This window comes from Elaeis guineensis, chromosome 11 (assembly GCF_000442705.2).
Source record: "Elaeis guineensis isolate ETL-2024a chromosome 11, EG11, whole genome shotgun sequence".
Classification (NCBI taxonomy): domain Eukaryota; kingdom Viridiplantae; phylum Streptophyta; class Magnoliopsida; order Arecales; family Arecaceae; genus Elaeis; species Elaeis guineensis.
This window is the reverse complement of record NC_026003.2, coordinates 85,461,118-85,533,206: the sequence shown is the minus strand read 5'-3', so window position 1 is coordinate 85,533,206 and position 72,089 is coordinate 85,461,118. Positions and strand designations below refer to the sequence as shown.

General features: G+C 36.4%; 2 protein-coding genes across 3 annotated transcripts in view; one reads left to right on the top strand and one right to left on the bottom strand.

Annotated features, from left to right (window-relative positions):
* Positions 1–254, bottom strand: part of LOC140852338 (putative protein NRT1/ PTR FAMILY 2.2) — a 1,419-nt gene extending 1,165 nt beyond the window's left edge. Inside the window, exon 1 of the mRNA XM_073245241.1 lies at positions 7–254. Within this exon, the coding sequence (XP_073101342.1) occupies positions 7–109 (103 nt within the window). The 5' untranslated portion in view covers positions 110–254. The remainder of the gene's footprint in view (positions 1–6) is intronic.
* Positions 255–23,947: 23,693 nt separating this feature from the next.
* On the top strand, positions 23,948–58,209 carry LOC105034038 (mediator of RNA polymerase II transcription subunit 12). 2 transcript variants are annotated; one of them, XM_073245541.1, is made up of 14 exons: positions 23,952–24,095; positions 24,766–25,025; positions 25,323–25,491; positions 29,922–29,981; positions 30,347–30,452; positions 39,331–39,402; positions 42,114–42,167; positions 42,289–42,396; positions 42,903–43,058; positions 43,168–43,506; positions 43,625–45,951; positions 48,772–51,366; positions 56,455–56,785; positions 57,427–58,209. In XM_073245541.1, the coding sequence occupies exons 3-14, from the start codon at positions 25,364–25,366 to the stop codon at positions 57,856–57,858; spliced, it is 6,708 nt and encodes a 2,235-aa protein (XP_073101642.1). In that variant the 5' UTR covers positions 23,952–24,095; positions 24,766–25,025; positions 25,323–25,363; the 3' UTR covers positions 57,859–58,209. The 2 variants fall into 2 exon arrangements, with proteins under 2 accessions (XP_010907359.1, XP_073101642.1); XM_010909057.3 differs by having other exon boundaries at positions 23,948–24,095; positions 24,774–25,491.
* The last annotated feature ends 13,880 nt before the right edge of the window (positions 58,210–72,089 follow it).

Here is a 72,089-nt window from a genome sequence, read left to right as displayed (position 1 = left end):
AGAGACCTGTGATGAAGGGGAATGTGATCCATCCACCCTTCTTGGGAGGAGTTAGGGCTTGAGATTCTTCCACGTCAAGCTGTCGTTCTTCAGATACATTGGTTTCCATTCTCTCTCTCTCTCTCTCTCTCCTTCACCCGCACGGAGACAACCGCCCTCCTCACTCATGTCTCTCTAGCAGGGGAGCACTTGGTGTGAGAAATTATTGATGTGAGCCCTACTCATGTTCATTTAGAAGGGTTTCTTTTTTATCTATTTTTAATAACAATTATGAGGGCATAGGAACATTGGACAAGACCTCATACAAATTGGATTATGGTCTCTCACTTATATAACTGTTTACTGCTGTTTCTTGTGGGAGTTTGGTGGCCTTCAATGATTGGTAGGTTGCTGTTAATTAGTGTTTCTTTTCTTTTTTTTTTTTCCTGAGAAATAAGAAGGCAACAGCCACCCAGTCTTATTGAAAGTAAAGAGATTTACATGTGCTATATATTTACAGATGGAATAGTAGGGCATTAATGGGACAACGGTAATCAAAAGTTTCAGCACAAAGGCAAAACCCACAAGAGAAGAGCCGACAGCCTGCCGAGTCTTCAGATCCCTACCTAATAAAGGGAACAGTTTTCAACAGTTGCCCAGCCAGCGTTTGGAATGTTATCATTGCATAGCAGCATCTTTGTGGGGAACTGATGAACCAATGTCTCCAGGCATTTCTAAAAGTTGATCATGGCTGTCTAGCATCTTCATTGGGCACAAGTGATTTCAATGATCAAAGGAATGCAAGACCTTTTAAAGAAGAAAGTAGACAGAACCGATTTTCCCAAGGAATTTCCTTTCATTCCTCACTTTTCAGACCTCTCAATAAATTGCTGCAATCAACGATTCCCTGCCTTTCTGGATGTTGGTTGGAAATTTTTAAACATCCAACTGGTCCATAAATCATGCACATTTGATGGCCAACTTCTCTAATTTAGTTGGATCATTTTAATTGCATTCAAAATACTATGAGTGAAGAGAAGAGATGGTAACTATTATAAGCTCGATCCACATAGTAAACAAATATGACTGCTATTGTTGATAAAGCTGTAGAATGAATCCATTGTTTAAATGTCATTTTAATTGTAACAGCTGTTTCACAAAGTTGTTGAAAAAATACATCTATTTAGCTTGGAAAGAGAGAGCGGTCCACTACAAGATTGTCAGCATGCTTCCTTGGGTCCTCTATCAGCCGCCCCACATATGGTGTTATCACATTTATTGAATTCTTTCCTCCTTAATTTTCTAAATTAGGTTTGTTTATTTAGCATCCTTATCATGCGCCCACCAATAAGTGTGAGCCAACAAAATGATTTTCTCTTTCTTTGGGGGCGCTCTGATTAATCTATTAATAGCAAATCTTTAGTTTATCCCTTGAATTATCTTTGATGCCGATATTACATTGGATAATGGTATCCATTAGTTGCCAACAGTTACTAAAAGCATATAGTATGGATCTTTTTTTTTAAAAAAAATTAAGATAAGCTTCCAAGATGGAGTATCCCCAATCCTTGAGGGTCTAACTCCAGATAGAGATCCTCGAAGAATTTTCAATGGTTGTTATTAGTGTCAACTAGAGAACTCTACCTACAGTTAGCCTTTTTTTTTTTTTTTTAATAATAGCTGCTTTACAAAGTTTTAATAGATGCATCTATTTATCTTTGAAAAAGAGAGTGGTCCTGTTATAGCCCAAACCAAGGCCCAATTTAAAAGACCCAAGCCCAAAAAAAAAAAAAAAGGAAGAACAGGGGAATCGGGAAGAAGACTCCGGTAGGAGTCTTCTTCTCCGATTAAACCCCGGAGATCGGGAGTCCTAGGACCACCAGGAGTCCTAGGGCTCTCTATAAAAAGGCCTCCCCTTCCTTAGAAGCCGACCACCGATCCTTTTCCCCTCTCTTCCTCCTTGATTTCCCTGATTGGAGCCGCGGATACTTGTTTCTCGGTGGCTCGCCGGTGGGGTCACCGGAGGTCGAAGTAAGTTTTCTCCTCTTCCTCTCTTCTTTCTCCTTCTTCCCGTGCCTCTGTGCACGACTGCCGGCGATGGATGTCGTCGATTTTTGATCGGAGAAGGGACCCCTGTTTGATCTCTTCTTTCCTTTTGATTTTCCGGCACCGACGATCACAACCGACCGCCGGCCTTGCCTCTCGAACTCGGGAGAGTTACCCCCTCTGCCGCCGGCCTCCGCCGTGTCGGCCGTGGCCTGAACGGTCGGTCAAGGGAGGGGACCTGTCGGTCCCTGTTTCGGCCAGGAAGGAGCCCGAGAAAAAGAAGAAAAAAAAGAAGAAAAAGAAAAAAGAAAGGAAAAGAAAAAGAAGAAAAAGAGAAAAGAAAAAAAAGAAAAAAAAAAAAAAAAAAAAAAATAAAAAAAAGAAGAGAAAAAAAAGAAAGGGAGAGAGAAACTTTCTCTCTCTGCTCTCTCTCTTAGATTTTTAGGATTTATGGAATTAAAATAATAATAATAATAATAATTAAAAAAATATAAGAAGAGTTTTCATGGATCAATCCGAAAATCCTGGATGCTGTCGTCAAGTTGATCCATGTGGGACATTGGATTTTAATAAATTTTAATTTTTTTTAATTCGATAAAATTTTGATCAAAAATATGATATTTGACGTACAGGTTCGGAGAAGGATTTTCAAAATTTTTAGAATTTTTAATTTGATTTTTTTTGAGGTAAGTAGTGTTTACTTTTATTGAATTTATCTGATAAATTATAAATTCTGAATTAAATAAATTCATGGTATGCTTGTGATTGAAAATATTTATTGAAATTAATTGTGATTGAAAATAATTGTTGAAATTAGTTATGATTGAAGTTATTCGTTGAAATTATTTATGATTGAAGTTATTATTGAAAAATTATTATGATGATGTATGATCATAAAGAATGATATGATTGATTTGACTCGAATATCATTTATTTATATTATTTTTAAAAATAATATATGAATTGAAAGATGATATGAATTTGACAACCTGACTATGTAAAGGACCCCGCCAATGGGGCATATACGTTGGCAATTGATTGTCCTGAGGGTTTATGTCGCCAGCAAGACCAGCGACATGTCGCCAGAGAGACCAGCGACAAACCACCAGCGAGACCAGCAGTTCAAAGGACTTGGCTGCCAGATGATTCGCAGCCTATCGCAAGCAGATACGCGGTATTATGACCCTGCCACAGGAAAAATATGGTCATAGTCATGGTTGGTAAGAAGAACCTAAGAAATTGATGAATTTAAGATGATAAGCATAATTTGAAATTATGATGAATTGAATTTTATATATGATTGATAGTATGATTATGATTTCATGAATTTACACATTGATTTTGTTATTATCAGTAAACGACATGTACAGTATTATTGCCTGATTATTCAGTTAAAGGTATACACTGCTTACTGGGCTATTTAGCTCATGATGAGTTTTATATTTTTCTTTACAGATCCAAAAAATTAGCATGATGCGGGATTTCGGTTGGAAGAGCGATTAGAGATGGAGTTAGCTCATTTGATTTAGGATTTTCTCAGAATTGATTCAAGACTTTTATTTTAAGTGTTGACTTTGTCAAACAATTATTTTTCTTTTGGACACTGAGTTTTGATTTGTTATTTGAACTAAGGTTTGATTGTTAAAAATTGAAAAATTATTTAACTTTATGTGTAAGATATCATGATGAAATACCTTGCATGCTTATGGAAAAATTTTCTATGAGTATGCGGCGGTTGCCATGACCCTCGATTCACAATCTCGGATCGAGGGCGTGACAATTAATATGGTATCAGAGCATAAGTAGATAGATAAAGACATGTAGAATAGAATGAGCGAGTGATGGGTAGATATTAGAAATTTGAGAGGTTAGTTATGATGATTATGATCTGACCTGTCTCAAGTAAGTTTATAACCTTATTAAGGATAAGTTATTATCTCAAATTTATCATAGGTCAAAATGCCTCCACGACGAATGAAGAATACTCAAGGAGCGATAGGAGGGACATCAAATCCACTTGGTGATAACACTCCCCAATTGAATAGCGGCACATCTCAGCAGGAGGGAATCCTTGATCCTACCGAAAATACTCCGACAGTACAGGAGGAGCCGAACATGACTCAACTAATGCAAACTTGATCGGAGTAGTTCAAACACAACAACAATTACTTCAACAACAACATGCACAGCCACGTCAACATTCTCCACCGACACCTGGACATGGAGAACATCGATGCAGAGAAACAATATCATCAAGTTTAAGAAGCTAGCCCTCAGCCTTCAAAGGGACCATCGAGCCACTAGAAGCAGATAACTGGATTATGAAATGGAGAAGGTATTTCGCCGTGCAAGAATGCCACGATGAAGAGAAGATCCGCTACACAGCATATCTGTTACAAGGCGAGGCATACAACTGGTGGCGTATACTTGAGCAAAAATATGAACACGATAGGATACCACTCACTTGGAAGAGATTCGAGATGAATTCTTTGACAAGTACTTCCTCCGAAGTATCAGAATACAGAAAGAGCAGGAGTTCATTCATCTGAAACAGGAGAACAGATCCGTTGCAGAATATGAAGCTAAATTCACGGAGTTAGCCAAGTTTGTTCCAAGATTAGTTGAGATTGAGCAAGACAGAGTACATAAATTTGAAATGGACTGAAGACAGAAATTAAAAAACAAGTTGTACCCTATGAGTTAACTACTTATGCCTCAGTTGTGAATAAAGCTCTAATAATTGAGAGGGAAGTTAATGAAGCACATGCGAGAGAGAACGGAATCAGAAGAAGAGAAATAGGTTTGGTGAACTCAAGGACGAAATCAGAACAATAAGGGTCAGCAAAGAAGCCAGCAAATGATAAGAATCGTGAGAATGAGACAGCTAGATGTTCGAGATGTGGTCGAAGAGAGCATGAGTCTTCTAATTGCCCATGGAATACTGGTTCTTATTTTAGCTGTGGCAGAAAGGACACAAAATTACAGATTGCCCCCAAGGATGAGAATAGACCCACACAAACAAAGGATGGAGGTCAAAGGCCGAAAACTCAAGAAAGGATTATGCACTCACACAACAGGATGCTCAGCCTCTAATGCTGTGGTGACAGGTATCATTCCTGTATCTGGTATTCATGCTTCAGTTTTGTTTGATTCTGGTGCTACACACTCCTTTATATCTACTACTTTTATTAGACAACATGATATAGTATGTGAACCTATGAAAATCAAATTATATGTTGAGACACCAGTAGGTGGTATTTTGAGTACCGAAAGTGTGTGCAAGTCATGTGTATCAAAATAGGAGAAAGAGAATTACCAACAGATTTGGTGGTCCTAGATATGCATGATTTCGATGTCATTCTAGGAATGGATTGGCTTGCTATTTATCATGCCTCTGTGGATTGTTATGGAAAGAGAGTGAACTTTCACATACCGGAAGAATTAACATTCAGTTTTGATGAAAGTACAGGAACCACCCTCCACGTATTATTTCATTTGTGCAAGCTAGACAGATGCTAAGAAAGAGATGTAGAGGTTACCTAGTATCAATAAAGAATAAAGAACATGATGAATTGAAGTTACAGGATATTTCCTATCGTAAATAAATTTTCGATGTATTCATTGATGATTTAACCAGACTACCACCAGACAGAGAAATTGAATTTATCATTGAGTTGGCACCAATACTGGTCGATTTCTAAAGCTCCTTATAGAATGGCCCCTATGGAGTTGAAGGAGTTAAAAGATCAATTACAAGATTTGTTGGATAAAGATTTTATAAGGTCTAGTGTATCTCCTTGGGGAATTCAGTCTTATTTGTGAAGAAGAAAGATGGAAGTATGAGACTTTGTATCGACTACAGAGAGTTGAATAAGAACACTATCAGAAATAAGTATCCTCTACCTTGAATCGATGATTTGTTTGATCAGCTACAAGGTGCACAAGTCTTTTCAAAAATTGATCTTCGTTCAGGATATCATCAGTTAAAAATCAAAATAGAGGATATACCAAAGACTACATTTAGAACTCGTTATGGACATTATGAATTTCTAGTGATGCCATTTGGGTTAACCAATACTCCACGGCCTTTATGGATTTAATGAACAGAATATTCAAATCCTATCTTAATAAGTTTGTTGTCGTATTTATTGATGATATCTTGATATATTCAAGAAGCAAATTGGAGCATGAAGAACATTTATGGTGTGTACTACAAATATTGAGGAAAGAAAACTTTATGCCAAATTTAAGAAGTGTGAATTTTGGTTGGACAAAATAGTCTTTTTAGGACACATCGTGTCTAAAGATGGAATTTCTGTGGATCCTACAAAAGTGGAAGCTGTGATGCAGTGGAACAGACATACAAATATTTTCGAGATTCGAAGCTTTCTGGGAATGATAGGATATTACAGATGATTTGTAGAAGAATTCTTCCGTATAGCTGCACCTTTGACTCGTCTTACTCAAAAAGGGGTTAAATTCGAGTGGACCGAAGATTGTGAACAGAATTTTCAAGAGTTAAAACAATGATTAGTTTCAGCCCCTATCCTTACTATACCAACAGGAGATGAAGGATTCACAATATATAGTGATGCATCTAAAAAGGGACTCGACTGTGTATTGATGCAACATGGTAAGGTAGTGGCCTACGCCTCAAGACAATTGAAATCATATGAACAGAATTATCCGACACATGATTTGGAATTAGCTGCAGTAATTTTTGTCCTAAAAATTTGGAGACATAACTTATACGGTGCGCAATGTGAAGTGTTTACTGATCATAAGAGTTTGAAGTATATTTTTACGCAGAAGAAATTAAACATGAGACAGAGAAGGTGGTTAGAACTGTTGAAAGATTATGATTTAACAATCCATTATCATCTCGGAAAAGCTAATGTCGTTGCTGATGCCCTTAGTAGAAAATTCATGAAAAATTTGACGATTTTAATCACACATCAAAGCCAATTATTGGAGGATATAAGAAGACTGGAATTAGACATACGAATATATGACTCAACATACGATTAGCCAACATGAGGGTTCAGCCAACACTCATTGAAAGAATTATAGTTGCCCAGAATGATGATCCACAACTAATGAAAATAAGGAATTCAGTGGAAGCTGGTGTTCAATCTGAATTCAAGATACATGATGATGATTCGTTGAGGTTCGAAAACAGAATTTGTGTATCCAATGATTCAGTACTCAAGCATGAAATACTTCAGGAAGCACATCAGACCGGTTATACAGTTCATCCGGGAGGTACTAAGATGTATAGAGACTTAAAAAAATGTACTGGTGAAATAATATGAAGAGAGAGATCGCTCAATTCGTGGCTCAATTTTGGTGTGTCAACAAGTTAAAGCTGAACATCAGAGACCTGCAGGACTACTTCAACCTCTTGATATTTCAGTATGGAAGTGGGAACATATCACTATGGATTTTGTAACTGGACTACCTAAGACTCCAAGTAAAAATGATGCAGCCTGGGTGATTGTGGATCGATTGACAAAGTCTGCACACTTTCTACCAATTAGAGTTGGATTTACTTTGGAAAGACTAACAAAATTATATATGAAAAAAATTGTAAGGTTACATGAAATTCCAGTGATCATCGTATTGGATCGAGACACCAGATTTATATCACAGTTTTGGAAGAGCTTACATAAGGCATTAGGAACAAAATTGAACTTCAATACAGCTTTTCATCCACAGACTGATGGTCAGTCAGAGAAACTATTCAGATCTTAGAAGATATGTTGAGAACTTGTATTTTGGATATGAAAAGTTCATGGGATGAGCATCTACCTTTGATTGAGTTTGCTTACAATAACAGTTATCAGGCTAGCATTGGTATGGCACCTTACGAAGCGTTATATGGTAGAAGATGCCGATCACCGATTCACTGGGATGATGTTAGTGAGCGGAGAATATTAGATCCCGAACTTGTTCAACAAGCAGTCGAGAAGATTCAATTAATTAAAGAACGACTTCGAGCAGCACAAAGCAGACAGAAAAGTTATGCAGATAACAGGAGACGAAAATTAGAATTTCAAATTGGTGACCATGTATTTCTCAAAGTATCTCCTTCAAAAGGAATCTCAAGATTTGGTATTCGTGGCAAATTGAATCCTAGATATGTGGGTCCGTTTGAGATTTTGGAAAGAATTGGTGAGGTAGCTTATAGACTTGCCTTACCACCTTCACTTGCAGGAGTACATAATATTTTTCATGTTTCTATGTTAAAAAATATTTACCAGACCCAAGTCACATCGTGGAACTTGAACCATTGCAAGCTAAAAAGGAGTTATCATATGAAGAACATCCGATACGGATCGTGGACCGTAAAGAACAAGTACTGAGACGTCGCAACATTCCTTATGTCAAGGTACAGTGGAGTCGATATTCGGAAAGAGAAGCTACTTGAGAACTAAGGAAGAAATGAAGCAAAAATATCCCCAGCTCTTCGAGACCACAGGTATGAAAAATTTGAGGACGAAATTTTTTTTAGGGATGAAGATGTTATAGCCCAAGCCCAAGTCCAAATTAAAAGACCCAAGCCCATTAAAAAAAAATAGGAGAATCGAGAAGAAGACTCCCGGTAGGAGTCTTCTTCTCTGATTAAACCCCGGAGATCGGGAGTCCTAGGACCACCAGGAGTCCTAGGGCTCTCTATAAAAAGGCCCTCCCCTTCCTTAAAAGCCGATCACCGGTCCTATTCCCCTCTCTTCCTCCTTGATTTCCCCGATTGGAGCCGCGGATACTTGTTTCGTGCTCGCCGTGATTGCTCGCCGGTGGGGTCACCAGAGGCCGAAGTAACTTTTTCTCCTCTTCCTCTCTTCTTTCTCCTTCTTCCCGTGCCTCTGTGCACGACTACCGGCGACGAATGTCGTCGATTTTTGGTCGGAGAAGAGATCCCTATTTGGTCTCTTCTTCCCTTTGGTTTTCCGATGCCGACGATCACAACCGACCGCCGACCTTGCCTCTTCGAACTCGAGAGAGTTGCCCCCCTCTGCCGTGTTGGCCGTGGCCTGAACGGCCGATCAAGGGAGGGGACCTGTCGGTCCCCTGTTTCGGCCAGAAAGGAGCCCGAGAAAAAGAAGAAAAAGAAGAAAAAGAAAAAAAAGAAAGGAAAAGAAAAAGAAGAAAAAGAAAAAGAAAGGAAAAGAAAAAGAAGAAAAAAAGAAAAAAAAAGAAGAGAAAAGAAAAAAAAAGAAAGAGAAAAAAGAAAGGGAGAGAGAAACTTTCTCTCTCTGCTCTCTCTCTTAGATTTTTAGGATTTATGGAATTAAAAAAATGAGAGAGAAAAAGAAAGGGAGAGAGAAACTTTCTCTCTCTGCTCTCTCTTAGATTTTTAGGATTTATGAAATTAAAATAAATAAATAAATAAATATAATAATAATAATTAAAAAAATATAAGAAGAGTTTCCATGGATCAATCCGAAAATCCTGGATGATGTCATCAAGTTGATCCATGTGGGGATATTGGATTTTAACAAATTTTAATTTTTTTTATTCGATGAAATTTTGATCAAAAAATATGATATTTGACGTATCAGGTTCGGAGAAGATTTTCAAGATTTCTAGAATTTCTAGTTTGGATTTTCTTTTGAGGTAAGTAGTGTTTACTTTTATTGAATTTATCTGATAAATTATAAATTCTGAATTAAATAAGTTCATGGCATGCTTGTGATTGAAAATATTTATTGAAAATAATTATTGAAATTATTTATGATTGAAGTTATTTGTTGAAAAAATTATTATGATGATGTATGATCATAGAGAATGATATGATTGATTTGACTCGAATATCATTTATTTATATTATTTTTGAAAATAATATATGAATTGGAAGATGATATGAATTTGACAATCTGACTATGTAAAGGACCCCACCAATGGGGGCATATACGTTGGCAATTGATTGTCCTGAGAGTTTATGTCACCAGCGAGATCAGCGACATGTCACCAGAGAGACCAGTGACAAACCACCAGCGAGACCAGCGGTTCCAAAGGACTTGGCTGTCAGATGATTCGCAGCCCATCGCAAGCAGATACGCGGTATTATGACCTGCCACAGGAAAAATATGGTCATAGTCATGGTTGGTAAGAAAACTTAAGAAATTGATGAATTTAAGATGATAAGCATGATTTGAAATTATGATGAATTGAAATTTTATATATGATTGATAGTATGATTATGATTTCATGAATTTACATATTATTTTTGTTATTATCAGTAAATCGATATGTATAGTATTATTGCCTGATTCATTCAGTTAAAGGTATACACTGCTTACTGGACTATTTAGCTCATGATGAGTTTTATATTTTTCTTTACAGATCCAGAAAATTAGCATGATGCAGGATTCCGGTTGGGAGAGCGATTAGAGATGGAGTTAGCTCATTTGATTTAAATTTTCTCAGAATTGATTTAAGACTTTTATTTTAAGTGTTGACTTGTTAGATAATTATTTTTCTTTTAGACACTGAGTTTTGATTTGTTATTTGAACTAAGGTTTGATTATTAAAAAATTGAAAAATTATTTAACTTTATGTGTAAGATATCATGATGAAATGCCTTGCATGCTTATGGAAAAAATTTTCTATGAGTATGCGGCGGTTGCCATGACCCTCGATTCACAATCTCGGGTCGGGGGCGTGACACTATCAATATATTAAAATCTGTAACCTCAAATGAATAAGAATCCTTGCTTGTATGGACCAAGTTTTCCAATATAAATTGAGCCTAAAGATTAGAAAAGTTCTATGAACAAGAACATAATGAAGGATACCTATAAAAGTATATTACTTGTTTTCATCTCTCAATTAAGGATGCAAGAAATGTTAAACATCTAGGTTTACACCAGATAGAAATATTATAATTCTTCGCACCTTTTTCATCCTTCAATTGGTACTATTCTGATAAATACGGAAATTTGGAGAGAATGTGCCTGACTATGAAGATAGGAAGTTAACATTATAGTCCAATTTAAACTAATCCAAATTTTAAACATCTGATATACTTTTTTTTTTATCAACTTTAACTTTTTTCTTTTGATTAAAATGGGAGGGATGTCCATTCAGGTGCATTAAAAAAGGAAAGAAAAGTATAGATATATTATAGACTTTATGTGAAGAGTTTGAAAAGGGACCAGCTCCCAACCAAAAATGACAAGACTATGATAACTCCTATTGGATCGAACACAGAGCCATAAAACAACTGAGAGAAGATAATGAGGAGCTGAAAAACAAAATCTCCATCACTTCAGAGCTGAAATTGCTATAAGTAATCATTGTTTCAGTTTGCCAGAGTAATAGGTGGTCCCAAGTTCTATGACATCAACAAAGCGCTTATAGGTTACTTTATGCAAAAATATTTTGAACTAAAATATTCTTCCATTCCATTCTTTCCGGATAATCCAGCAGAATATCATTGCTCAACTGAGCCAAACTCGCTTACTCAAGTGCTGAGATGGAAGAAATTGCTACTCATCAAAAAGCTCTTGCGCAAATTAGAGGTTGAGAACTATATTAAGTTTGTTCCCTTTTTTCTAGAGCTTGTTGGTAAAATCATAGATCATGAAGAGATGATTGGTTGTTTCATCTTGGTTGTCGTAAAGCAGACAATGAGAGGGAGCTAGAATATTTCTTTTCAACAAGTTCTCAGCTTTGAGGATCTTGTTTTGGTATAGGAGCCAGGCAAAAACTTTTGTTTTTGTGGGAATTGGGAGAGATCAGATGAGTATAACACAGTGGGAAATCACCCCTCCATAGGAGAAGAAGTTGTAGCAAGTTTTGTTAGAGAAGACTTTATTTGTGTCCCATTTCTAATAGACCTTATCACTATTGCTGGTTGGTCCTTCGTTTTAGATAAAGTTGGAGAGCTACTGAAAGCTGAATTCGCTACTGAAGTGAATGGGTTCAAAGACAAGACAAATAGATTAGGAAAATTTTTTTTGAGTGGTCTATCTTCCACCCAATGATCAAATTAAAAACAAACAAATTTGCCATCACCAATTTTGAATTTACTGCTTTGCAAGAAATAGTTCTAAGTCTTTGAAATATCCTTCTAAATCATTGAAGCATTTTTGAGAAAACTCATCTTACTAATAGTGGGAGGTTTATTATGGAACTACCAATTGATAATAAGCTGATGCCAAGGTTTTGATAAATTATTGTATAGACTCCATCTCTTTAGAAGTAAACATTGGTTGAATAGTCTTAGATATATTACTCTTAAGCTTCTAAGATTTTTTGAACTACAAATTTTTTCTCATTTAACGAGGTAGTGAGCATCATAATAGGACTTGTGTCCTCTCCATAAGAACTCACTTCTTTTCCTATCAATTTTTTGAATGACTTCTTAAAGAAGAGAAAGTAGATAAAATCCAATATATTGGAATTGCACTTAAGACAGCATTGATCTGTAATAGTCTACCACCCAAAGAGAGCAGTTTACCTTTCCAAGAATCTAGTTTTTTATCTATCTTTTCTACAATAAATTGCTAATTTGAAGGTTTAAGTTTGGATTCTTGAAAGGAAAATCGAGATATTTTGTTGGGAGCTTGGAGATAACACAACCTAATAATTTAGCATATCTATTACATCTATCCATCGAGATACCCAAACCAATTAATGAGCTCTTCTCAAACTTAACTTTCAAACTAGTGAGGAGCTAGAGGATAAATTTAAAGTTCGAAACATGCATCTTTGATTCGTCACTGAAGAATAGTATGTCATCAGTATACCGAACACAATGGATGCTGCTAGTTAAGTTAGTAGATCCAAACCATTTTATTAATTTCTGATCTGCTGCAACCTTTAGAATGCGAACCAAAACATATGAAACAAGGATGAAAAGAAGAGGAGATAGAGAGTCACCTTATTTGAGTCCTCTATGAACTTTGATCCAGTTAAGAGGTTCACCATTGATTACTGGGGCAATTTTTGATTTTTGAAGAACGTTACTAATCCAAGAGCACCACCTTGATCCAAAACCTCAAGCTTTAAGATGCTCCAACAAAAAGGTCTAGCTAATGTTATCAAAGGCCTTTTCAAAATCCAATTTGAGAATTAGAATCCTCTTGTTTGCTTGCTTACAATGGGTGATTACTTCCATAGCCAAAACATAACAATCTAAGATCTGCTTGTTATGAATGAAGGCAGTTTGGGAGTCCGAGATGAGAGTATCAATATGTTTTAATAGTCTGATTGAGAGAATCTTAGAGAATATCTTCATGATCCCACTAATTAAGCTTATAGGCCTATAATCTCTAATAGATCTACAATCTTTTTTTGGGAACCAAGGCAATAAAAGCATAATTTAGCCTTTCTAGATCCATTGAGGTAGCAAGAATTGCATTGAATAGTCTATAGATATCATGCTTAATAAGGTTCCAAAATTTTTCGAAGAAAATAATAGGTAGACCATTTGGCACATGTTTACATTTTATTCAATACTGTTCGATTTTTTTAGAAGGTTGGAAAACTCTTCGCCCCTACTTTTTTGCTAATCTTTCTAAATCATTTCACTTTTTTATAAATTGAAGGCTATGCCCCTCCTCTTTGAGCTTAACAATTTACACTTTACCTTTCTTCTTTGATGGCAACTCTATCATGGAATGTTCGGAGTTTAGGACTTTGCTCAAAGAGAAGGATAGTCAGAGATACTGTCATCTCCTCTCACTGTCAAGTTCTTTGCTTGCAAAAAATAAAACTCAGTATTGTATTAGATAAATTGGTTACAAAATCTTGTAGGAGAAGTCTTGATTGTTGGCTAACAAAAGCAATGCACATGGTTCATCAGGCGGCATCTTTACCTATTGGAACTCCTCTAAAGTTATTGATTTTCTATTCTTTCAGGATTCTTTCTCTCTCAGCATCCTATACAATTCTCTCAATGATCCCTCTAAACCTTCATGGGTGTTAACTAATATTTATGGACCGAATGATTCTATCTCCAAGATAGCTTTCTTCAAAAGTTATTTATTCTTAAAAACAAGTGGCATGGTCCTTCGATTATTATCGGTGATTTCAATCTCACTAGATTTTTTTCAAATCGCAACAATAATTTGGCTAGCAACTCTACCTCCTCTGCATTCAACAATTTCATCAAAAATCTCTATCTAATGGAAGTTAAACTAAATCAGCTACGTTATACTTGGTCTAACCACAGAGAGGTTCCATCATTAGTAAAATTTGAGCGCTGCCTTGTCTCGTTGAATTGGGCTTCTTATTTTTCTTCTTATATTCTTTAACCGCTCGCTAAAACAATATCCTACTCTATCCCATTTGTTTAGAATTGTCAATTTATGATCGTCCAATCAGTCTTTTTTGCTTTAAAATTTTTGGTTCTCTATTAATAACTTCAAAAAAATAGTTTATGATTGGTAGAAAATGACCCCTTCGAAAAATGGTACTGTGACCAATTTATCCTAAAGTTAAAATTTCTAAAGAAAAAACTGAAGCTTTGGAATAAGAATTCTATTGGAAACTTATTTAAAAAGAAAAAGGAGCTAAAACAAAAATTCTAGAGTTGGATGAAAAGGAAGGTGGCCCCTTATCCATGCTAGAACTGGAAGAAAGTTTGTCTAAAAAAACAACTTCATGACATCTTATATCAAAAATTCTAGAGTTGGTTGAAAAATGGAGACAAAAATACTAAATTCTTTCACACAATGGCTAGCACAAGGAAATAGAAAAATCTCATTTCATTTATGGAATATCAAGAAAACACCTACTATAATCTTTTGTATATCAAGAAGGCTTTTATCAATTATTATCAAGTACTTCTTGGGCCTCTTGCTCATCACAATATTGGCATTGATTGGAATATAGTCTACCCAAATGGCAATTTAGACCTTAATGACTTAGAAGTTCCATTAAGTGAGGATGAAATCAAGAGCACCATTTTTAGCCTACCAACTGATATACATATTTTTAGTTGTAGTTTCATATTAGATTCAAACAAATAATATTTGCTAAGCATGAATGATCGGAGTTGCAACTATGAACTATGCTAAGATATTTTTTACCATGCAGTTTATCCATGAAAGAAAAGGAAAGATGAAAAGTAAAACATATTAAAAGACTAAATAGCCATCAACTAACAACCTTTTCATGGTGGGACAAGTTGCAAGCTTGCAATACTCCATGCTAATTCCCCACCAGTTGATAATTGTATTCTTCAAGTTCAGTGTCAAATATGGCAGCACCCATAAATGCAATTATACCTTTCCCATAATTTCTTTCAGTACCAAAAAATAAACATAGTTCCAACTATAGTTCAATGCTATGGGTGGAAACATACCACTTGTGGCTCCAAGCATTAATAGATGATTTATCAGAGGAGTTTGGATTTAGCTTGTGAATAATTTGTGAAAGATCCACATGATCATGGTCCTAAAATCTATAAATGAAGAATCATATCAATTAAGCATCATATACTTGCCTGGTGGCCAAAAATATAATTAGAGGTGAAAGTGGATTGGATAATATCTATTTGGATCCATTTTCGTATCCAAATCTATCAAAATATAGAAATATATTTAAGCATCTAACTAATATCTATATATGTATTCATATTGTTAAAGAAAAATGGATATTGATATGTATAGATAACTATCCAATCTATATTCAAATATCTAATTCTATTTATAATCTTATTTAATTTTATGTAGCACTCATTAACTTTTAAGAGAAATGCATAACTATATTTATATGCTATTAATATGATTTGCCATCCACTTAGTAATATCTTTAATTCTATGATTTTGAAGATTAATTATCTAACTTATATTCATATTTATATCCATACTTTTAGTATCCAATTTGTATCTCTATCTATTTAAAATAAATATGGATATAAATTTTTGTATCTAATTAATATCCATATCCAATTTGTATTCATGAGATAAAAAGAATATGCATATGAATATATTGATATACGATCCATAACCGATTCAGTTTTAGCTCTAGATACATCTAGTTCAATCAGACTACATGTGACCAAAGCTCAATGAAGATTCTATTAGTTGGGCATGTCTAACAGCTATTTCTTAGAAAAAGATCATCATAGTATATATTCTCAATAGACCCTAGCAACCACCATGCGACACCAAGGTTGATTATTCTTACAATGATAGTTTCAATAAACTATTAAGAGAAAATGAGGTGGGTGGTTGTAAAATGCTCTGAAGATTGCTAAGATAGCAAAAATGATGAGGATCATCAGAGAATTCAGAGACTATACTTAAACTAGGAACATTGATTTGGGTGGAATTTTCAAGTGATGACAGAGCTTAAAATTACCAAGCAAGGAGATATCTTGAGCCATGCTCATATAACCATGAACTTTGAAACAAACAGTGGCAATATGGCTTTCTTAGGGTCTTTTCAAGTTCTAGGTAAAGAAACAATAAGTACCAAAGTAAAAGAGATCAAATTATTATACAACTTCTATGTAAAGATAATGGTTCTTATTATTTTGAATGAATTTTGCTCAAAAGAAGATATCGTTTGAATGATTCTTTCAGTCATGCATGAATCACATGTAAATCATTCGAAAGTTTGTTGGGCATTAATTTCTACCTGATTTATAGTTGCATGTATGATGTTGATAGAAAGAGTGAAAAGGAAGACCACACCATTGGTAAAAGAAGTGCCCAATATAGGCGATGAACTTTAACCATAAGCATAGCACAAATGATTAAGGAGAGATGAGGAAAAGTTTCATAATATATAGGGCTAAGATTCCATAGTTGTATTTTCTCTAAGTATACTTTTTCAAAGATAGGATATAAATCAAGGATTGAACGTTGAAATAAGAAATCTTTAGTTCTAGTGGTTATGATTAAGATGACATGAAAAATAGAGATTGGCTAGAGATGACTAGAGGGTATATATTGAGATAATGTTTAGTTAAGGTGTTATAGGAATGTGCTTTTTGAGTTGTATTTCTCTTAATGACTAGGATAAAAAGGTAAAGCAGAGCGCTAAGATTTAAAGAGGATATTAGATCTAAAATTTACAATAGACACTAAAAGAATGAAAAAGATTAGCTAAGGCACTCTTAACTCGAGATTACAAGCTGATGATTGCGTCAACAACCGCAAACTCATAAGAAACATTCCTCACAAGCATGCAAGACATCTTATTATAATATCATAGAAAAAATAATAAAATAAATATTCAATAAATTAATATCATAATTTGATCAACTAAAATCTAAACTTTAATATTTCATGTAATCGAATGATATTTAAAAGATCTTACAACAAACTTCAGTGAAATTTTCAATCAAAATAAAGATATCATAGTTCGGCTTCTATTTACTCTTTTGAAAGATATTTTTATATCATCTTAGCTCTCAAGATCTATAAATATAGTAAGATATAGAATGATGAACTAAACAACTTAGTATGCAATGAACACTTTAGCTTAATAAGTCAAGTAATAAGATAAATAATGATATACTAAAAATAAACATTGCAAAGTATATCAATTCAAAATCAAATCTAAATATATAGTATTATCAAAATAATATGCATGCAATCCATTCTATTCCAAATTCAAATTTTATCTATAAATTATTTTTTTTTCAAAATATCGAGTTCATCTCGATAGTCATGAACTATGATTATACTATATCCGATAGCTGGATCAGATAGTAAGCTCAAAATAGTCAAAGTGCTAATGTATAACCCCTACTAGTAAGATATCGATATATCAATACATAATCTCCACTAGCAGAATATCGATATGCTAACGTATAACCTCCACTAGCAGAGTATCGATATGCTAATGTATAATCTTCATTAGTATGATATCGATAACTGCCATTGATAGAATGTCAACATATCAGAACCTAACCTCCACTGATATAGTATTGAATACCAATGTACGACCCCCACTGACAGGATATTGAAATATTCACATAGCTTTTACTGACAGAGATTTGATTTATCAGCTTACAACCTCCACTGGTAGGGCATCGATATACCGATGCATAACCTCTAATGATAAGATATCAATATATAGTCAGGCTACAAATTAAAATCCATCTCAAATTAAAGTTTTTTCTATAAAATCAATTTCATATTCTAAATTGAAAAGTATACAAAATCATTTGAAATTGAAAACAATCGATTGTAATCCATAATAAAATTAATAGCTTCGATCATACATCAAATAATATTCCATAATAAGATATGTCCAATAAACAAATTCCATATTTCATATTCATAAATCACAAATAATGCGACTCAAAATTTAATGATATATATTATATAATTTACCTATAAACTTAGAAAAAAGGATTACATCACTTACCTTGCAAAACAAATTGATAGATCCAATTAATCCTAAAAAATCCTCTCATAGAATATTCAAAAATTATAACTTATTAGATTTTGACCATGCTCATTTTAAAAATAAAAATCTTAAGATCTAACATCTTCATAGAGTTAGGCATGTGATAGCATCTAATGTCCCATTTAGGTCAATCTAGACATCTAATTGATGAATTACAAATAAAAAATTATAATAAGATGCTAAGATGCGATTGATGAAGAAATTTGGTTGTGCTCGATCTAAATGAGATGGAAATCAGCACACTATCCAATGACCATGGAATAGGATTACTCTTCACCAAAATTGATTAAAAAATTATTAAAAGAATATATTTTTTTAAGATCTAGAAAGATCTAATAGAAAAAGAAACTAGTAGAGAGAGAAATAGGAGAAAAATTAGAGAAAGAAAATAGAGAGAGAAAGTGCAAAAGAGAGAGAAGCTAAGAAGAGAGAGAAGTGAATTCTCTCTTTCTTCTTTTTTTTTTCTTTTTTTATTCTATTTCTTTTCTTTTCTTTCCTTGGTGTTTTGGCGAAATAGGGGACTGCCCTTTATTCCCAAAATAGGGGACTCACAATTGGTGATGGCTATAGCAAGTGATGGTTGTGGCCATATGGTGTAGCCGGAGGTTCGCCAGTAGTCGAGCAAGAAAAAGGCCGACGGTGATAGCATCTAGCAACAAAAAAGATCAAACAAAAATTTTCAAAATAAGGGACAATAGCTTATCATTCAAAATCTAATGATCTTACGATGATATCACAATCAGTGATAGCCATACAAGATAGGAATGGGAGGAGAGGCAATGCCAGTTGGGTGTGAGTGATGATGACTCATCTCTAACGAGCCTATGGTGTGGCCACTATGATGATAGAAGATGGCAATAAAAAAAATTAAAGCAATAAGAAAAAGAAAGGCGAAAAACAGAGAGGCTTGGAGTTTCACAAGGAGGATAGGTGGGAGCTATATAGTCGGTGGCTCCCTCACCCTATAAGAGTTTGAAGAGGAGATGGAGTCTGCCTCCTTCTTCAACTTCATTTACTTGGAACCTAGCTTTCGGGCCATATTAATTCTCTAATCCTGAAAAGTTCTAGGCTGGTCAAGTGGACTAGGCTTGGCTAATTGAGTTGGGTTATTATAGGTGATGAGTTAGAATGAAAGGCTAGGAGCATAAATCTTGTATAAATTTCTATTTGATTACTTAGGTCTATTCTTTTTTATTGATGGTATTACTAACTAATACTAGAAGAATCAAAAGCTAGTCATAGTGGAGTTAATGGATAGGACTAAGAAATAGAGCCCGCACCATCATCGCTATCTCTTCCTCCCCTTCCTCCCTCCCCACCATCTCTCTCTCTCCTTTTTCCTCTCCATGTCAACACCTATGGATCCATGAAATTTGGATCCTCCTTCTAATCGTTAACTTCGAATAGGGACTCTACTAGTAATATATTTTTACTCTTGTATTTGTCTTCTTCATGTTCTCCATCTATTTTGAATTTTTTAGGTGTTTCTTTGGTGCTGGTTTCTTTTTTCTAATATCCAAATAAAGTATTTTCTATGTGATATTACCTTTCTTTTCTTGACTAGAATAATACTTGCTATTGATGTAAGTAATTGCTGGATAACATTGGATGATTTGGGAGGATTGGAGAAGAAGAGGAGGAGTCTTCATGATGGCCTTCTATTATGGTCTTGGGTTGGGAGCCATGGAATTGTTAATGGGGCATGGATAGGGAGGAGAGCAATGAGAGGGGGTGAGGGAAGGAAATGAGCTTTTCACCTACATACTATAAATCCTGATTTGACCTTAATTGTTATGATCATAATGATTCTTCTTATAAATTTGTCAGTGATGTCATTAGCTTTGCGGTATCATATAACATGTATTGATTTTTCATCTAGTCAATGATGTTTTGAGAGGAGAAGCACAATCCAACCATCAAAGTATTGAACTCTATCTCCCTAATACTAAAAACCATTATCCAAATTGGTGGAGATGGAGGGATGATCGAAGAGGACAATGACTATATTTAGGAAAGGAGGGATATGAGATGTAGCAGAGGAGGGGGCATTGCAAATGTTGGTGGTGATGATGATAGAGAACATAGTGGAGGAGCCACTTGTTGGTCTTGCAATCAATATAGGGGTCAAGCTCCTGATGGCCATGAGAATCTGTTATCAGTTAAACCAGATATAGATAAGAATAATTTATAAATTTAATTAAGATAATTCTAATTCTCACTTTAGGCTCATCGAATTTTTTACTAAAGCTTGATCAATGCAGATAGATAGAAAGATTAGATTGTAACAGAAACAGACTATTTTAACACTTTCTTAAAATGGGCCAATTTGAGTATCATATAAACAAACTTAAGGGGATGTTATTGTATCTCCTCCCCCCAAAAAAAAGTATATTCAATTTGCTGCATTAATGCAAAGCAAATCCTAAAGAATGAATCATTTTTCATTTAATCTACTCATTGAATTATATTTTGTTATAATTACTTAAAATATTCACACTATACTATAGTTATGTATTTTCTTGATTTTATTTTATAGCCCATCTTTAAACTTGGCACTATTTTTGTTATGCACCCCCCCCCACCCCTGCAAAAAAAAAAAGAAAAAAAATCAATTTGATCATTATTTTGGTCCCACAACTTTACAATTATGATTGCTACATTTTTCTTATAAGGTTCTCAAGGGGTATAATAATGTGTGCCTTCAATTTTTAGGTGCCTATATGGCACAAGTCCTTGGTGCCTATGTTGCACAAGGAGAACTAATGTTATTCATAAAATACATTATAACTTATTGCTGAGCACATGAAGGTTCATAAAAATCTTAAAATTTACCTAAGCATATCTAAAACAAAATATTGGTTTCTGCTTTGCAATGAATCTAAATTATATCCACGATAGGTATTATCAAGTCATGATCTCGAAACAATATTTGGTGCAAGCAAAGTTGAGCGGCATCACATGCTAATTTTTTCAAAGAAAATGATGCCAAGCTTCTAATATTAAATAAAATGAAACTAAATTTTTTTCATGCAAACCTAATAGTCAAAATTCATCCCGTCTATCAAACCTCATCTTTTTCCATTTTTTGAGACATGCTAACTCCTCTTTGTTTCTCCACTTGTGCTGCTTGATTACCTACCAATTGTGATCATCCTGCTGGAGCTTATAGCTAGTGCTCTAATAGCAGCATATGATAACTTGATCTCTTGTAAATCATCTTCCATTTTTTCTTTCAATAATATTTTTTTTGGAAATACAATACTAAAAATAAAAATTATTATCAGAAACTTTTGATAAAATTAAATTTTCTACTCTTACTTTGTCTTGAATATATAAGTTATGGACTTTAATGAAATATATGATAGAAAAACTCTATTTTATATCAAAAAATGCTAGTTGATATGCTTATTTTTGTAAAATTTTATAATTTTTATTATTTTAGGATGAGATGCATATGATAGAGGAAAAAAGAAAGCCAACATTATGGATTTCTGCCCCTCTACCAAAATTTCTAGCTCCATTCCTTAGTTTAAACATAATAATCTCATCATAGTTTTATTATGTCTTGTTAAAACTGAACTTAATATATCTAGCTTTCTAGGTAAAGCACTTTGGTGATTGCTGTTTTAAAAATTTACTTTTATTACACATGGCAATATATTTGTTTGCAAGAGTTAATTTGTTCTTTTCAAGAATATATAACTCAAAAGAGAAGCCAATTACATGAGATTTGTAAAATTACAATTTATTTATGAAAACAACTTGGCACGTTCTATATTTTTCAAGACTATTTGTTTAAGTGCAATTCTAATGGTTTGATTTGACATTATCATATTATAAACAGCATGTGTAGCAGTGCTATCCTTGTACATTCATTTACCAATTGGTTTTTTGTTAGCTTTGATTGCAAATAGGTAATAGATAAAAGCTACAATATTATGTAATGACTAGAAACTTAAAATTTAGAGAGACATCTTAATTAATCTAAATAATATAAAAATAGAATAGTTTCATTTCATCTTTGTCTACACTTGACATGATATTAATATAAGAGCTTCTTTTATAAAGTATGTAAGAAGTAATTAAATAATTATTTTTGATAAAAATGTAGTCAAATGATTGTGTTTTATAAATTACAAAGAAGCCAGATATTTTATGATGTAAAAACAAAATATATGTTTTTAGCACCATCCGAACCATCTTACATGCATATAATATATAATTAGGCAATTTTAATATGAGTGATTCATATAAAGTGGCAGACTTTTGTGTAAATGTGAGAGATCTAGATTTAATTTGGAGATTATTTTTCACTCGACATACTTTGATATTTAGCTAGCTAAGAGTGATAGATATATAAGCAAAAGTTTGTGCTTATTAAGAATGTATAGAGTATAAAGTGAAAAAATGAGATTTATAAATAATTCTTACTTAGAAAATGACTTGGTGCATCATTTGCTTTTAGACCATGTGTTTATGTGCCATTCTAGAATTTTGCCTAGATATGATGATATTTATCCAACTAGGATACTAGTGCTGCATACTTTTATACTTTTGCCTTCCGAGTGGTCATTTGTTAGCTTTTAATGCAAAAATATATAAGTTAAAGTTAACATATTATCTAACAGCTAATAATTTTAAAATCAAGAGAGATATATCAACCATTAGAGGTTTTTAAGTATAAATAAATATAAACTATAAAATAAATCTAGTTTCATCTTATCCAATGCTTGGCATTATGTAATCATGTAGAATCTTTTTCTTGCTGATATATTATGTAACCAAATATTTATGTTTTATAAGTTGCAATTCAGCTAGTGAAATTTATCAAGTGGCATTTTTTCAAAATAAAACAAAATAAGTATTTTTTAGTATTTATGTAATCTTCTCATGTGCATGTACGATATAGTTGCATGATTTCGATAAGAATAGTGCAAATAAGATGCCAAATAATTTAGTTGGTAAAGTCTTTGCTACAGAGAGAAGAATTGTAGGTTTGATTTGCTCCTACTTTAATATGTAGTCGCACTTCCGTCTATCATGATTTTCACAGCATCAAAAAAAAAAAAAAAAAATACTAAGGTTAAGATGCCATGGTTGGTAACTGATAAATATATTGATTTAGTATTATTTTATCGAAGAATTTGACTCTGTAAAACCTCATTGAAATACATATTGCAATAGAAAACCTCATCATCCAGCAAATTTATTTACCAAATAATCATATTTAGTACTACGATGCTACTTGAAAGAGCTAAATGGACTTGATTTATCCACATGTATATGTGTGCGTATGTATATATCCATTATTACAAACCCATTATCCATTATCCATAACTAATCCAAACTACCAAACCACCTGGAGGCTACCGTCACCCTGACTTCCACTACCGCAACAACTATTAAGAGGTCGTTGGTGTAATTTTCCTCGCCCGAAGGGAGCCCATTTCCGTCATAGCTCGAATGTGGGAGGACAATATGGGAAAAGAAGCCCCAAATATTTTCCCAATCCTGTCATTTATTCCCCAGATCCCTTCTCTCCCTTCTCGCTACGGAAACGCCAACTGCCCAAAACGAAGCCTCACACGCGCACATTACTACACGCCGCTATATATATCATCATCAGCGCGAGCTAAAAAAGAGTCAAACGCCTCGCCTTCTTCCTCCGTCTCTCGCCTTACCCCTCTCTCTAAAAGGTACGTCTCGCTCTCTTCTCTCTCCTTCCATTTCTTTTAATTATTTTCCCTCTTCTAGGGTTCGTGAGGTTCCACGGCTTGCGAAACCCTAGTTCTCCGGCCCTCGGAATACCTCGCCTGGGGAGGGTGAGGAACCCTAGCTCGCGCTGCGGAATCGGGTGGCCTTCTCGTTTTCTCTTTTCTTTACGGGTTCTTGCGGGGCTTTGGGGGCTTAAACATCCGGGAAAGATTTGATCTTGAGGGTTTACCGGGGCAGATTTGGGATCTGGGTGTCGGAGTCCCCGTTATTCTGGATTTGATGGAATTGGATTGGTTTCTTGATGCAAAGCTAGGGTTTTTCATTTTTTGGGTTGGGTTGGTGGGTTGTCTGTTCTCTTGGTTCCTTTGCTTGGAAGGATTATTTTGGAGGCAGGTTTCTGTTTGTAGGAATTGATTTAGCACCGTAAAGTTACATTGTTTGTACTGTGCTTTGAGTCATAGACTGGGTTTCTTCTTTCATTCTGCGAGAAAATTGGCTAGATCCCGAGTTTTAGTTTGTCTGGTTGATATTATGTACTGTTATCGATTTTTGATGCTCAAGACCTCAAATTTCTGGTAAAGATGATCTTTTTAGTAAAAATGTTGCCATATTTTGCTAGTCAACTGATGTTACTTAATTGATCTATTGTAGTAATGCAGTGATTTGTGGAGAGCTTGCATTTTTTTGGGATCAAGTTATAAGCAGCAGCAGCAGCAGCTGTTCTGTCTGGGATCAATTAAGTAGTCCGATGTTACTAGTTTGGTGAACTTGCAGTGGACGGATACTGATTGGATATAGTTTTGAGTACAGTTTGCTTGTTGCACGTCTTCCCTTATCTTCTGGGTGCAAAGGACAGTAGGTCAAATTGTAAAGTGGTGATTGGTTGGCCATGCACAACTGATACTGCAGAGGTAGCATTCATCAGGTTGATTTGAGCTGTCTCATGAGACAATAAGAATTTGGGCATTGGAACTGTTTGTTGTTTAATTTAAGCAACTTGTTTGCATCACCTGTACTATCGTCATTGGCATTGACTCAACTCATATACCTGTGGGGACAGTTACTTGAAGACCTTGAGTGTTATTTAAGTCGAGAGTTTTTAAGATCATCTTTTGCTGTGTTATCTTATACCACGGTCTGATTCCAATGATTCATGGTCAAACATAACTCTTTTTGTGATGGACTTTATTATAAACTGTTTATATCAGCTTTGATGTTGGAGGCAGTATGCCGGTAATTGTAAGGAGAGATGCAAAGATTTTCTGCTGCCAGCTGTGGTGCTGGAGTTAGTAACAGTTCCATTGGTGGGGCATCTGTTAGGGAAAATGCTAGGGCAGAGTCATCCTTCTCCTCATCTAACTTTTCTTTGAACCCAAGGTGATGCTTGTCTCATGCTTTCTCAGTTATTTAGTGTTTTGCTTCTGTTTGCTTGTTTTATTATTCTTGCCTTGTTCATTATACATGTTAACTAATATTTTCTGTCAGGTGGAGTGTAACTAGTTTTCTGTGATGATACTTTTGGTAATGCTGATCCTAGAATAGAAGAGTGTTATACTTTCAAAGGAAAACAACTTTAAAGCTGGTCTCTTTTTGTGATGATAATTTTGATAATGCTGCTCCTAGGACAGAAAAATGTTGAAGTTACCTTGAAAGGAGCACACTTATGAAGCTAATCTCATTTTGACTTTTCCTATTGTTTATGTTGCATGAATGTGTGCATGCACCAACTAGTTCGTACCAGATTGCATGGACACAATTTTTATATTTTTTTAGGATTTGAAGAATAACATTTATCGAACATTGATCCAAATTGGATGCTGCAACGAAGCTCTAAGGTGAACTTGTCATGTTAACATAGTGCCTGAAAATAAGTGGCATCCATTTGTTTAGGAAAATGGGTGGGTAGATTTATTGTTAGTTTTGCATAAGATGGAGGGAAGCTCAGGAGGGATCCTTAACATCTAAACAATCATCTCATTTGGAGGGTTGACATATCTTCAAGAGCTTGTTTAGTGCTTTAGCCTTCTAGTTCATTTAGATCTTCCAGCATCTTGAACCATTACCGTTAGTTATGGCCCCTTGCATGATAACTTGGGTTCCGTCATTGATGAGAACCTTTGATGGTGAACATCAACAAACCTATGTGGGAGACCAAGTGGTGTTCACCAAGCAGGAGCAATGAAACTAAGCATTGGAATCCTTGCAATGCATCATGGGTCTGTTTGGTTGGGGTATGTCTGATTACGATGTAATCTGACAATTCCTGAGAATCATTTATCTGAAAAAATGATTACGAAGGACAATAACTTTTACTATATTTGGTTGGTGAAAAAGATTACTATGTTTGGTTGGCGGTAAATCTATAAAGGAATATGACCAAATTTATAAATATACCCTTCAACATAAAATAATTTTTTCATACTAGATAGCATTGTCATCTCCAATTAGTTTTTATGTAATGACATAATCACATAGCCCTTTGCATAATGCCATCTCCATCTCTTTTTTTTTTTTTTGTAAAAGCTCTTTATTGAATTAATTTGGAAAGACATTAGAACAAATTCAATGATTATATATGCAGCTTTATTAGTGGTATTTTTTGTCAAGCATGGATTACCACTACTCGGGAATTTACCAAATACCACCCCTCATGGTATTTGTTTTACTTTCTCTCTCTGAAAAATAAACATGGGGCCCACCAATTTTTTTTTTTACCATCTTTTTCTTCTATTTTTTTATACCAAACATGGTAATCTGACATGGGATTTATTTTTTCATGCCAAATTATCCCCAACCAATGGGGACCTTATGTGAACAATGGAAATGGGAAAATTTCAGTCTGTTGTTATGTATGGTGCTTCCAACTACAAGCTAATGAATTCTTATCTATGCCACAACAAATATAGAATTTTTTTTTTGAAATAACATTTGGCAGAACTTAAGTTCATCAGAACTTGGTGCCTAAATAAATGCTTCATGTAAACTTGACTAGGGATATGTTTCTATACATCTGAAAACCTTCGACTAGAAACAATTCATGAAACCTTTTTAGTTTTTTCATGAAACATGTCTTTAAAAACATCCAATGTAATGACTTTTTGTTCTACCAATGAAGTCTGTTAGTACTATGTGCACATCAATTACCAAGTGCTGAAGAAATTCTTGGGCCTCATTTGCTACATTGAATAGAGGGGGTGATACACTCCCAGAACTGTATTTTAAATCCAGCCAAACACCATTTTAAGCCTCTTGGAATAGAGTTATACCCTGACTCCAGATAAGTAGGGGAAAGGGTATAATTCTATTCTACCATTTTGGTGGGATAGACTTATTTCGTAGTATAGAAGAAAATTATCACCTTCATTTTCGATTTTGCTGTTATCCACTCTCTAGACATACAAAATAGTGGGAGGGTAACTTCTTGTGATAAAATCAAAATCATTGCAAAAATCATTGCAAAATCTTATCAACCAAATGCCCAAAATTCCTATTCCGCGGAATATGTTCTATGCCATTGAACTTATCTGGCTAATTTTCCTTATCCCCTCAAAATTTATTATGCAACCAAATGCTACCTAAATGTATGGAGCGATGATACTTTGTTTGAGGACCTGACATTTGTTTGAAAGCCTCCATCCTAAGTAGAGATACAAAGAATGTCTCTTATATCAAGAATCAAAACCTTGCTTTCCATTGGATGATAGCTTATTCTAGATATACTTTGATGATTAGAGCATTGCATGTTAGTGACACACACAATATGGTGTTCTTTTGTTTATTTTGTTATTGCACAACTTATTAAGTGTTGATATAACCTTACAAGTACTGTCCTAGATAAAAATTAAATTGAACGACCATGCATGCTACCACATCTTTGACAATAAATGATGGACATTGCACCAAACATCCAAAAAAGCTAGATGTTCAATGTTATCAAAATTTGTCTTTAACCACTTCTCTAGAAAAGTATTGTTTTTTATTGTGCCGCCTCATCTCATTTTTGACTTCCTCTCTATCCTACCCTCTGTTCTTTGTTTTCATAAATGAGTGTTGGTAAAGTGATTGTGGTCACCATTACAGACAAGGAGATGGTAGAGGAAAGGAGAAAGACCAGTTGAGATTATTTTTATTTACTACTACCACCATGCTGTTTGGAACTTTTGTAACAAGTCCTTTGCCCATCAAATTTTGCCTTTCTGCTTGTATCTCTTCTGCCATCCTTGTTCTTTCTTGCAATCTTTTTATCGACATGAGCTTTTAACACATATTTATATGAATATCTGTGAGAACCTATGGCCAGTTGTAAGTGTATGAATTGGGTTATCAACCCTCGTCAGTAAATGCTTTTGAAACTCAAAAGATATTGTTCGAATTATATGACATGAAGAAAACACCTAAATTTAGAGTCCAAAAGGAGGCAGCTTACGATTACAAAAAATTATAAGGTTGCTTAACTAGGTATCACAAGGTCATGATCAGATATTCAGATTTGCTCTTCTAGTTTTCAAGTTTTTTGTCATAGGCAAAACCTTTTTTCTGCCACATAACTGCTTTCAATAAATCTATGTATATAAAGAGCCTCTTATTAGTTGATGTATTGTTAAGTAATATGGCTTTGGTTGAGCATTTTTAACTATATATCTTATGCGGCATTGGTAAGGGCATGTGCTTGGATATGCGTTTGGGAATCTAGAATGACAAGAGAAAGTCCTTAGCTTATATGAGTGGAATCTCTGATTTGAAGGTGCTGGCATTAAATGGGATGCGGCCCTTCATAGGAAGAATTGGTTTAAGGGTTTGTAAGGCCAAACTTAAATAGTTGACATCAGGCTTGATGGTTAAGGCAGATCACATCAACAGTTTGCATGGATCAGGTTTAATTTAACAAAACTGTGTGTGCTTGCTTGCATGTGTGCATGTGTGCTTGCATGCATGCGTACTTTCTTGTTTGCTGGCTATCTTGAGTTTTTGTAAAATTACTGTACAATACACTCAGTTCAGCAGTGCTCTGAGATTGCTATTCAATTAGAGGCCTATGTTTGCTGAACATGATTGACCTTGTCCACTAGGTCTTTGTATTTCCTACAGTGCCAGGAAAGCATGGTAGGAAATGGTCTGTTAGTGATGGTGGCTAATTGATAGGCATTATTAATTCTCTTGCTTGTGGAACAATGCATATTGTGCAGTCTAATTATGAGACCATTGAGTATAATATTTTGCAGTCTAATTATTAGACCATGTGATTAGACCATTGAGTCTAATTATCACATTGAGTCTGATAATATCAGACCATGCTTATCTGACTAATCACATGGTCTGATAATTAGACTGCAAGTTATGCAAAATATTAGACAATGCTAATTAGACTCAATGGCTCAGCTGCATGCGCACCCTTAATCAGATTTCTTCATTATCATTTTTTTTACATGGGTATATTTTTCTATCATTTATTTTCTTCCCAGGATATGACTGGACCTCCATTAGTATCTAACTGTTAGTCATGTGCTGATGAATATTATATTTTTGTACAGCATAATTTAAGCATGAAATCAATTAAAAAAGATTATGCTGGTGAATTTAATAATGCATGTTTTTTGCTCCTCTGAACTTGTGTTTGAATGCCTGAAGACATCATATTTTGACTCATCTATGGACATCTCGTGAATACCTGAATGAAGCTGAAGGTTCATGGTGATCGTACTTATAATTAAAGAAACCCATTTCTATTTCTCTTCAAATATTTATACCTTCCTTTCCATGGTTGTTGTAAGACATTTTTTAAGTTTCTGACATATTTATTTTTGCAGGCGACAACCACAACTGTCCCCTTACAAGCTAAAGTGTGATAAAGAACCCCTCAATTGCAGGTGAACATTACACTTGAAAATAAAACCACATTAGCTTGGTATTGTTGGAGAAAACATGCTCATTATCAACTATGTTGGAACTCATTGATTTCTTCCATGATAAACTTATTCTTTTTTCCCGTATTTTTACTGTATAATTTTATGCTTTCTCCCTCACCTTGCAGCTATAAAGTGAATTGGAAAAAAGAACATTTTCATATTTTCATACAATTATATGGCTCTTAGTTCCATTCTCTCTACCAGATGATGCAAAGTTATATTAAGAATTAACTTTTCACAAAAGATTGTCTGTGCTATACCTGTGTTTATGTGCTGCATATATCACTATTTTATTCTCTCTTATAATTCTTAAAACTCTTCTTTAGACTTGGGCAGCCGGACTTCTATCCTCAAACCCCAAGCTGTCCTGAAGAGACGCTATCAAGAGAATATCTGCAATCTGGATACAAAGAAACTGTCGAAGGGATTGAGGTGTGTTTCTTTATCACTTTTTATTTTTTAATTCTTTTGCTGCCAGTGTAGCTTTAGCTTACTACCTAAAATGTTTTGTTTTCTATCTTCCCTTCCGTATTCATGTATTTTTTTGGTAATTTAGGAGTATGTTATTCTTTTTGATGCTAACTTGTTGGATAATATGATGGGAAGACGTGCAGAATCATCTATTTACTTTGAATTTGATTGGCAAGGTTTAAAGAAGTTGCTCTTTTTGTCGCTGTTTTTACATTAAGGTAAAAATTGTTAGTTCAAGGTGGTCAGACTGCTGGAGCTCTTCTTTTCCTCTTTTTTAGGTCAGCTTTATCCAATCTCTTGGATGTGTAATCTGAAGTTACTATCAAGTACAGACAAGGTTTGCCGAACTGGTACCAAGTGCCATATTGGTTGACCATTGGTACGGTATGGTATCGATACAATACAGTGCCAATTCAATATTGTATTGATACATGATGTGGCTAGCATGCTAGGCATTTGACTAGTATGCCATTTTATTGATTTTTTTTTGATTTTTTCAATTTCTTTTGTTTCCTCAAGTTTTTGTGTCGACCTATGATTTCAATGATTATGGTTTAATTTATAATTTTGACGTGTTTTGATATCTTTGTGGTCATAAAATGAAATCAAAGTATAATTGAATTATTCAAAAGTGAATATGCCTACAATACAACAAATAGAGTCGATTTAATGTATTTAGAATACAAAATATGTATCGATCTTTAAAAGTTTTGTGGCATGTTGATGTCCCTCTAGATGTCTGAATCATGATCGTAGTTCGAGCCCCTATGATACCACTATAAAATTTCAAGAGAAGTGCCGCATTCTTGCTTGCCTGTTGGATAGCTACCCTAATACTATTCCTCTATCTAATTCTAGGCTAGCTATCCAAAGATTGCTGCAAGGAAATCTGACTCATGAGTTACTTGAGGCTGTGAAGGATAATACCTACTTGAATACGATGCCTCCGGTGAGCCATATCCATGTGGAATAGGACTTTGATGGGTCACTCGGATCTAGATACATCCAAGGATTTTACTCCACATGCAATGTCATATGTAGCAACAACATTATGTCCAAAATAATGTTGGGGGCCCTTTTGCCTCTATGCAGCGGTATCCTTGCGGGTTCTATCATGTTTGGCATGGTGGTCTCTATTTTGTCTGATATGAGTAAGCTAAGACTCACTAGTGAATGGAAGATCAATTTGAGAATATGATTATGTACTGTTGTGCCATCTCTATTGCTATCTTCCTAGCCACCAGATGCATCATTGCTCGAATTGTTATCATTGCTGGTATCGTGGGATGATCTAGGCAATTGGTCATCCAAGCTCTCACTGGTGTCCAAATAGTTGCTTTCTTTCTATAGATGCCCTTCTTTGCCTAGCTATGCTGGGTGGATAACTATGTGCTCCACTTGAGGGGACTAGATAGCGTGGCGACCTCTTTTTAGCATCTTTCTATCAAATCTCTAGACGGATGCGTTAGACATGGAGCCTTGCGACGATCAGCTTCTCCTGACCTCTGTGGTGGCTCGATTGCCTGTGAATGTGGCATGTGTTCTTTTGCCTAGTATTTGGCATTCATTCCAGCTTCTCTAGCTACGAAACTGGCAGTCCTAGCCTTAAAGCCAACCAATCATCGGATCTTCTTCATCATACATACAGTTATTGTGAAGTGCATCATCATACTTCGTCACCACTTCCTCGTCAGTTTACGTAATATATACAAGATCACTTGGGTGCTTTTGTGAAATATTGTGGATAAGGGCGAAGGTTCAAGGTAGCTCAGGTGCACTTACAACCACTGGAGGAGACTATTTGCAGGATGATTCGGATCGCCAGCTTCTTAAGGTTCCTGGACGACTGCTTGAAGTGGAACCACCACTCGATGATAGAGGAAGCCCATTTGGGGATCTCTCGTTGTCTGTGGACCTCAGCACTTGATAGCCTTCGGAATTCTTTTAGTTTGTTGCTAAAACTTTTGGTTCATGACAAGCCCTTGATGTGACTCTTTTTAGTGTCGTCCAGGCATATGTGCTATCCTACCACTTGGTACTAGTGAACATCTAACACAGGTTTGCTTTCTACTTGATGAGACTATTGAGTGCAATGTAATTGGTGGCAAAACGAGTGACAACTAGTTCCAATATCTCACTGCCATGAACTTCCTCATCAAAGATAACATTTATGTTTGGTTGGACTAGACCGTCTCAACAACCTACTTCACTCTACAAATCTTCTTTATGTTCGTTAACATTAGATCCATATAGTGCCTAGCACATGGAGTCCAAAAATGTATGGGCGTCTGCTCATCAGAATTCTCTTCGGCGGTCTTAAACTGTGGCCTATCATCCATGACTACTTGCACAATAATCTCCATCAATTTGAGGATGTAATGGGTATCATCAAAGTTTTAAATCTCATAGGGCAGAGATGTCTTGGTTTCTCCATGGAATAGGATGCCCCACTATCTCGTCTCATTCCGGTAGATATCCTCCATGTCTCTCCCCTTCTCCTATCATTTCTTTCTTTTTATTTCTTTTTTTATTTTCTTCTACCATTGTTTCTTTTCTTTCCTTTTTTTTCTCTTTTCTTCTCTGTTCCTTTCTTTTTTCATTTTTCTTTTTCTTTCCTCATTTTTTTCTTTTCTTCATTTTTCCTTTCCTTTTTTTTTTCTTTCTTTTTCCTGCATGGATGGATGTCGGAATCCCAAACTTGTCCCAGTTTTGTTTTCTCACATGAATGGATGGGATGGCCGAGATGTGCCTCCCCCCCCACCCAATTGGATGTCATACACCTGATTCAAAGCATCAATTGATTTATAAGCAAATGTCTTCATGCCATAATACAGCAGAAAAGTATGATGTTTCACCTGTTGGGACCTGTCCAATCATCATGCATTAGAGTTAAACCATAGATGTCCCAGTTGGCAGGAGACTATCCACTTCTCTAACTTATTATTGTTTGGTAGCTCACTATGCATGCATGCATGTATGTATATATGCATGCATGCATGTATGTATATATGTATGCATGTATGTATGTATATATCATTCAGCCTAGGAGGATCTACATCATGACCGACTCTTTGGATGGAGGCAATAACAGACTGATTACAGGATTGTGGTTGAAGCGGAAATGGGATGCAACTATTTTTTACATCCTTTTTCCTAGTCTTTAGTAGCATGGTGTTAATCCTCAGTTGCTTGGAATCCCTATTGGAAAAGACATGTTGGTCTACATCATGAACGGTGGCTCTTGTCGGTATTTCTCCAGACTTCTTTCCTTTTTTTACTGCTAGAGGCCTCCAATATAGAGGCTAAATGGCCGTCGCCTCAGGTTGAGCCCTTACAATTGAGTTAGGCTCTGGTTCCAAGTCCACTAGGGTAGATCGAGGCTATAAGAGGACCTCATCAGTCAGGGAGGTCATCTACAATGATGAGAAGGTGCAAATTTAGCTCATCATCCAAGAAAGCATGAATGATGGTTGCCTCATAGGCCTCTGGATACCTGAAGTGGCACGATGGTGGCTTTGCTGCCTGGTGTGTGACCTCCGTCTTCTTAGTGCTTCTTTGCTTGGCCATCTTGAAATCAATGAAGGACTTTATTAGCCGGCAGACCTTCTACTGGCATTTTCGATTGGCAAACACATTGAGGTAACTACTGATCAAATGTTGGTTCAATTTGATCAACCCTCTATGCACTATTTGCACCGTCAGTGATGTCGGTCTGAGAGCATGGCTCATGATCTCAATCAATATCTGGCTCCTTCCTTCCTAGAGCTTTTCTTGCAAGTTGACCAAACTCATATCAAGCATTTTCTTTTCATCAATTTGTTGTTTATTAATTATTAAAAAATTATGGAAATTACATTGTAATTAAAAAATGACCAAATTAGTCCAAAAAATACTTCTACAATTTTTAATATTTAGATTTTATTAAATGTTTTTAGTTAATTTTATATAATAAATTGGTATTTAATTATAAAATATCTAGAAAATTTGTTTTAATTCAGAATAATGTAGAACCTTACTAGAAATGCTATATGTGTTTTTGTCTCAATTGATTGTTATTTAATTAATTGTTCGAAAATAGTGAATTCTCATTGTAATGCAAAAAACCAGTTTTCCACTTCAAAAAATTCTTTTGTATTATCGATACATAATACCAGTTTTCATTTTTTAAATATTATTTATATATTTTTAATTTTTTGTTAATTAAAACTAATATATTTAAATTTATTTTACTTTGAATCAGTGTAGCACCCTACAAGGGTGAGTCAAGGCCTTTTTGTATACAAGTAGAGTTTGATTGATTTGTGATATTATGTTGGTTGCTTCTGACTTTAAAAACGTAGATTCTTATGCCCAGAGACTTTGACGCTTTGCCATTTATGGGATTTCTTGTTCTACCATGGCTATGCACAAAAGGCCATTTATTTTTCAAATTTATTAAATTTTGGTCTGGATCTCTACATGCGTTATTATACCCAAATATAAATAAGTTGCTTCCAAATTTAGATGGGGAGTAACATGCATATCCTAAACATGCATTTTTTACAAAAGTTTTTTGATCATTATTTTATTTTTTAAATTATTTTTTAATCCGAATTTTAGAAATTATGATTTTAGGTTGCATTGCATAGATCAACCATAGATTTGCAGCATATCATGAAATTATGCCAAAATCCAAAATTTTGACATGATCTCCTCTTATTTTCTTCTTTTTTGCCTTACTCGGCATGCAAAAGACAAAAAGGAGAGAAGAGGGAAGGAGAGGAGGTCGTTTACCTCTTTTTGGCCTTGATTTGGGCTGAAATTCACGAAGTCTGGTCTTTTTCTTGTTCTTCTTCTTCCTTTTTTTTTTTTTTTTTTTTTTTTTTTTTGAGTTGAACAGCATACAAGTGGAGAGGCATAGAAGGCAAGAGAGGCCTTCTCTGCCTTCTCTCAATTTTAAAAAGGGGGAGAGGGCTGAAGAGCCCTGAACTGGGTTGAACCTGATGGTTCAGATCGCTTCGGGCCTGAATCAAGCGGTTAAGCCCTGTTCTGATCTGAACAGGTGTACCATCCTGGTTTAGAGGCGGTATAGCCTTCCTTGTGTATATGCACTTGGCATCCATTTGCAGCTTTCGAAGTGTAGATTTAAATTGTTGGCTTGCATAGGATTTATGACAATGTTAAATCTTAATAACAGGGTTTTGGGCTTTGTTCACAAATGTCGGATATTTTTAGCAGGCAAAGATCTCATATCCTCTTATTTTTGTGGAGTTTATGGGGTTGAAACTTATTGTCTATTCTCTAACTGAGAGGTTGTTAGATGTGTTGTTTGGGAAAGTCAGCTCCCTTTCCCTTGCCCTCGCAGTTGAGCACTTTGAGTTGATGAGAAGTTGTGCATTTTGTTTGGTGGTAACATTGAAGGATGCAAACCCTGCCTTTTAGAAAATGATCTTCCTAAACTTTGAGCAATTAGGATAAGGTGGAAGAAGGGAGGCTTATATTTTCTGTCCACTATTTCAGAATTGAAAACTTGGTCAGAGGTCTGTTGTGATGGTACCTAGATGCATCTTGTTTCTGGGTGCATAAGGTGATAGTGAAGGAAGAAATATAAGGTTTTCAGAAAAAAAATTAGCTTAGTTTTTTATTCTTATTGTATTTTTTTGGATCTATTTTGGCGATATTCAGTGTTAGTTTTATTGTCTTACTTTAGGTTCGATTATTGTGTGGTGTATCATGTTTGGTATAGGTTGGACTGTTTAATTCTTTAAGTCAGTGGGGTCTAGCTCTAAAAGCTTGCCAGTATATCCAAGTTTCCATAGGAATCCAAATTTTGTCTTTTAGAAATAGGTTTTTGGGGGGATTATTTTGATTATTTTTAGATCACTTTGAATTCCAAAGTTCATGGAATTCCTGGTTGGTTCTTCTTTTCTCTTCTAATTCTCTTCTTTATTCTTCATGTCTTTCTCGTTCTTTGTTTTATCTTTCTATGTTCTTTTATTTCTTCTTCTCTTTTCCTTCATTTTTACGTGTATGCTGTCTCTTTCTACTGCATATGCATATGAATATGTATGCGTTCGCTAGATATGTATATATGTCTGTTCCCTGGGTTCAAGATTGTAATGGAAGTGAGATAAATCTGATGACAGATTCTAGAGGCATCTTAACTTGAGATTTCCCTTTTTTTTTTTAAATTTAAATTTATACCTATAACCAGATCCGCACTATCATGTTAATTTTTGCAAAGCATCTTATTGTGACCTAAAAGTCAACTTTATTCCCCATCAGATCTTATTTGGAAGCACTAAAACCTCAAAATCTCTCTCTAATACTCATTTGGGCTCTCAAATTCCTTGGTTGTCTCTCTAATACGTGTTTGGGCTCTCAAATCCGTTGGTTGTTGTACAGAGCTTTTCTATTTCTTTAATACACAAATAATTTGCTTGTATTTAGTTTTCTAATTATGGAGCTGCAGGTTTTTGTTTGAACTGAGTTCTTGGGTGTTGTAATCCCTATGGTTCACTGTTGCAGGCATGGAGAAACTTCTATTGGTTTTGCATTGTCCGTTGTTACACTGTTTTGCAATTATTATGATTTCCTGCTAGTGCATCTGTTCTCTTTGTCATCTTGTTAAAGGATTGTTTCTTGTCTAACTTTTTGAGTTCATAGACTTGATTTTGTCTAGATTAAGCAGCCTTTCTCTCCACTAAATAAATCCTTTCATTATCTTTCAACCTCATTCTTTAACTTATGGTTTCCTGACCTTTATATTAAGAATATTTGTGGAAGCTCTATGAGTAGTACTGCAAGAAGTCCAGTTTACATTTTTCCACTTTTTTCCTCTGTCATTTGGAAAGTAATGGCTGTGATATGATAGATGAAATTAACTGAAATATTTAATGGGATAGGATTTGCTGACTACAGATTTGCTTGTTTTAAGGAAGGGAGGTCATTTTGTTGATTCTGCTGCTTGCTAACAACATGGCTTCCTATTCTAGACTATCTATTGTCATACTGTTAATCAGTAGGACTTTATGACTACTTAATTTCATGTGGTTCTTAAATCTTAATTAGTAAGATGATTTTAGAGAGAACTATTACGGGACAGTGACTTTTAATGGTAGTAATCAATCATAAATGAGTGGATCTTCTGTAATAGCTCTTAGAAGCTGGTGGTGAAGGCCGGGGGTGATAATCTCATGCTTCGAATGGATAAAAACTATGGAGCATGTCCTGGTGCCTATTTCATCTCTCCTTCAATGAATTAAGCCTTACAGACATTTATAATGGGTCAGTATATCACGAAACACTATGCGGTATATGGAGAACCATAAATGAACTATATAAGATACAATCTGTGGGATGTAGATGTATGGAAGTAGTGTTTTCTGTGTTATTATACATGAATGAACTAATGTGAAAAAGACAACAAAATAAATATTCTTGGGTTTAAGTATTGGTATTGAATCGTAAGGTACATGGTAAATCATGATGGACTGGCACAACTGACAGAACAAACCTGCACATTGTGAGTGACCATGTATCTATATGTAATGAAATGGTTGCAGTCAGCATCCCTTCATATTAAGCTTCTTAGCTGTTGGACATCTAATGCACTTATTGATACTATAACATGTATCAAACCAATCTTTTATGTCATTTTTTGTGAAAAGATTTTTTTGGCATTGATATATATTCAAGTTGGTGAGTTGCTTTGGTATCCTCAAAATGGTTTACAATGTGCTTTGTTGGTGATCGATGGAGATATGACAATATTTTTCCCCCTTATATTGTGTTTATAAGAAATCATGTCTGATAAGAAATGGAAGTCTGTCAATTCTTTGTTAGAAGCTAAACAAAATAGTTTAACTGGTTAGGAATCTCTTCAAGGTTCTTTTTGTGCAACTTTATAGCATCAATTTACACCTCAGATATCACTAACTATTTCATGGAATTGGAAATGTTTATTTTGTTGAATACTGGACAGGTCATGTGGATGGTCGTTTAGGCTCGTGTATGTCACGATATTACCATAGTCTAAACAGTAAACACTATTGTAATGTTTTATTACTTTTATCAAACAAAAGATAGTTAAAAAAATGAGGAAAGATATGAGAAACAATGTAAGCCTTAACCTAGGTTTCGCTTTACAAATGCTTCTTTTTGTCATTGATTCTATTACACGCTGCTTCCTTGATAAACAAGGTATTTCAAATCCTTTCTTACAAATTCTATCCTTGTTTTGTGGATAAGGCAGTATTTCCAAGTCAGTGCATAAATGATATGGAAAATTTTTGCATCAAAAAATAGAAAATTCTCAGAGTTATTTGTTGACAACACATTCAAAATATAAGTTTTGTTCCAATCTAACCCGATTGACATGATTTGCCAATATATTCACATAATAATGATATATTTACCTTTGGTATTGTTATATGTATTGCTGACTGTGCAGCCATAAAAATTTAAATGTGGTTAAGCAGAATTTTAAAATCTTCTGTTACACTCTAACTGGGTCTTTTTTTTTTTTTATATTTTTTATCCAAGAAACAAAATTGTCATAATGAAAAGTATGTATCCAAATGTTTATCTTATTCTTTTCTTAAGTATTACTCTAGTATCTGCTTTGCTGATCTGTATATTTGCTTAATTGTTCTACTACTAACGTAGCATGTGTGCCTTGAGAAGCTATGCTCCATTTATTTAGATAATTTGATTTAGTGGACTGATAATATTTTAGGTTATACTTTATATTCACATGCATTTTTCTTGTGGTTTTGCTTAAATCCTATTGAACATATTTATCGTGCACTCTTCTTGTGATTGCCAGACTAATAATATAGTTTTTCCCCTCGGATGTCAGGAAGCTAGAGAGATTGCATTGGGTCAGATTCCAAGTTTTTTAAAATCTGAGAACATCGTAAAATGCAAAGAGGTAATCTTATTATTGTTTAAACATTAATGTTAATGCTGATGCTGATGCATACTTTTCTGTATTTGCAAATTCTTTCACTGCAGAAACAATTCTTTTGGTGAATATAGTTTCTCAAGTTCAAATTATTTAGTATTTAATCTATGTGAATTGTATTTAATAATATAAATGATGATGTTTTTTTTTCATGATTGGTTTTATTTGTTGAGAGTAAAAAGGTGGAGTAAAGACATAGATACAATCAAAATCAAGGAGCTGGGGAGAAGCAATCTGTGTGATGCTATAAGCCCCTTGCCCTTAGGAAGAAGAAAGAGGAAAAAATGTCTTGCATTTATTTGTATCACATTCATTTATTTAACATATTATAGGTGCAAAAATGCTGTTGTTGGTGGTGGGTGGCTTGGTTGAAAGGTTGTACTATGGGCTATTTTTTTGTGCATGTGGAGTGAACATTACATTAGGAAGAATAACCAATAAATGAAAAACAATATCATCCTATAAGGCTTCTGAAAGTCTTCAAATGCCAAAATGCCAATGAGACTACCAAGAAGACTCGCAAATGTGTTCTTGTAGATAGGGAACAGGAATCATGGGGCTCCAAATGGATTTGCTTGGTTTTGCGCAGTGATGTCAAAGGCACCAAAAGGCGCATAGGCAAGGCGTCAAAAGGGGTCATCGTTTCTTGATGCTTCAGGCGATGCCCCTTCACTCAGGCACATGCCTTTGGCGCCTTTTAGGGCCTTTCTGAGTGAGACGAGGCGCTTGCTTTGGATGCCTCAATGAACTCAATGATTTTTTTTAATGGCTGAAGATGATACAGTCTTTGGTGATGAGGATGAAGAATTAACATAGGGGACTGTAGCAAGGGCAGCAGGTGTTGGAGAAGCAAGTAAAAAAACTAGAAGCCAAACCCAAAAAGCTAACTCAAGAGCAAAGTCAAAAACAGGGTCAAATTCAGCTTCTAATATTGAAGGAGATAGAGACTGATTCAGATGAGACAGAAGAAAATGTTGAAGGATATAAATCCAATGAAGGAGGAGAAGATGAAAGTGATGACAATTATGGAAGTGGAACTGAATTTGATGATTCCATTGATGAACTTTAGGCTTTAGGGCTGTTTATCTTTTTTGTTTCATTTATATGATTCCACTTTAGGGCTGTTTATATTTTCTGTTTTATTGATGAAACTCCATTGATGAACTTTAGGGCTTGTTATGTTTTCTATTTCATTCATGAATTTAGAGCTACTTATGGCTTGTTATCATATATTTTATCTTGAACTAGCTGAGCATTTTACTGTTTTATATATGTTTTATGCTTAAATTATTAATTATATGGTAATTCATGTTACAATAGTTATCTCTAGTTATTTATTTATATATCATATTTTTTATTTTTTTCCTCAATTTTAGCGCCTTCACTTGGGCGTGCGCTTTTCTAGCGCCTCTCGTCTGAAGGCGTTAGACCCCCCAAGCGCCTTAAGGGTGCCTTTTGCCTTTCACTACCTTGGTTTTGAGCAGGGCTAAAATTGGATCAGATATGTATGGAATACTAGTGTCCATATTTATATTTTTTTTGTTTGACTAATATAGGTACAAATATGGATGTTGGTTGGATTTTATATTCATAGTTGTTTTAAACAGATGCAGATATAAATCGGATACTGAAAGTATGGGTATAAATATGAATATAAGTCTGGTAACTAAACATGATGCCATAGAATCAAAAATATTTCTAAGTGGATGATAAATGAAGTTAATAGCATGTTAATGTGGTCATTTGTTTTCTTTAAAGTTCGTGGCTACTGTATAAAATTAAATAGAGTTATAAATAGAATCGGATATTCGGATATGAATTGGGTGGTTGTCTATCTATATCCATATCCATTTTTCTTTGATGGATATGGATACAAACATGGATATTAGTTGGATATTCAAATTTCTATCATATGTGGATCGATTTGGATACGAAAATGGATCTGAACGGTTATTATCCAATCCGCTTTCACCCGTAGTGTTTAGAGTGGCTTGATCTTTCTCTGTGCATATTGATTTTTAGCTCATGATGTATTCCTGGTTTCTTCTTGTTGCTAAAAGGTTTTGGTTGGGTTTGGTCAAATCCGCTCTTAGTTTTCTTTGTATCTGAATTTTTAGGGTCAAACTCATCTATTCAGATGATTTATGTTTGTTCAGGTTTATCAGTTTTTTTTTCTGGCAAGGTCCAGCTTTGTTAAATATGGATACATCTGTTTCGTCCACACAGGTTCTGTAACAGGTCTGGATGGGTCTTTATATAGGCCCAGTTGTTCTGTTAATCAGATAGTTCACCGTGAAAGAAAAGTTGATGATCCATTCTTATAGTCATTGCTCAAAAATCTAGGCAAAGTTCTATGGATGCCCTAAAAGGTGTTAGCTGTTGCTGAAGTGTAGGGCTTGTTGGCATGTTTAACCTGCAGCTATAATACATAAAATAACTCATATTACAAAGTGGTTCTGTGGTAATGAAGGGGAATTCCATGAATTTTGTGCTTATGAACAGAGGAGGAGGAGGAAAGCCTGTGTTGCTTCTTTAATGCTGATTGCTAGGTGCATTGTCCCAATTAGCAGATTAGTTCTGATCTCTATAGCTTACAAGACTAGTCATTCTCTATTTTACTATGTATCAGGTTAAAAGTTAAGTGCTCAACTAACATTATTATGCTGTTGTATCTTAAGGGAATACGAAAACGTCTCAGGGCTATCAATGAATCTCGTGCTCAAAAGAGGAAGGTAATCATTTACGTGTTTTGCACCAGATTGCTATAAAGTCTACAATTATTTGCTACTTACAAATTTATAAATATTCTGCATAATTTTGTGAGTTAATTCACCAGTCGCTGATGTTCAACAGGCTGGCCAGGTTTATGGAGTGCCTCTTTCTGGATCTTTATTGATAAAACCTGGTCTTTTTCCCGATCAAAGGCCTTGTAGTGAAGAGTTCCGCAGGAAATGGATTGAGGTTTGTGAGTTGAATGTAACACTGTATTTTTTTCTCTTAACTATAATAATTTGCTGATCGTTTGTGATTCCTTTTCTATGTCTGTCAACTTCATCATCATTATGAATTTTTAGATTTTGATCCATGCCAAATAGAATTTGTTTTACCTATGATGTTTTTATTGTGAAACTTGGTGCTTGGATGCCCCAAACATATTCCATTAAATTTCAACTAGATTTCTTTTTATATGATGGATGACACTCTGGTGCTTTTTTCCCCTCTTTTTCATCCTGATTTATTATCTTTTTGATACTCATCATCAGTATGTTGAATTCCAATCGGGTCCATTGTTCGGGAGTCCCTATCTTGTTCACAGATCATGTTTGGCTGCAACTAATCTGCCATTTATTTTTTCTTTTTAATTTTAATCAGCTCTGCATTAGCCTTTAGTAATAAATTCCAAATCTTTCTCGGATTTTTATTCATGATATATTTTGAAGATGCTGATGCTTCACCATTTTGTGCAGGCTCTATCACAACATCATAAACGATTGCATTCCTTGGCTGAACATGTTCCTCATGGTTACAGAAGAAAATCTCTCTTCGAAGTTCTTATTCGCCACAATGTTCCATTTTTAAGAGCAACATGGTTTATCAAAGTTACTTATCTTAATCTTAATCAGGTGAAGCTACTTGAAGCCATATAAGCACAATAGTTTGTCATCTGAATTTATGTTCTACTTGATAGTCGCTTGTGTCTGGTTCATGGCAATTAAGTCAGTGTATTTGCAGGTTCGACCTGCCTCTACTAGTGTTTCTTCTGGGCCTTCGGATAAGACACAGTTATGGACCAAGGATGTAATTGATTACTTGCAGCAGCTTTTGGATGAATTTTTCTCTAAAGATGGTTCTTTTGCACCAATACCCAGTAGGGATCAATCATCGCAGGGTCTTATTGCTGGACCTGGACCAGTGCAACACAAAAGTGACTCTGTTCCAGCTACTCCTGATGCTGAGGAACCCTCCCTGCCCTTTAAATGGTGGTACATGGTGCAGCTTCTGCGATGGCATTATGCAGAAGGGTTGCTTCGTCCTTCTCTTGTCATTGAGTGGGTCCTCAATCAACTTCAGGTAAATGATCTTCTTGCTGGGAAAAAAGTGAGCCTCATTAGATCTCATTGTGCCTTAATTGGATTTCCCCCTTAAGACATTTGTCAGGATTTAATGCTTGTTCAATCTATGCATTCAGGAGAAGGATTCAGCTGAAGCTTTAGAGTTGCTTTTGCCTGTCGTATTTGACTTAATGGAGAGCATTGTGCTGTCGCAGACCAATGTACGCATGCTTGTGGACATAGCTGTTCGGTCTATCAATGATCTTTCTTCCAGTGACTTGAGTTCAGTAGATAATTTGAAAAAACCATCGCCCACTTCTGCACTGGTTGGGATTCTGCGGTACATGATTCTGTCTGTGCCAGATACTTTCGTTGCTTTGGATTGCTTTCCTCTTCCATCCTGTGTGGCACCTGATTTAGATTGTAGAAATACTGTACTGAAGGTACCTGAGGGTGTAGATAGTGTACATTTCGACACTCGAGATGCTTATCTTCAGTACTTGTCCTGTGGCTATACTGTTTCCTCCATTCAGAAGCGTGCGTGTAATCTTGCCAAAATTGTGAATCCCAGCCTTCAAGGACATGGTGCAGCTAAAGTTGTGCAGGCTTTGGATAAGGCTTTGACAACAGGAGATCTGAAGTTTGCCTATAATTCTCTCTTTGAACATTTGTCTGATATTGCTGTTGAAGAACAATGGATTGCTGAAGTCAGTCCATGTTTGCGGTCTTCTTTGAAGTGGATTGGAACTGTTGGCTTGCCTCTTATTTGCTCTGTGTTTTTTCTATGTGAATGGGCGACTTGTGACTATAGAGATTGCCGTACTTCCCTGTCACAGAATCACAGATATACAGGCAGAAAAGATATCTCACAAGTGTATCTTGCACTTATGCTTTTGAAGCTTAAAATTGAAGACATGTGTTGCTCATCCCAGTCTAAGAGTGGTAGTACATTGTTATTTAGTAACAGTGGGAAAACAGCTTCTGTTCTTGACACTTCCTTAGGTGGAGCATTGGTGGAAAAATTTTCTGCTATGAATAATGTGAAGAACTTGGGCAACAGAAAACATAAAATGGATATATTCCAAAGCCCTGGTCCATTGCATGACATTATTGTGTGTTGGCTAGATCAGCATGAAGTTGGGAGCTCTGGAGGTTTCAAGCGTGTTGAAGTTTTCATCATGGAACTCATTCGTAATGGCATCTTTTCTCCTCAGGCTTATGTAAGGCAGCTAATTGTTAGTGGAATCATGGATAGGAATGTGACTGCTGTGGATTTGGAAAGACAAAGTAGACATCAAAAAATTCTGAAGCAGCTGCCAGGGTCCTGTTTGTTTGCTGTTTTAGAAGAAGCAAAGATTGTGGAAGCACCACTGTTGGATGAGACAGTATGTGTTTACTCAAATGAGCGTAGAATAATGCTTCATGGACTTCTAAGTGGTGAGTCCAATCACATGAGCTCCAAAGGTGACAGCTATCAGAGTTTTGCTCTACAAAAACATAGGGATCATTCTGCTGCTGTAAGAGGTGGTAAGCATGTCAAAATGAAGGATGAAACTGCGGAGCTGAAGATTTTGATTGCAACTTTTTTACGTTTTCCATATCCTTATTCAAATCAAGTGGGAACATGCCCTGATGAATCCCAGAGGAGTTTCAGGAGACCTTTAGGTTCGTTTGACATAAAAGTTGATTTGACAGAAGGGACACCTGGCTGCGAGGAATGTAGGCGTGCAAAGAGGCAGAAGCTAGGTGATGAAAGGGGCTCTCCTTTTCAAGGTTTTTCTTCGAATCAGTCAGATGATGAAGATACTTGGTGGGTGAGGAAGGGACCTAAATCCCAGGAGTCATTCAAGGTGGAGACACCTCCTAAATCAACTAAACATCCTTCAAGGGGTAGGCAAAAAACTGTGCGTAAAACACAAAGTCTAGCACAATTGGCAGCTGCTAGGATTGAAAGCAGCCAGGGGGCATCTACTAGTCATGTGTGTGATAATAAAGTGAGCTGCTCTCATCACAAATCTGTCAGTGAAAGTGAAGTTCCTAAAGATGTTGATCTGATGAAGGCAACACATCTCAGTGATATTGGGAAGGCCATAAAGCAGCTGAGGTGGCTTGAGAAGAGATCCATATCAATTTGGTTGTTAAAAACAATTAGGCAACTTGTTGAAGAAAATGAAAAAGCTACTTCCAAGGTGAGCAATTGTACTGGGGTCTTTTCTGCACCTACTGATGATGGAATTTCTGTACGATGGAGAATTGGTGAAGATGAGCTATTGTCCATTCTGTATATATTGGATACAGCTTCAGACCTGGTTTCAGTGGTCAAGCTCTTGGTCTGGTTGTTACCAAAGACTCTTGGTCGTCCAAGCACTGCTGTTCTTGTTGGGAGAAATATTACGTTACCAAAAAATAGAGAAAATCAAGTCTGCAAAGTTGGGGAGTCATTTCTTTTATCATCCCTGCAAAGGTATGTATGCCTTCTTTATGTTGGATTTTATTTTCCATTGCCTGAAGGTCCTGTGAATGATATTTGTCTGGATGTATGGAGAATACATTTGATTTTTTACCCTTACTTTTTTTGGTTATTGCAGTCTTGTTCATAATGATTCTATGACCAAAGTCTGCTCGGTTTTACCTTTTCTTTTAGTTTTAGACATCTACAGCTGGCTGATGTGTTTTTTTTTAAGTCCTGTGATTTTCATTTTGTTGGTAGCAGTTGTCATTACAAGATTCCTGCACTTACATCTTGCTTCAATATTTTAGCATTGTTTACTTATTTTTTGTCATTATATTACCTTAATGGTGCCCTGTGCTTTGTTTCTTATTTTTCATGCTATATATGTTAGTTGCTCATTCCTTTTGTGCTATGTGTGAAATTAAGAAAAGGGGAATAGTTATGGAGAGCTATTGGAACTTGCTTTTGATATCACTATATTATCAAAATGTGATTCTGTCTTGCTCTGCTTGTCCAAGAAGTGCAAAATTGCTGCAGCTGTTCAGAAGTTCATGCAGAACTTATATGTTGAACTAAGCACTTCTTGTCCTGACCCGATGTACGGGTCAGTGCAATATTTTTTCTTGACAAGAAGACAAGCGTGGCATTACCTCTAGTATACCAGTGCTTTTGACATCATTAAGAGAAAAGTGTCACTGTAGGAAAGGAAGAAACACACGATCTCAGTAATCGTTCAGCATGTAGAACACAAGTTAGCTGGACCATCCAATTAACATTAATATATGACATAGTGATAAAGCACGAAAACCATGTGAAAGGACAACTCAGCAAACAGAAAGTTTAGGGGTTATTGAGGCTGACCCCTGATTGATTGCCGTTTTATGTTTAAAGCCTGTTGACTGAATTATTTTATCCAGTCCTTGATCTTTATGGCCATCTTCCGTTTAATCCCTTGTTTGTGTATAATTTTGTGGAAAACAAGGACAACTTTGTACAAAAACAAGCCCAACTCTATAGAAACCGGAAGCCTAACTATTTACAGGGACTAAAAGTAAAATGCTTTGTATGAGGACTGGGTTCTAAGTTCTCCGGCAGTTATGCTGAATGCATCACTAGCACTTACTCATAACAAATTCATGTATAACAAGCTCATGATATACCAAGATCAAAAAAGAAATAAGTGGTGGATACCTAACCCTTTGACAATTTAAGACTAAAACATCACTATTAGTTTATACATATATCTATATTGATTTCCACATCTGCTTGGATGTGCTACATAGTAATAAAATGAGAAGAATCTTGATTTTCTAAAATAGTTTTTACTGAAGAACCAAGAAAAGTTGGACAATGTATAGATGCTTTTTACAATCCATTTAAATGATATTGAGTCTCTTATAGCTTAGAGTGGAGAAAAATCAGTCTACATTGGAAAGTGCATTCAAATATAGTTACTTGAACCCCACTACAAAGTCCTTTTTTATCAAAGAGCAAGTTACAAACCATGAATTGATTATTCTAGCAAAGGCATGGGATGAAACAGAAGTACTAAGAACATGAACACATCAGTCTGGCATGGAAAAGGGGTGGCTTCAGTGACATGATAACCGATAAAACGGACTTTCATGAACAAGAGGATGTTTGGCTGTCGGCATGAGGAAAAGTGTGAATCCATGAGATAGAGGATTTGATGTGAATAAGATAAATTCTTCATAATAATATCAGACTAGAACCTGAGTCACAGTGGTTCCATGAATAAAGGGTAAAAACCTGTTAAAAACCCAGAAATACAAATGCAAAGAAAATACTTTGAGAAATTCTTGAAATACAAATTGAAGCAAACCTTTAACCTCTTTCATTGTGGAAAGAAAGGTGTGAGTTGTGTCATATATTTTTCGGCCAGGGGGGTGGGGGACTTTCAAAAGATTGTTCTGGATGACAATGGAGGATCCATATTTCTTGAAACATTTGTGAAAATTAATGTCTAGCAACTTATGACATATATAGTTGTAATTTATATCATAATTGGTGTTGTCACTCTGAAATTGTAGTTGTTTATAAAGGGAAGCTAGGCGCTGATGACATGATTTGCTGTGATGCCAATTGCTGTTATGGGGATTTTGGTAGAATTAGGAACAATATCGTGTGACAATGATAGAGAAGAAAAGATGGGTCTATGGCTTAAGGTTTCTTGTGGGAATGATCACTGCAAGAATTTTGCTGCAGTATCCTCGACACCTTGAATTTCCCAATCTGTGAGTTTGCCTTTTCCTAGGTTCTATCTTTTCTTTTATGTGTTTATGTATGTCACAGTTTCTTATGCATCTAGCACTATTTATTGGCATGTCCTTTCTCTCCTCCATATATGCATGCACAATATATTGTCAAATCCATGGAGTGTTAATAATTTCTTGAACCATTAATCTGCATTTTCAGCATGTTCTGATTGCTATAATATTTCTTATTTTAAGGATCTCTCTCCCCCCCCCCCCCCCCCCCGACCCTTCCCTGTTCCCAACCCTTTCCATTGGTGGGTGGGAGAGGGGTACACAAGTTGGAAATATCTTGAAAATTCATGCTTCCTGAAATGAGAACCACATTTTCCACAAAAATCAGCCTAATATTCTGATATTTAAGATGAATAATTGTTTTTTCTCATGATAATATTATGTTGAAGACTAATAGCTGACAATGGTTTGCTTGTTGATGTTATCCTATCATCATTTTGGAATATTCATTCTGATATCAAATATGTTGAGCTTGAACTTAGCTTATCATGACAATGGTTACTGTTGTTTACTTTTCTTAGATCTAATATTTAACTTGGTCCAGGTATGAAAATGTACTTCCAGCAACAGATCTTTTACCTGAAGTTCTAACTACTTTAATGCACCGAACTGTTGCTTTCGTGACGCCCAATGGAAGGTCATTTGGGTCAGTGGCTTTTGCTTATGCTCGAAATTTACTGAAGAAATATAGAGATGTGGCTAGTGTGACAAAATGGGAAAAAACTTTTAGAGCTACATGTGATCAGAGGCTGCTTGCAGAACTTGATGCTGGACGGTCACTTGATGGTGATCTAGTGTTTTCTTCTGGAGTCCCAACAGGTGTTGAAGACACTGATGAGTATATCCGTCAAAAGATGACTGGGAGATTATCAAGGACTAGCCCCACCCTGAAAGAGATGGTGCAACGACGTGTCGAGGAAGTTGTGCACTATTTTTATGGAAAAGAAAGAAAACCTTTTCCAGTCAATAATCCTAAAGGTTCATCATTAGAAACTTGGGAAGACAGTAACCAAGTAGCTCAAGATATTGTGTTAGGCCTACTAGACTGTATTAGGCAAAATGGTGGGGCAACTCTAGAAGGAGATCCCTCAATAGTGGCTTCTGCTGTTTCTGCAATTGTTGGTAATGTGGGGCCTGCCATATCAAAACTGCTAGATTTTACAAGTAGTAATTACCAAAGCTTTTCGTCTACGACAAATTCAATGAATTGTGTACGGCACATTTTGCAAATTCACATAACCTCTCTCTGCTTGCTTAAGGAAGCTCTTGGAGAGCGTATGAGCCGCACATTTGAGATAGCTTTGGCTGCTGAAGCTTCTTCATCTATTTCTGGGACTTTTGCTCCTGGGAAGACTCATCGAAGTCAGTTTCAACCATCTTCTGAAACTCATGACATATACGGAAATCATTCAAATGAACTTATGAACAATTCTGCAAAAGTGTTTGTTGGCAGGGCTGCAAAAGCAGCAGCTGCTGTATCTGCGCTTGTTGTTGGGGCCATCATTCATGGTGCTACTAGCCTGGAAAGGATGGTAACAGCCTTCAAACTAAAGGAGGGCTTGGATGTTCTGCAGTTTATTAGGAGTGCAAGATCCAGTTCGAATGGGATGTCCCGTTCCATTGGCAGTTTCAAGCTAGATCATTGCATTGAAATATACGTTCATTGGTTTCGGCTCCTTGTTGGGAACTGCAGAACAGTGTCTGATGGACTAGTTGCAGAAATCCTTGGTGAATCGTATATCTTAGCTCTTTCAAGGATGCAGCGCATGCTTCCGCTTAATTTGGTTTTTCCTCCTGCTTACTCAATCTTTGGAATGGTCATTTGGAGGCCATATATTCTCAACATCAATATTGCGACTCGGGAAGATGTCCTACTGTACCAGTATTTGTCAGTGGCAATTGGTGATGCTATACGGCATCAGCCATTTCGAGAACTATGTTTTAGAAATACTCATGCTCTTTATGATCTTCTTGCTACTGATGTTGATTCTGAATTTGCTGCGATGCTTGAACTGCATAGCCCAGATAAACATTTGAAAACAATGGCATTTGTTCCTCTTCGGGCACGGCTGTTTCTGAATGCTCTCATTGATTGCAAAATGCCAGCATTTACTATTATGCTGGATGATGGATCGTGGATTTCAGGGCCTAATGAACAAAGAGCATTTGCTGAAAATGAGGCAAAGCTTCAGGATCAGCTCGTGCATGTTTTAGATAACTTGCAACCTGCAAAGTTTCATTGGCAGTGGGTTGTTTTGAGGCTTCTTTTGAATGAGCAAGCTCTTATTGAAAAAATTGAGACTCCGAGCATGTCCTTAGTGGAGGCAATTCGATCCCTATCTCCAAATGCTGGAAATGTACTTTCTGAAAGTGAAAAGAAATTTACTGAAATTATTCTTACAAGGATCCTAGTTAGACCTGATGCAGCATCTCTTTACTCAGAAGTTGTCCATCTGCTTGGAAATTTGCAACAGGAGTCACTCGTAATGGACATAAAATGGATTTTAGCTGGTCAGGATGTCCTTCTGGGACGGAAATCCATCAGGCAACAACTATTACATGTTGCTCAGCGGAAAGTTCTTTCAACAAAATCCCAGTTTTGGAAACCGTGGGGTTGGTCAAGTTCCACAGCCGATGGTGTAGCTAACAGAGGTGATAAGAGGAAGTTGGAAGCCATTTCTATTGAAGAAGGGGAACTTGTGGATGAATGCATTGATGTTAAAAGACCTGGTAAAATGAATGTTCATAATATTGATGCTGAAGGCTTCACTTCTACCCAGCAGTATATAACTGAGAAAGCTCTTGCAGAATTAACACTTCCATGTATAGACAGGAGTTCTAGTGATATACGCAATTTATTTGCAGCTGAATTGATAAAGCAGATGGGTGCTATTGATCAACAAATTAATACAATAACACGTGGTGGTAATAAGCAGGCTAGTGCGGCATCTTCTGGAGCTGAAGGTTCATCAAACAAAAGCAGCATCCGCAAAGGTATGCGTGGTGGAAGCCCGGTGTTGGGCAGGCGATCAACTGGAGTTAGTGATTCTACACCACCGTCTGCCACAGCATTGAAAGCGTCCTTGTGGTTGCGCTTGCAATTTCTTTTGAGATTGCTTCCTATTATTTACACTGATAGGTAACTGCAGATCTTAAACTTATTCTTGATAATTGCCCTATATTATCTTTATTTGGCAGCAGTTAATGGTTGGTTATTGTAAATTGTCTTAGAAGGTTGCAACCAGATCTGTTATTTTTTCTGTCACCTTTCTCCCCTTCTCTTCTTAATGACATATTTATAAGATACTAATTTCCTTTATTTTCCCTTATTACCATGTTAGCATAACATTAGTAGACTGACTTTTTTTTTTTTAAAATAACCATTCAATTATGTATTGCCTCCCACAATATCCAACTAATTCTTTCCTTTTTGGACAAGCTCATGGTCTAATGTTTGTAGATTTTCTTATAGAGTGATGTTCACTAGAATTCTACTGTAAGCATCTTTGAAAAAGTTAGTTCTTGGCATGGTTCATTAAACTGCCTTAGATCTGGAGGGACATTTGGCCTTCAGTGATATCCCCCGGCTTTTGTTGGGCAAGAAATTCCAATTTAGCTCCTTTCTGTAACTCTAAATTTTCACTTTCTTCAGCCCATTTAAGATTGTTGTGAACTTGGAGTTCCACATTTTCTTTTTGCTCTTTCAATATGTTTTCGCAAAATTCTTTTCACTATTCTTGTTTTCCTCCTAGGTGAATCTATTAGGGTATGTTTGGATGCAAGGAAAATTGCTAGGAAAACTCATTTTTCTTGGAAAATCAAGTTTTCTATTTGCTTGTTTCATTAGAAAACTAACAAATTTGGAAAATTTATAACTAGTTTTCTAGAATTTTTTCCATTTTGATGCAGAAATCTTAGTTTTGCTTTCCTTTTCATGGATTTCCTTGCAACAAAACATACCCTTGAGGGCTGAGAAATGGAAAACTGGGGCTTCTTTTCTATTGAAGGACAACAATTTCCTTTCTGCAGTGATAAGGAAGATCCTTGGATTTGATATCTTGTTTGTGGAATCCAGATGTCACCATTTGGTCTCTCTCCCTGCCCACCTCATTCTCCTGCTAATCTGGACAATTGCAGTGGCTTGAGATGAACATTGGGAGATGTTGTGGTGCATATATCTGTATCTAGAAATTCCTTTATGTAGGAATTTATATAATATTTGTATCTTTCTAGTTTATTTTCAGTGGTTTTTTTACTATTCATTATTATGTTTGATCAGGGAAGGGAAGGGGTAAGTATAATTGCTGCCTGCAACAACATAGTTTACAAGCTCTTTTATGAAGTTGCATGGTGAACTGACAGTAGTGGGTAATGGCTGATATGCCATTGAGGGATGCAACTGTGTTGCCACATTAGTAATTCTTTTACATTAGAGAAGGACCAGCAAACCAATGTGTAGGGCCAAGATCTTAATCAATTACTTATGTAAACTCTGATTTTTGACATGGATCTAGTTAGTTGATTCTGATGGTATCTTAAGTTTTTAATTATTACATTAACCATCTAACATCGGGTAATAATTTGAAGCTTGGATATCTCCTACCTAGCAACCTTTCCTGCTGGTTTAGTGAGAGAAGTAGCTGTCAGATTTTTGAAGAAAAATAGGTACAACTCATACATAATGGTACAAACTTACAAGTTCTGTTTATGCTCTCCCTGATGTATCATCATCAGTAACAGAACGAAGTGTCAGAGGTAGGGCATATGGTTTTGGATAAGCAACAACTAGATCTTCTCCTAGGGTACTTGGTGGAGCAGTTTTGATCAAAGGACTGTGTCATGATTTCCTTCTCTCCATAGAGGACTGACCTGATAATCACCTAGAGAGGTCAGACAGTTAATTTCGCAAGAAGGTGGCGAACATCCCAAGATGGTTCCTGTTTCTTATTAATCTACTTCACAACTACTCTTGAATTGTCTAGAATCCATAATAAGGGAGTTCTGATATGATTTTCTTTCAGTTAATTGCTCATTAATCTAGAGAGGTCTGATATGATTTCCTTTCAGTTGTATGGCATGTCTCTCACTCCTTAACAAGAACTCAACAATTCAACATATGATATATGTGGATGGAATGATGGCCTACCTTGGTACAATAATAGAGGATCGCTAGCTTCATCCCTACTAATCCACCATAACCAGCATTTGGATGATGTAGAGCCATCAAAATTTAAGTTGAGCAACCCATTAGCTAGTGGAATCACATGAAAAGAAATATGCTGATGTTCCTTCTTATACAACTTGCTATTCCAATTTTTTTTCATGTCGCTATTTCTAAACCAGTAGCCTCAGTTTTCAAATTGCAGTTTCATTCCAATTATGCAACATGGCTATTTTTAAACCAGTAGCCTTGATTTTTCAAATTGCAGTTTAAAATGGCATTAGATATGGTGGCAACTATTTGCTTCAACAGATCCACCTTATGCATCCTATTGCCTTCAAAATTATTTCTATTCTTTTCTTGCCAAATGTACCATACCATAGCTGACATGATTGCTCTTGATAGTACGTATGCTTGATCCTTGGTTTGAAAGATCCTCTTAATATCATCAAGTTCATGCAACAATTAGGAACTACAATGCAGTGAAACCCAATGTCATCCTGCAAGACTGCCATATGTAAGTAGAATACGAGCATGGAAAGAATAATTAATCTTGAGTTTCTGGTTGGATCTAGATAATGTGCATGATCCATCTAGTAATATTCCCAAAGGTTGTAACTGGGATTGAACCAACAACCTGTCCATAACTGCTTTATACAGGCAGCAACTAGATTTATGAATCTAATTAGGAAAACACACATCAGTTCAACTAGCCAGTGGATATTTGGATTGAATAAGCTATCAAGCACTTTAAAGAGAGTAGATTGTTGGAGTTTAAGACAAACTCCAGCAATCATCAGCAATCATCACGGCCCTTGTTAGGGAAATGAATGTCTTCGATCACCTTTCAGACTGCATCCATGCTAGATACCAATGGAGGTGGCAATTGTCAGGGATTATTATTGATAAGAGTGCCCAACAGTTTCAACGCTGCTCCCAAGTTGCCCGACCAACAAAGCCTATCAACAATCTGTCCTGGTAGCCAAAAAGTCAAAGAAGAAGCTTGCAGACTGTCCGTTACCAATCAATTTTCTAACAACAACATTAGTAATCATGAAAAAAAAAAGCTCTGGAAGCATACCATTTATTTTTGACCAACACAACTTCACTGGATAATTGATGTACAACCCGACCCACAACTTTTGCACGTAGTATCAATCACTACCTTATCAAGCACTATAGCATATAACATCAAGGCTGAGTATTCAGTATAGGTCTTGCTTGTATTGGGATAACTAAACATTAATACAAATTGTTTAGCATGGTTGCTACCTTGTTTGAGGACTTTTTTGAGTGTTGATGAAATCAAGTGAGGACCCGAGAACAGTTTTTGGCTAGCAAAGGCTTCCTTTTATTGCTTCTAAAGATCTTAGACATTCAACTCCTATAAAGTTCCTAATGACCTTCTGCACCATAGTTTTGATATTCAAATTAACATGATTTGGTTAGGATGTAGCATGACCCACTAAAGTAGTGTCATCTATCAGTTTCAGAAACGTCATTTGTGTATTCAGTCAGATTTTTAGTAACTTAATATTAAAAGCACATCTTATCACCAATCTGCGGATATAGTAGTGTAGCTTTATGTTGCTAGGAACAAGGAAATAGGCTTGCTATGGGTAACAGAAGAGAGATGTTTTGTGATAATTAAGCCATATTTTTTCATCAATCCTGTATATGATATATGAAGAGAACATGTAGAATTTGATTGCCATCCTACTCTAGATTCTATCATGAGCAACAGGATTGTGACTGCATGTACGAAGTTTGTAAATCAGTTTGATAATATCTTCACCCAAGGCTAACATTCCAGGCTGAGTAGACTTTTTTATATTTTAGTCCGGGTTGTTGTATATGTGCTGAGTTACATGAACTATTCACGTGTTGGATGTAGGCTATGCCTGAATGTGTTTGTCCTAATTCTAGTAAAGGTTTGTGCTTGTAGAACATCATCTAGCTGGCTACCCTTGACACGAGGGATGGGGATCGCTTTTTGCTGCCTCATGTAAGACTACTGATGTATGGCGGACTAACTTACACTGCCAACTGCGACCCCCCCTTCCCAAACAAACACATGCACACAGACGTGTTCCTACACACATCCTTTTTCTTTACAATTCATGTGGCGCAAAAGGGGCCCGGTAGCTTACCAGATGAAAAGAGATTAACATATCTGCAGTAGTATTATTAACGGGGGACAAACACTAATGAGAGACTAGGTTTACTGGAAACATTTCCTGATGCTTTAAAGTGACTTCCATTTTGGAAATCTGGTAAGAACTAGCTGGTACCGCTGGTGATAAGCTAATGTTAAATACCTTACACGATTGATCATCTCTGGAGCAAAAGGTAAGGGTTTTGTTGTTGGTTGTTTAACAGATATGAATTTCAAAGAATAGGAGAATAGGAGATTAGATTACGGATTGTGAATGGTACTGACAGGAGTCAGGATTATGGTAGGTCACAGCATTTTGCCAGAACTGGGATATTCTCATTTGCTGAGAATACTATTTGCAAGGCATTTTAAGTACAAGGAGCTCTGTTTATGTGATCTGTTATACAAAGGCAATTCTGGGGATCTTACCAGCATGAAATTTTCATCATTATATCAGAACTCTTCTTCACACTGTTCTATCACCTTGTCACCATATTCCCATCATCATTTGCTTAAAACATAATGCTTGAGTAATCTTTTTGCTCGGTAATTTGGAGTAAAAAGAAAATTTAAAATATTGCAACAGAAGCAGTGATTTGGTGGGGCATAACCTAATAGAGTGTGTGCTGCTGCTGATGATGCTAGACCTATGCCAAGTTGGAAGTGGTTAAAAATTTGCCATGCTTGATAGGATGATTTGTAAAGAGAACGTGTGGAAATCTAATGGTTTTCCTTCTATGCTTGTGGGGAAAGTTGCATATTAGAAACTGGTAGATTGATTTTGTATCTTTGTTTTCTATTCTTTTTATTAGGTTTAGCTATATAATATTTTCACATCTCTCTTTTGGGTGAATGATAAGCTAGTATAACTCTGGAATTTTCCTTCTTGTCCTGAATTCTTATCCATACAGGGAACAATCTTCAAGGAACATGAGGCAAATGCTTGCAGCAATCATACTTCGATTACTTGGAGCAAGAGTTGTGCATGAGGATGCAGACCTATACCTTCCTATGCATGTCGGTTCTTCACAAAAGGATGCAGAGACACTAGTGGAAGGTTCTGTTGCTGCCTCATTGGATTATTCTATTGATAGCTTATTTGACAGGCTTTTGTGTGTCCTACATGGCTTGCTGAGCAACTGCAAGCCAAGTTGGCTGAAGCCCAAGTCTGTCTCCAAATCGACTGTTAAATCTCCTAGAGATTTTTCTGCATTTGATCGTGAGACAGCAGAGAGCTTGCAGGTCAGTTCCATTTGTATAGTTTGATAAAAAATAAAACTTCATAGAAAAGGGAAACTTAAAATTTTTTAAAGAAATGCCCTGGTTGCATATGGTTTAATGCTTTTAAACAGAACTGCAAACTCTTAGTGGGTTCTTATGGAAAGAGAGGTTTTTATTATCATCCTGCCCCTTTCTATGTCTGTGATCCTTGAATAGTTCATGTAGCAACAGTTGCCATTGCTTTGACTTAAAAGTTGGAAGCTATGTAATAGTGGTGGTGTTAACTGTGGAGCTGCCAATTATTAATTCAAGGATAACTAACCTTCTATTCCTAATTTCCATTTTTTAAAAATGTTTTCATGGTTGGTTTCCATCTCAAATGTCACCTTAGAATAACTTAGCTTCCTACTTTGCTGATAAATGTAATTTTTCCTTTGATTCTTTGGGCTACAATGGACATGTTATATTGCTTTTCTACTTTGTTATTATCATGTTATTTTTACATCAGTTTCTAAGTCAAAGTCCTTGTACTGACACTGTCATGGTTTTCGCACATTGTTGGTCGACCATGTGCTCTGTTGAATGGTCAGCCATTTTAAAAAATGACAATTTCGTTTATTTATTTGTTCCTTATATAGAATTATTGTTTTTCATTTTTGTAGGCTGAATTGGACCGCATGGAGTTGCCCGCAACAATTCGGCGGCGTATCCAAGCCGCAATGCCAATTCTCCCTACATCTCATCCTTTTTTTATCCCTTGCCATCCTCCGTCTTCAGTGGAGCTTGCACCACTTCAGCCCATAACATCTACTCTAAGCGCCCACCAAAGATTTCTTCCCACCACCCGCACTTCTACTAACCTATCTGGCAGAAGCAAGGCAGTACCGTCCCAGTATCTGGACATGGATTTTGACCCATGGACGCTGCTGGAAGATGGTACGAGTACTGCTTCTTCCTCAGGTGGTAACAGCAATATGATTGGTGTTGGGGGAGGGGATCATTCTAATCTCAAGGCTTGCAGCTGGCTCAAGGGGGCTGTGAGGGTGAGAAGAACGGACCTTACATATGTTGGAGCTTTGGATGATGATAGCTGACTCCTTTTCTTGTACAATTATTTGGCAATGGAATTCTGGCAGCAATCGCTATAGGCTTATGTGGATGTCCTTCAAATCAATTACAATGAGCTCTGTTCTCTCGCCAGCATAGAATAGATAGAATGATCTCCTTTGGGAGAATGTTGAAGGGGGGTTTTGTATTAAAAAAACACTAGCCATGCCCTGTGGTATTGGCTTGTACTGGGCCAGTTAAACTAACATTCGATAGACCCCCATTTTGCTGCCATGCCCATGCCAGTCTGTTGTATATATAGGCAATATATAATTTATTCCTCGATTGAGATGAGTAAAATGCCTTTGAGGAATGGCCTATAGCTATTTACATCCCAATTCATTGTTTTCATCATGCGGCGTGTGGGAACGTTATGTTGCATCATCATGAAAGGGGGAAAATGATAGAAGAACCATAGATTGATGTAAATGTGAATTGCGGAATGTGTTTCCATTTTCGTTCTTAATGCAGCTGTTTTGCCTTAGAGGCCTGTGCAGCCATATAATTTGATCTCGGATCCTCTCAGGTGCCGGGTGGGGCTTATTGGGTTTCAAGCTGTATAGCCTTGCTCGTTACTCGTTTTGTTGGTTTTTTATGATTTATAATTTTAATTATCTTTTTTTATTTGTGATTTGTGCTATTTTTTAAGCTATAGCTAATTACTTCTAATCCTGTGCAGTAGAGCTGTCAATTTGAGTTGAGTATGTCAGATTGGTTCGTCCTGTCATATAAATGGGGTGAGTTTGATTTATGTTTTAGCAATCCGTTTAAAAGTGGATTAAATGATCCGTCTCATTTAGGTTAGCGGGATGGGTTGGGACGGACCAGCCTATCTTTTTTTTTTTTTGTTAAACATATCAAAATTAGTCATTTACTTGCCGATCTTCAAATCCAAATCCGTTTATGCCTTTACCCTTATCTCCTTTCATCGAGAAAGAGAGGAGCGATTGAGAGAGCTGTTGCTGTCGTGTCCAGATGCTGTCGGTGGTCGCTCAGTTTTTATCATCCATGGTGAGTTTTTTCTGTTTTTTTTTTAGTACAGCCCCAGTGAGCTCCTCCGCGCTCTTTGGCGTCCGTATCGCAGCCCCTCCTCCTCCCACTCTTCGACGAGCGCATCCCAGCCCCCCACGAGCTCCTCTACGATCTCCGATGCTCGTATCGTGGCCTCCGGCCCCCCCTCCTCCCTCCCCCCCTCGGTGCCCCTATCTCGGGCCCCCGTGAGCTCTGCACTCTCCGATGCTTGTATCCTGGCCCCCCTCTTCTCCCATTCCCTGACGAGCTCCTCCCCGATGCCGTGCTTCCATCCCCCCGCACTCCCCCTTTCTCCCTGCTCCTCGACGAGCTCCCCTGCCCCAGTCCCTTATGAGGCTGACTTCTCCTATGGTTGCATGCACCCCGTCCCGGTGCCTGCACCTCACCCCAGTCTCCGTCCGCACCCCTTCCCTATGATGCGCCCCCCATGGCCGCTGTGCTCACATCCCCTTGCCCCTCCCTCCCTTAGTCCCTGGTGGGCTCTTCCGCCCCCGCTTCCTCTCAACTCCTCCATCCAGCATGTGCACGAGTTCGCTCCACGCCCCCCTCTCCACCCGGGCTTCCCCATGCCCGCTCTTCCGCCCCCGCTTCCTCTCAACTCCTCCATCCAGCATGTGCACGAGTTTGCTCCACGCCCCCACCTCTCCACCCGGGCTTCCCCATGCCCACCGGTGCCATCCGCAGAATCCTAATAACCTAATTTTTGTGTTATTTTCTTATGCATGTAACTATTTGAATCTCTTATTTATACTTTTGTTTTGTTTGATTTTTGTTGTCTTAATTGATTTTTTTTTGTTGATTGGTAGATTATCAGTTTGTTTCTTTATTGTGCGGATTACTTGCATCATGACCGAGTCTATGAGTATAATGAATCAAGTTGTAAATATGGATGGTGATGAAGTGCCCGAAGAATCCAAATTAGATAGTAAAAGTGAAACTGAACCTGGAGTTGAGAAATCAAATAAGGGGCCAAGAGAATATTCTGATGTTTGGAATTATTTCATACTAATGGGAAAAGACAAAGATAGTGTAGAAAGGGCAGCTTGTAATGGATGTGAAAGATAGTATAAAAATGATGGAAAAAAATATGGGACATCTTTTATGACCCATCATCTTCTAAAGTATCCTATGAGAAAGTTTCATAATGTAGGGCAAATAATAATTGATGCTGATGAAAAATAAAGATCTAGAAAAATAAATCAAAAAGTTTCTTGTGAATTGTGTGCATCTACCATTATTCAACATGATTTATCCTTTTCATTTGTTAAGTATCTTGGGATTAGGGCTTGGGTGAAGTATATCAATCCTAGTGTTGTTCCTATTTCTAGAAACACTATTTGTAGTAATATTCAAAAAATTTATTTCAGAGAGAAAGAGAAGTTGAAACAACTCTTAGCTAAGATTTTCAATAGAGTTTGCTTGACTTTTGATGTATGGACTACATGCACTAGTGAGGGTTATGTTACTCTGACTGCTCATTATGGTGATGATGGTTGGAAGTTGAATAGTAAAATTATGAATTTTACTCATATGCCTCTTCCATACTCGGGGGTTGAATTAGCTGTAAAGTTGTATGAATTTTTGAAGGATTAGAGAATTGAGAACAAATTTTTTTTCTCTAACTCTAGATATTACCTCTAGTAATAATATGCAAGATAATTTGAAAGAGCGACTTTGTTTGAATGATAGTTTATTGTATGGTGGTGAGTTTTTTCATGTACTGTGTTGTGCTCACATTCTTAACCTCATTGTTCAAGAAGGGTTGAAAGTAGCCAATGATAATTTGGTTAAGATTAGGGAATCAATCGAGTATGTGAAGTGTTTGGAGAGTAGGATGCAAAAATTTGATAAATGTATTAAGCGGGTTGGTGGTATTGACACTTCTATTGACCTACATTTGGATGTGTCTACCCGTTGGAATTCCACATATTTGATGTTGGAGAGTGCAATCAAATGCAAAAAAACTTTTGCTTCTCTCTAATTCATGGATAAGAACTATAAATTTTGCCCTACATCTCTTGAATGGACAAGAGGAGAGAAAATATGTGAGTTCCTAAAGCCATTTTATGAGACTACCAACTTGATTTTCGATTCTTCTTATCCTTCCTCCAATCTTTATTTCATGCAAGTTTGGAAGATTGAGTGCTTGTTATTGAAAAATGAGAGGAATGAAGATATGGTGATAAGTGGAATGTGCGAGAGGATGAAAGGCATGTTCGATAAATATTGGAGTCAATATAGTGTTGCACTTACATTTGGGGCTGTTCTTGACCCACGCATCAAGTTTACAATGTTGGAGTACTTTTACTCAAAGATTGATGCAAGTAAAGCAAAAGATATGGTGAAGGAGGTGAGGATAAAGTTGATCAAGCTTTTTGAGTAATATGCCAACTCTACAAATACACCAGATAGTTCTTCCCAATCTCTATCTATATGACATGCATATATGCCAATGTCAAGCGGAGGATTAATTAAAAATAAAGGCAAAAAAATACTTGATATAAGTGTCTCATTTTGTGCTCTTTTTTATATTTTTTTTCATATTTACATTTATTTTTTTAGTTATATATCTAACTTGTATTTATAATTGATGTAGAAAATTAAAAGGTTTAAGAGCTAAACTATTACAAAAGCTGGAAAATCCCAATTGGATCTCTATTTGGAGGAGCTGAAACTTGAGTTTAGATTCTATGAAGAATTGGATGTATTGCACTATCGGAAGAGTCATAAGTATCAGTTTCCAATTTTTTCAAAAATGGCATGTGATGTTTTGGCTATTTTCATTACTACTATTGCATCAAAATTGGTCTTTTCCATTAGTGCTTGAGTGCTCAACAAATATAGAAGTAGCATACTTTCAGAGAAAATATATGTTCTTCTTTGTACTCGCAATTGGCTACATAGTTTTGTTCTTAATGATAAGCTTGTCTTGTGCTTTACATGTTACTTGATTTTTGCTCCTTGCTATTTTTTTTTGATGATTGATTTCTTATTTTTGGCTTATGGTACTTGTAGATGAAGATGATGATTCAGCAATGAAAGTGAAAATATCTCTTTCAAAAGAGGGTTTTAATATTATTGAAGAGATAATTGATGAAGAAGAGGAAGAGGGTGAAGAATTAAATGATGAGGACCACAATGATGATATGGAGGATAATTTTTTGGGATTTTGATTTGTCTCTAAATTAGTTTAAAACTTAAAACTTTAAGTCTTTTAAGTTTGGGTTGTATTAAGTATTTAAGTTTGATAATTTCATTTTATGACTCTAAGAATTGAGATGTGAGACTTTAATAGGTTGATTTGAGTTTAAATTGAACTTTATATTGCTGTTTATATATATATATTTTAGAATTTTGGTGGGTTCGCCCGTTTAACCTGCGGCCCATGATGGGTTGGGTCACGTTGAAATTTTTTTAATCTGCCAGTTAAACTGGCCAGCCCGTCCCGACCCATTTAGAGGTGGGTCGGGGCAGGCCGGCCCATCTTGACAGCTCTAGCCAAGCTGAACTTGAGGTGGATGCCTGTTGTTTGCCGCCAAAAGTGAACATTATGTTACTGCCAACTGAACTGCTTGTTCTCTAGCAGAAAAACTGAACTGCTTATTGAAATGGTAAGAATAGATTACAGGTTGTCCGATGGCAATTGAATAGTGTTACGCTTGGATTAGCATAGATGTATCTGCTTTTTATGCTTGGCTTCCATTCAGGAAGCCTGTAATCCAATTTCTGAGTTAATATAATGGAAGGCTATGTTTTCCATTGGCTTACAGACGTATCTGTTGAAATCCAAGGGTATGATGGTTTGTAGGATCCCAGCATATTGACATACTTGTGGAATATGGGTTTGTGTTGCTTTGAATGCGATCTGATAGAGGCCTCCAAACTCAACTGGCAGCATGATCGTATTTGCCTGTCACTTATTGCCTAACTTTGCTGAGAAATTAATACTCGAGTTTAGGGAGAATCATTTATGTAGAAATCTTGCCTGATGGGGCTTAAAACAATCATTCTTAAATAGCGTGTTAATGTATCCAAATTAATAGCATACTTCGGCCACCATGGAGATGTTGAGGAGGAGATCGGTCATCAAGTTCCGTCCGTGCCCATGCCTTTGCCGCTAAAACAAATCTTGACGATGCTATTACTTTCGCTCACAATTGTGGCTACTACAAGTTTCTCGTCTGATGGAAGCATAGGTCTTGCAAAGGCCGCACATGGATTACCAAGGAAGTTATTTATGAAAGCTCAATCTGGCAAAGAATTCATCATGAGCCGAATTTTCCTAGCAATGGGAGAGTTATAGAACTAGGGGTGGCAATAGATCGGATATTGGTCGGATCGATCGATATTCGTACCCACCTTGTCAGAAAAAATCATATCTATATCCGCCCCATATTCATCTCGGATCGGATTAGATTGGGTATACGCAAATCAGTCTCCCCTTCTCCATTCCCCATCTCTACTGCTATCCCACCACCGGCAGCTACCCCATTCAGCCATCCCCAAATCCTACAATTAAGGGACCAACTCACACTGCCATAACTCGCACAAAATTTCATATGCTCGAGAAAAAACCCCAATTGAAACCTACATGTTAGGACCATCGTGCACCTACGTGGACCTGAGGAGATCTGCGACAAAGTCCTCTGCAAGAGTCCATGGCATTCCAGACTCTCTAAGGACAGCAAATATCATGCCGTAGATCACTGCGCATCAAAAAGACTGAACTAGTGACCTAGTCTGTATCTCCCCAGCTTCTAGGGACTTGGGACGCACCTTCAGATTTGATCTTCCACTCCTAAGGCCCTAAGAACTAGGGCTAGGGATGTAACACCTAAAAGGGAGCATAGAGACCTAGGAGATGGTGACACAAAGGGTGATGTTAGGGTTTGAGAGAGGTGTCTCCCACTTTAGGGTTTCTTCCTTGCTGCCTAGGGCGGTGTGCAAAATCAGAGAGAGAGGAAGAGGTTAGGAAGAAATACTTCCTTTGATTCTCATCTATTAGGGTTTATAATATACAAGTATATATACTTATTATATGGACTAAAGTCCTAATACAAAAACTTCTTAGGCTAACCCAATCCGAACGCACTCACCCAAACTTATGTACACCTATGGTCTGATCATGCACTCAACCTCATGGATCCAAATCTGATCCATACTTCGATTAGCCCCCATGAGTCTCACAAATCAGGGCTTCATAACCGTAGAGGACTGAACCTCCACCCTAGGACCAAATCGATCCTAGCCCTAGGACCCAAACCAGTCATAGAATCCTGGAGCCAAGCTCATAGCTCCTCTCTTGGTCTCCCAAGGCTTGAGAGCACTACAGATATGCCAACAATCTCTATCTTGATGCCTTCAAGTCTTGACAAACCTCCGTACGATCCATTTGCACGATCTTGCTGCCGTTGCGTGCCTTGATAGCTCCCTCTGCAAACCTCCATCATCAATGCCAAATCCTTCAGCCCTGAAGCTCCCCTGGAGGCCTCTGAGATGACCGCTTCCACCTGGGCTGAAGATTCTTACTTGTATCTAGGCATCCTCCTGTGACTTGTCAATGTCTTCCTCTTCTGCACCTGCACCAACTATCGTTTCAGCTTCTTTTGGAGGGACTACAGCTCTAACTCTATCTGGGCTCAGACCCACCTATCTCATCTCGAGGCTTGTCTCAACCTTCTCGTAGATATCCAGGTCTTCTCTTACTACAAGTGAACCATCTGACATGATCTTTCCAGAGCCCCAGCTCTCCAGTGCCCACACATCCCGCATAGAACTATGTTGTGCATCACTACTGCTGGTGCTAGAATTTGGCTCCTATCCCTACATCCTTCGGCTTTAAACATATGCCAAACCATCCTCCACTTGTGGAGGCACCTCTGATCGGTACTCCACCTAAAGAATGACTCCTCCTAATGCCTTTATAGAAGATAGAATCTGATCCGAGATCAGCTGCCCAGTGTTGCCTTGTTGGACCTCCTGCTGAACCTCCACCGTCGCAGCTGCCGTTTCAGACCTTCCGCACTCTATGGACTCCTATGAAACTATTAGAGGATCTTCTCCTCCTCTGAACCAGCTATGACACTCTATGGATCAGCCATCTCCATCACCCCAAAGCTTTGTAAATCCATGCTCTGGTTGAACTGCTGAATGCACTTCGACTACTTTCCCGTCTTTCTGCATCCAAAGATTGTATAGTTGCTTCTTCAGCTTCACCTCGATCGTTACCCCTTGAAAAACTTCTCTTCCAGCATGCCAAACCTGCCAATCAGTCCTCATCCATCAAACAGCCCCCTGTTGTCCATCTTCCCCAGAGAACCCTATCGCCTAACCATCACACCCTCCGGCCTTTCTTCCTCCAAGGCCGGATCCAACCGAAGTTGGATCAGAAAACTTACCACCCAAAGCTTCTATCCTAAAAAACTTTTCCTTCTGTCAATTCTCTTAACCTCTACCTTCAATCCGCTGCTCCTGGTTAGCCAAAATACAACAAAAATAAAGATGGATTCGAGGCATACCGTGGAATAGGTGTGCAGATTTCAGTAAATAGCCTCCTATTGATGCCTCCTTCTCTTAAGCCTTCCAGAATTAGATCAACTCATAATTAAAATAGTAGATATATGGTTAACCTGAGAACTTACTATTTTAATGTCTAAAATATCTGAAACTTGGGCATTAAGAAACAGCTCCACGAATATGAGACGTTCAGGATTCTCTACAGTAGATTTCTGATTTCATCCTATGTGACTTCTCCCTCCCTTTCACGCTTCATCAGGCTCTGATACTAATTGTTGGAACCATTGTGCACCTGTATGACCTGAGGAGACCTATGACGGAGCCTTCTGTAAGAGTCCATGGCGATCTGAATTTTCTAAGGACAGCACACACCATGTCCTAGATCGCTGCGTACCAAAAAGGCTAAACCAACGACCTAGTCTACATCTCCCCCACTTCCAGGGACCTAGGACACACCTTTAGGTCTGATCTCCCACTCTTAAGACCTTAAGAATCAAGGCTAGGGATATGATATCTTGGGGCTATCAGATCTGGACTAAAACCATTAATGAGGAGGAGTTCTTGTTGGACCAGGACTCCATGGCAGCATCTTCAAACCGCAGCCTTTACCTTGTGTGATCCATCTTGACCCCTACACATCTCTGATCTAAACCAAATAAGAGCCTGAACCTCCCTATGAGATTACCTTCTCATACTACTAGAGATTAGGATATTGGAGTGTTCAAAACCTAGAGCTATACCACATAAGATAAAGAGTCCCTGCAGCCTTCTGTAAAACTGCAGCCTTTACGTTCTACACCTTGTTTTTCCTCTCCCAAAACTCTGTTGATACCAGACCTGAAACCCTCTATTTCAGATATGAAAATATCCTCCTTCAAACCCCCAACCAGTAGATAAAAGGGGGCATGGAGACATGGGATATGGTGGCACAAAGGGTGATAGGGCACCTCCCTCCTCCTAACCCTAGGGCGTCTAGGGTTTGAGGGAGGCACCCCCCACTCTAGGGTTTCTTCCTTGCTGCCTAGGATGGCATGCAAAATCAGAGAGAGAGAGAGGGAGAGGTTATGGAGAAAAGCTTCCTTTGATTCTCATCCATTAGGGTTTACAATATATAAGTATATATACCTATTACATGGACTAAAGCCCTAGTCCAACAATTTCCTAGGCTAACCCAATCTAAATGCATTCATCCAAATCCATGTACACCTATGGTCTGATCATGCACTCAACCCCATGGATCCAAACCTATTCCATACTTGGATTAGCCCCCATGAGTCCAACAAACCAAGGCTTCATGATCGTGGAGGGCTGAACCTTCACCTTAGGACCAAACCGGTCCTAGCCCTGGGATCCAAACTAGTCCTAAAATTCTAGAGCCAAGCCCATGGCTTCTCTCCTAGTCTCCCAAGGCTTGGGAGCACCACACATGCACCAACACTACAAACCCCTCCTATCACCTATAGGTGCTTTCCTTCCCCACAGATCTTCGAAAAAGAGAATGAAATGAAAAGAAAAAGAAGCAAAATGAAAAAAAAAGATCAATCTATGTGGGAAAATATCTTTCTTTTTAATTTTTTTCTATCTTTTTTTTGTTTTGGTTGATTTTTTCTATATTTTTCCTCAATGTTTCCTCTATTTTTTCAATCCTCAAGAATCTCAGTTAGGTAGGAGGCTTGGAGCGCCGAATAGGAAAGCTTAGATGATTGTTAGGGTTTTGTTGGAACCGTAGCTGTTGGACTGCTGCCACTAGGGGCAGGGGGACCCATCAGGCCATTGCTAGGGGGGGAGTAGGGACCCACCAGCTGTCGAGCTGTCGTAGCACCGTTTAGGTATCTGGGTAGTCGGATCACTGGGTGGGGGTGGGGAGGGGGTGTTTGATGTAAACTAGAGAGAGAGAGGGGGCAAGGGGGAGTGGAGACCTATCGATCGTTGAGCCACCGTAGCAGTGAAGTACAACTTGGGTGTTGGGGTGGTGGGTCATCGGGTGGGGGTGGGGGGATGTAAACAAGAGAGAGAGATTTAAATTTATTTAAATAAAAGATATTATTGAAACGGACTCGGGGCAGGGCATATCATTATCAATACATGATCCGAGCCTGCTTCAAATATTTTTTTAAAAATCCATCCTACCCTGCCTCTTAATCGGATCAGATAAACCTTGCCCCATTTAGGTCGGATACCCATCGGATCAAAAAAATTGCCATGCCTCTGTAGAACTACCTAAATATTGCAATAAGGAAAAGTATGAGTTACAAGGTGGCGAAGGAAGTTAAGAAGGCAGTGTGAGAGGCTAGATTCGAAGCAAAAGTTATATAACAAGTTAGAAACTAAGAATGAGTAGAAAGAAATCCATAAGAATTTGAGTCTAATATAAAGAAAAGTTAGAGATTGACTTAGCTTAAACGCATCAAAAATTAAAATCAGAAGTTGTAGTTAAGGAGGCAAGATCAGAGAGAAAGAGAGGTAAGCTATTTAATGGTCATGTCAATGATTTATGGTATCTTACTAGTTTCATTGAGAAAAGTAACATCAAGTATGCAAGTAGAATTAGAACATATAGGGTAAAGAAGGCTATGGAACAGATGTAAAGAAAAGGCAATTGGACTTCATGGAATCTCTATTGAGGTTTGAAAGTATTTAGGTGATGTAGGAGTAAATTGGTTGATTAATTTGCTTAATAAAATTTTAAAGATCAAGAAGATGCCTGATGAATGAGTACTAAAATATATATTTATAAAATAAAGGTGATATTCAAAATTATGAAAATTGTCGTGGCATCAAAATAATGAACTATACTATGAAACTTTGAGGGTAGGTGATAAAGAGAAGCGTGGCAGTTTTGTGCATATATTTTTAAAATTTTATAGTAAAATATATATAGATTAAATAATTTAATTTATAATATATGCATAGATCAAATTTAAAACTACCATACAAGATTAATGACATGAACTAATATGCATGTATGTAAATCTGAAATCTAAAATTTAACAAACATAGATCACATTTATATCAAATTAGATCATATCTAAATTATAAATTAAGTTTAAAATTATCTTAACATAGATAGTAGATCATCGTATTTAAAATTTATGATAGTTGATTCTTCATGATGCTCAGCAGTCGCACATACGTCTGGCCTCTACGAGTATCCACATGAAGCCCTTGTGCTTATCGTTCTCCTTGAGAGTGCTAGCTCGCAAAGACACCACACTGTTGGATGATCTAAAAGAAATATAAAAAATATGAAGAATAAAGAGATCCTCCTTTTTTTTTCTGAATCTACTATCAAATCTCTACGATAGAGATCAAGAGAAGAATCCTTTCTTCTCAATTCTCCCACACACAAGAGAGAACCTCTCTCTTTTCCTTTAACATCTTCAAGAAATTTTTTTTTTAATTTTTTATGATAAAAATTAGATCTAATTTAATTTTTTATATAGAAAATAACATGAAAACCTAAGCCCTAGAAGAACCCAAAAAGAGAGATCTAAGAGAAGAACCGTTATTCTCTTTTCTTCTCCCTTTCTCTCCTCGATCTAGAGCCCTAGGAAGCCTCAAACACCCAACCAGATTTTTTTAGTATTTTTTTTTCTAAATTTTCATGTTAAAAATTATATCCAATCTAATTTTTATATTAAAAAAATAAAAAAAAATCTAAGAGAAGGACTCCTTCTCTAAGACTGCGCACTAGAAAGAAGATCTTTCTTCTTCCTTCTCTTTCTCTCGTTGGAAAAAATCTTTCTTCTTCAATTTTCTATTGTAAAACCAGCAAGAGGAGGCTCTCCTTGATGTCTTGAAAATCAGTAGCAAACTATCACAAAATTCCTTCAAAAGGGGTTGGAGAAGAGTCTTGGCGTGTGGGATTTGGGGCATCCAACTCTTGGATGCCCCCTCTTTATTTTTGGTGACTTGGAGAGGGGAGGATGCCCTCTTATTTCACACAAGAGAGCAAGGGGTGCATGGCTTTTGGATGGGGCATGGGATCTCATGGTAAAAAGGGAGAGGAGGCATGGAGAAACATTAAGTATATGGGGTTTAGAAGTTGGTTAAGTCCTATTTCAAATAGGATTTAAGAATTTTGTTCCAACTTTAACTAATTCTTGGATCCAGTTCTAACTAACTTAGAAATTAGTTATAACAAACTAACTAGTTAGGTCCTAGCCTAATTAGGAAGCCAATTAGGCTCCAATCCAATTAGAAAATTAGTTAGATTAAAAATCTTATTAATCCAGGGTTTAATTCTTTTCATTTTAATGGATATCAGGGAAGCTATTGATCAATAGGGCTTGATCCAATCAAGCCTATTAGTTAATAGAATTTGATTCAATCAAACCTAAATTAAATTAAATTGAATCTTATTCAATTCAAAATTTAATTTGCATCTCTAAGATCAATTGGAACAAATTCTGTTATCCATTTGGACTGCATCCAATCAATCCAAAGTAAACTTAATTAAATCTAATTCAATTAGATCTGATCCAATCTTCATTGCTTAATCAAATTAAGTCAATAACAATCAAATTATTAATTAATTATTTTTTTAATTTATCAACTATTAGTAAAAATTTATTACAATCTTTGCACATGATTAATCATCAATCACATTGATCATTAATCTCTTCAATGATTCATAATCGTCAATCAGTTATTTGATCAGATAGGTACTTTTATGTGTGTGATCCCATAGATTTGAATCTAAATCAATAGTACAAGAATAATTTTTATACTTATCGATGTAACTATCTAGCAATAGGATCCGACATTCGGATAGGTTAATGTATGCTTAGCAACACTTTAGAACCTACGTGGATATAGTTACTGTATAATTCATCTTTTTGACTTTCGATGCTCAATGATAACTTAAGGTTAAACTGTCAACCTTGGATGAATGGTCCACATTATGTCTCAATCTCAAAAATTATGTGACTCTTCACTAGGACTACTTTGGCCCAAGTTTTGCTGAATTGAAACATAGTGATACATCATCTTCAATTTTACTTGGAGTAGTCAATCTCATCTTGAGTCACACTCAGATTTTACAAGTACTTGACTATATTCAAAAATTTTTCATCGTTGAATTAAAAATTTAGATAGTCCGACATCAAAGCACAGTGAGTTGTTTGCAAGTCACCGAAGCAGTCTCAGGTCAGAGGGAGACTTATATCTATATCCCATCAGAGCAATCTTTTGATAGTAGAGTGCTCTGGAGTTAGTCATGCTTTGTGAAACATACTTATATTTTACCCATATACCATACCCGTATTACCACACATCTTGGTTAAGAGAATAACCAACTACTATGGCACACAATGACCTACACTCGTTTCAATTATCATCTTTGCAATAATTGTATCATTTGATCGCGAGTAGAATTTAAGAACCACATGATAAATTTTTCTTTATCATTCTGAAAGTAGCTCTAAAGACTTCATCATAACATATGAGTTCTATTTAAGAAGATGTATTTTTATGATGAATCTGCCAGATAGCATTTATTATTTTATAATTCATATACATGTATAGAGCACAATTATCTACAACTTAGATGATTGACTTTAGGACATATTTTCCAACAGGTGATTGTGTATAGATTATGGTGTGACATAAAAATATCAAAGAACTAAGTTGGTTTTATACTAGGAATGTTAGCTTTGGAAACTATGTTTCTTCTTTGGAGGTTAATGAGATATATAGAGAAAAAAGATAAGATCTTTATCAAATTTTTGCTGATTTAGAGAGAGCATATGACAGAGTCACTACAAAAGTCTTATGGTAGGCGTTAAAGAAGAAAGGGTTGGAGGATATGTATAACAGAGTAATTTTTAGTGTAAGAAGAACCGGCAATACTAGATTTTTGTGGATGATATAGTTTGAGTAAATTAAATTAAGGTTGGGGTTAATCATAAGTTGAAATAATAGAGGAGTACATTAGCATCTAAGAATTTTAGGTTAAGTATGACCAGGATGGAATAAATAGTATGCAATTTTAAAAAAAATTAGAAAAAGGGATGAAGATGAAGTGAAAATTGAGGATCATGAGATTCCTAAGAGTGATTATTTTTATATTTAAAATTGATTACGGATAAGTGGACATTGAAGAGGATGCTATCCATAGGAATAAAGCAGAATGCATAAGATAGAGAAGTCCAACTAGGATATTATGTGATTATAGGATACTTGCCAAATTGAATGAAAAATTTTATACGACAACCACATGATTAGCTATGCATCATGATGTGAAATATTAGATACTTAGAAAATAGCATATGCATAAGATGAGTGTGGCCGAAATGAGAATGTTGAGATGGATTTATTGTAATAAAAGAAAAGATAGAATAACAAATAAAGTTATTCGTACAAAGATAAAGATAGCACCACTTGACGACAAATTAGGAGAAGGACAACTTAGATGGTCTAGATATGTACAACATTGGCTGAGAGATGCACCTATTTGAAGAAGTGATTTGATATATGTAAAAGAAAATATGGGTAGAGATGGATTGAGAATCACATGAGATTAAGTAGTAAAGAAAGACTTGATATCACTATATCTTTTAGAATAGATGGCACTAAACAAAGCATAATGGAGGAAAAGAATTGTTGTAGCCAATCCAAACTAGTTCGGGATTGATGCTTAGTTGAGTTGAGTAGTCATCCATGAGTTCCT

What these genes read in the sequence shown, in the direction of transcription:
- LOC105034038 (XM_010909057.3), top strand. Translation starts at nt 25,364, where the DNA reads ATGCAAAGATTTTCTGCTGCCAGCTGTGGTGCTGGAGTTAGTAACAGT. An exon ending in AAAGAACCCCTCAATTGCAG is followed by an intron (nt 29,982 to 30,346) that starts GTGAACATTACA and finishes ACTCTTCTTTAG; the next exon opens with ACTTGGGCAGCCGGACTTCT. An exon ending in AAACTGTCGAAGGGATTGAG is followed by an intron (nt 30,453 to 39,330) that starts GTGTGTTTCTTT and finishes CTCGGATGTCAG; the next exon opens with GAAGCTAGAGAGATTGCATT.